This window comes from Brassica napus, chromosome C9 (genome assembly GCF_020379485.1).
Source record: "Brassica napus cultivar Da-Ae chromosome C9, Da-Ae, whole genome shotgun sequence".
NCBI lineage: Eukaryota > Viridiplantae > Streptophyta > Magnoliopsida > Brassicales > Brassicaceae > Brassica > Brassica napus.
Genome location: NC_063452.1, coordinates 24,709,759 through 24,779,972, shown reverse-complemented (window position 1 = coordinate 24,779,972; position 70,214 = coordinate 24,709,759). Strand labels below are relative to the sequence as shown.

The following is a 70,214-nucleotide window of genomic DNA, read 5'->3' as shown; positions in this document are numbered from 1 at the left end:
TCTCAAGGACTACAACATCTGGGACTAGTACGGTTTGTGTAGCTGCAACTTCTTGTGATGAAAGTACCGGAGAGGGATTGGTGGGTAAGGTTGAGACATTGCTATTATCCTTCACCTTCACCACAGGCTCTTCTTTCTTTGCAGATCTCTGTCACACATGAACAATGTTGAATATTACATATCATTGTGTGTTTATGACAGAAGAGAAGAAAACAAAACAATATGTTTTTTTTTTTTTTTTGTTACCAATTTGTCGGTTCCTTTGTCCAAACTAGATTTGGATGACTTCTTGCCAAGAAGAGACTTGATCCATTTACCAGGACTTGGAGTCTTTCCCATTTTTTAATGGCTACAATTAGAAAGTCGCTACAGAAATAGAAACCTGCATAAGCAAAACACATATTTGGCTAAAGTTGAGAGTTGAAACAAACAAAGCCTGTGAATTTAAAGTAACATTCAGTAAATCTATAGCTGCAAGGAAACACATTTCATATAAGTAGAATCACAAATCTGTTAGTACAAACCCTAGTAACATACACAACACCATGAACTAGATAGAGAGAGAGAGAGAGAGAGAGAATAACCCCAAGAGTTGGAAAACAAGACGAAGACAGACATCGACGGTGTAGTAACTAAAGCGTAAAGTAGCAAATGAATCAAAAGAGAGAGAGAGAGAGAGACTGAAGAAAAAAAAAAAAGTTAAGGAAAGGTAAAGAAACGCATAGACCCATTAAAATAAAGCAGAGATTTTGACGATAAGAAACGAAAACCCGTGTCGATTTAAGAGAGAAACAAGCGGGAAAACGAGAAAAGAAACAGTTACCAGTAAACCCCCAAACCTTTTTCGGATTACAAAATCAAACAGAGAGACGTTGTAAGCAAAATCAAAAGAGCGAAAGAAGATAGGATTAACATTCAATAAACAGATCTGGGTTGAAATCAAAATGCTGAAACTGTTCTTTTTCTTCCTGAAATGTGTTACAAAAATGAAATTTCAACATGTCAAACCTCAAATAGATGTGTCTGTCACCAATGTAGAGTGGACTCGTATCTTTTTGTTTCTTCAAACTGTAGTATTTTTTTCTTTTCTTTTTTTGCTCTTCCTCGCCGGAGCAGCAGAGCAGTGCCCTAAATACCAAAAGTGGTTACAGTGAGAATTACACACTCTCACCGTTTGTAAACCAACAAAAAGGAGAAAAGACAGACACGGTCCTGAAACGACAGCGTTTATGATCTCTTTTGCTGATTTTTCATAATGGGCCTAGTTAATGGGTTATAGATCGTAGTGTAAATTTTTAATTAACGGAAATAACTTTCCTTTTTGTCTGGTTAATGAAGCGCTGAGAATTAAGACTGTGCCACCGGGCGAAAACAGGCTGTCAATATCTAAGTGGTTGACCCGCTGATCCCTGACAACATCATGTTTATTACTTCTTCCGTTACATGAATTTTGATATTTTTGGCATAAATTTATAAAATAATTAAAAGTATATTTATGTTCTTAATAACTACATTCATTTAACTTATAATGTTTAAAATAAATAACATTGTTTATAAAATTAATGCATTTTTGAATGCCAAAATTCATTTATTTTACAATTAACATTAAACTTAAATTATGGATAAATTGTATTACATTTTTAAAATGAGTATAACAACATAATTGTTAACATAACACCTTTTTTTTTTGTAAAATCAAAGGAAGTAGTATCTATTTGGTTAGTATATAAATGCTTGTTTTAGCTTTTTCTGGTCAATTATATAAATGCCTGTTGTAGATAGTATTCAAGGGTACTTTGGCAGCGACGATTGTTCCAAGGCCGTTGCATGTGCTTCATCGTCTAAAATCCATATATACTTTACAGGAAAAAAAAAAATCATAACACTTTCTTGAAGAAACAATATTAACAATTCTTTACTAAAAAGATGAAAACCCAATATATATTAATGGAAAAAAAACCACTTAGAGTAGTTGACTAATGGTTTAAACTTAGGGCATTAATTAGTAGGGCTGGACATTTTATCCGTTAAATTTGATTTGATTCGTTATTCGTCTCGATTCGATCTAAAATTTCTGGATATCCGTAGACTTCCGAAGCAAAACAAATAATAAAAATCAATATCCGTTAAAATCGAAGCAAATCACAAATATCAAAATTTTAAGAAGCGGATATCCGCTCCGATCCGGAAATATATAAATACATGTACATATTGATTATACTTAATGTTTTAAATGTATAAGTTTATATAATTATTATTATAACATATGATTTGACAAATTCTATTCACATTATTACTTATATAAAAGTATTACATGAAAAAGAAGAGAATTTTTTTTATAAAACAATTATAACTTTTTTCTTAAGTTTTGTGTTATTATAATTGTTAACTAAGTTTGAAATTTACAAAATATGTAGTTTCACTATTTCTTTTAGTTTTTATTTTATATATCATGCAAAAATATATTAAAAAAATAAATTCGTATTCAATTTTTAAGATTATTTGTATTAATCAAAGCGGATGAGATATCCGTAAGTATTCATAAATATCCGTAAATATCTATTTATTTTCCGGATATCCGTTTTTCCGGGTATCCGTATTTTTCCAAAACAAAGCAAATCGAAAAATTAGATATCTGTAACATACAAAGCAAATCACAAATACCTTCAAAAATCCGGATATTCGATCCGTGTCCAGCCCTATTAATTAGTGTTATGCACTTATGTGCTCTTAGATCAAACTCGGCAAAATCGCATGCTAATTTTAAATAAAAAAAAAAGGTTAGAACTTTAAGATTCAAACTCATCTTACGAGAAAGTAAATGAACAGTTAATCAGCACATAAGAATACAGCTCGACAATTGTTAAAATCTCGACACTTTCGAAGAAAATGAAACAAACGTAATGGCATCGCTTTCAGGAGAAACGACATTCATTTCTTAATCTCATTCTCACCGACAAGTGAACCAACCAACCATCTCTAATCTGATCAATTATAGACAGCAGAGCAATTATTTTTCTCCACGTGTTGCATTAAAAAAAAGGATCCCATGCAAAAAGAAAGAACAAGATGAATTAAATTAGTTTACGAAAATTACCGAAAACGTGTTAAGTGCCGCATGATCTGGTTTAGCTGTGAATTGTATTAGCCCTAACAAAACATTTGATTTGATCGTCAATCCTTCGAAGTTTTGCCGAGTCTTCTGATCACTTCAATAGTTATATATGTTGGAACTCAATTTTAATACATATGTTAAAAATTAAGTTTGTTTGAATGAGAAAAGTTTGTCCTAAGATTGTTGTTTTAATAGCACAAATGGACAGTATGGAGAAGTCTAACAAGGTTGCTAACCTTAGACAATTATAGAGATGTGAATTTATATTAAACTAAGCGCGCGCACCAAGTTGAGTTAATTGGAGCTTGGACTTGAGTTCGATTTAGATAATGGTTCGGATACATGGATCATGATCCAACAACCTATATTTTTATATTAAAGTTTTATTTTATGTAATTGACCACTACATAAATAAAAATTTGGTTAGAAAAATAAACAAGTCTTTTAGAGAATAAAACTTGATCAAAAGTCATTAATTCTTGTTAAGAACGAGACTTGGTTACCAAGCTAAAAAGTCTCTTTAATTTCTGATTAATTTTGTGGTTAATGCCAAAAATTAATTCAGTATTTATCTCTACTAAGACCAAAAACATTTTTGGCATCTTTCCTAAACTATATAATGTTTCCTCTCATTCCACTAATATATACGGTCAAAAAAATGAACAACAACAATCTTTTCCACTATTCTCTTTATTTATTTTTCATTTTTTAATGAGAGTACACATAGAATAAAAGTTTGCTAGAATTCTTATTCAAGTGATGTGAATAGAAGAAAGATGCAGTTTTATCATGGGACTCTAATCGCCATACAACCGTCACACTACGGGGCCTTTTTGAATTAAGGAAATAGATTCTTAAGTCTCGACTCCGCAAAAACTCATTGTCCATTTCGATTAATCCATGGTATTTCTGTTTTTATTCAATGTTCTGTATAATCTATCTCACAATTATTCAGATTGTGCCCCTTTGTAAATTAAGGTCCTACAATCTTAACTCAAAAAACGTTTATTGCTTTTATGCACTAACCGATCTGATAATTGTGAAGTTGTTTTTGGTTGTAAGAACAGGTTCTATATGATGTAATCATGTAGATATGGTTGAAGCAGTTCAACAAAAATCCATAAAATAATCGGTGATAATTTTTTCAAACCTTATGCAATTTATTCTGATATTTTTATCGGTTATTTATATAAAATATATATTTTTTTTTTTTGATAACTATGGTATCTGGGCAGCCATATTCCCAACTATCCCTCCGAAAGGGGTCAAGCGCCCCAACGGAAGGGATGTTAAATCTGTTGTGGCCAAGGCTCGAACCCGGGTGGCGGACAGTACAGCTGTACCTCCTTTACCACCAAGCTACGAGCTCTTGGTTTATAAAATATAACTTCTTACCTGGTCTGATACTTGTTGAAATTTCAACAAAATTTCAGAGGTAATCAATCAATTTGACTGATTGAATATATTTAGGATTTCCTTTATAAAAACGTTCAGGAGTTTCTAAAAGGAATCATAAGAAAACAGTATTAAAGTTTCGTTATGCTTTTCTCTGTGAAATGCAAAGTTTTACGCTTGTTAATATAAAATCCTTTCCACGAATTTTGTGATTTGCTAAGCTTTGAACGAGTTATTGCTTTCCTACAAAAAAAATGGTAACCGTTTTGGGGTGAACGAACTCTTTTAAGTAATAACCAAAAAGGCTATTGGTTTTGACTTGGTATTAAAGGTTATTAGTTCTGAACGTGTTATTTACGTAACAACAACTTTGACCAATTCTCATTTGTCCACTATTCCCAATTGATTTACCGTATATTTTGCAATAATTTAAAATATTTGTGCAATTTATTCTATAGAAATAAATTAGGTTAATTTTTAGATTTTGCATTTATTGAAATTAGTTATCTGAGAATTTATTAATTCTAGAGATTTAATCTAATTTGTTACTGCAATTTATTCACATTGTTTAAATTGTTTAATACGTAATACTAAGCATCTAAAATTGGATAACATACTAATATAACTATGTGTGTTTTGAACATGTTTAATATTGAGTATGATTATCATAAAATTAGTAATCTGAATCTAATATATAAGAATACATTTATATTTTTGGTTCGTGTGAAAGATTGACTAATAAATATAGTATGACAAAAAAATATGATGAGTCGACATCCCATCTTGGAAATGGTCTGCCATATATGATCATGTGTGCTATATATATTGGAATTCTGATTTTTATCTTAATGTCCACACTATTTACGCCGGTTGTGGTAGAGGAAATAATGGTTAGAAATCTAGTGAGTCCCAGATTCAGTTTGGTAGTGGCCTGCCACATATTGATTGTATCAAATTTTGATATTTATCAGATTTTCATATTAATGTCTAATGCTATAAGCATATGATTAATGATGGATATAACTCAATTTTTATGTGGCATGAGCAATGTTTATTCACATGACCATATTGAAACTAATGATGTACCTAAGAGTGATGTAGATTTTTCTTTAAAAACAAGAAAAAAAAATTAACTCTTAATGAAAGATGACTGCAAATATGTATGATTTTGAGTTATCTCATGAAATGGGAAGGGAACATGTCTGACCGCATATATTCATTGGTGAGAGGCCACATGAACTTTGGAAAGGTAGCATACATTGGTATAAATACCTTAAAATGTGGGGTGCATAGCAAAAATCGCAATATCACTTTAAAAAAAAAAAAAAAAAAAAAAAAAAACCCACAATTTTGGTGCCTTTTTGATTCTGATTTATAAATCAAATAGATCAAATAAATCCGATATTCATGCTAATATAATCATGGAATGAATGTATACACTTTTCTTAAAAATGAGTATGTACAATGATAAAAATCTAAAACAAACTCATAAACAAAGAGAAGAAATCACATTTAGAATTAAGCCAAGACGTAGCAAACGAGCTCGTAAGGAAAAATTCTATTGTGAAGTTTTTTTTGATTGTTCTCTTCTTGAAAATGAGCCAAGAAATTTCACAAATGTCGTTTATACACCAAAGGCGCCTTCACGTAAGGAAACCATCAATAGTAAAATAAACTCCATTATGAAAAATCATACATGGTACATAGCATATTTACTAAACGGGTTTAAGGCCTTGAGTGTTAATATATTTTCGAAACAGGATTTGAAAATTGGTGGCTGGATCACAAGCGCAAGGTTAGGCTTGTGATGCAAAGATTTCCGAAAAAAACAATGTTTAAATCTCTCGACTCCAAGAATAACTGTAATCATAAGGTTTGGGACATTACAAAATTACATAAAAATCCTAGTGATGGACGTGAAAGTGTTATATGGATTTAAGCTAAGTCCAAAAATGATATGAAAATTTGCTAATATCATATTTTTAAATACATATACTTCAAAAGTATTCTACACGGATATATATTTGATATGTAAATCTCATCATAAAAATTGCTTAAACAAACTAAAAATGATTTTAGTGGAAAGTTTGACAATTATGGCATATGAGGTTACAAAATATGATTCTAGTAATATAGATTACTACATATCTGGTAGGAATCATTTGTCTCAAGTTCATATGCTAGGATGATATTTGTGAGATTCAAATATGATATGGTAGGAATCATTGGTCTCAAGCTCAATCTGGTGGCCTATGTGCATATACTAAGTCGCATCACATGAGTAATCCATGTTGTAAAAAATGGAAAACTATATCTAAAGAGTCAGCTTCTTGTGATATTCTAAAAGAACCAATAATCTTGAAGGATCCAGTTATATTAATTGGTTATCCCTAGAAACTAAAAGTCCACAAACAGATTTGTCTTTATGCATCACATCATTACAATTTTCTAAATTAAATCTGTGAAACAGATTAATTTTGAAACATATGTTCATAGCTTTCAATAAACTAAAGGAACTAAATGTTTCAAAACTTGGTAAAAGATTTCATATAAAAAATTAGTGATCAGACACTAAATTTTATGTATAGTGGTTATTAGTATCTTTTAAGAAGATGACAACAACCATTAGAAAATTTATCTCAAACGGATTAATCTCAATGGATTATATCCAGTTGGACAACCTATAAGAATTGGATTAATAAAAGTGTGTCACGAGATCAAATTGAAAAATCATCAAAAGGAATGGGTGTAAAGCCTATGAATTAAGAAGACGTTTGGCGGTAACTCTACTTAAATGATTGGAGATCCCAAGAAATAGGTTCAAGGGGAAAACTAAGTCAAACTTAATCCACCAAAAGCACTCTTAGACTTCGGTTTCTGCCCAGTTCCTAGGATGATTATACAGTGCTACTTGTATGTTGTTAAGGATAAGCATTAGCTTTTAATGATTCCATAGCTTCTAAAGCGGAGTATTACTCAATACTTTTCATGGTCAATCACCTAATGAGTGTGAAATGGGACAGTTTCTAGGAGAATGAATGTAAGGATATATTCTCTAAGTTCACTCATGAAAACCATGAATAGTTCATGGCCACAATGAACACAATAGAGAACCTAATTTTGTGAGAAAATGAAACTGTGCGATAGATGTTGTCTTGGTTTACACTAAAGTTCGGGGGGTTTAAGACATCATGTCACCTTCTGGTCGAGTAAACCCGATACCTATTGTCAATGACTGGTTCAAAGCTGAAACATGCTACCAACTCATTTGCAGTGGAGTTTTCGTTTGTATTCTCAAAAGTGTTTTAATCGAGTCTTTATTTGTTTAGAATCATTTATATTCATGTGGGGGATTGTTGGAACTCAATTTTAATACATATGTTAAAATTTAAGTTTGTATGAATGAGAAATGTTTGTCCTAAGATTGTTGCTTTAATAGCACAAATGGACAGTACGGAGAAGTCTAACAAGGTTGCTAACCTTAGACAATTATAGAGATGTGAATTTATACTAAACCAAGCGCGGGCACCAAGTTGAGTCAATTGGAACTCGGACTTGAGTTTGGTTTAGATAATGGTTCGGGTACATGGATCATGATCCAACAACCTATATTTTTATATCAAAGTTTTATTTTATGTAATTGATCACTACATAAATAAAAATTTGGTTAGAAAAATAAACAAATCTTTTAGAGAATAAAACTTGGTCAAAAGTCATTAATTCTTGTTAAGAATGAGACTTGGTCACCAAGCTAAAAAAGTCTTTTTAATTTCTGATTAATTTTGTGGTTAATGCCAAAAATTAATTCAGTATTTATCTCTACTAAGACCAAAAACGCTTTTGGCATCTTTCCTAAGCTATATAACGCTTCCTCTCATTCCACTAATATATACGGTGAAAAAAGTGAACAACAACAATCTCTTCCACTTTTCTCTTTATTTATTTTTCATTTTTTAATGAGAGTACACATAGAATAAAGGTTTGCTAAACTTCTTATTCAAGTGATGTGAATAGAAGAAAGATGCAGTTTTATTTTGGGACTCTAATCGCCATACAACCGTCACACTACGGAGCCTTTTTTGAGTTAAGGAAATAGATTCCTAAGTCTCGACTCTGCAAAAACTCATTGTCCATTTCGATTAATCCATGGTATTTCTGTTTTTATTCAATGTTCTGTATAATCTATCTCACAATTATTCAGATTGCGCCCTTTTGTAAATTAAGGTCCTACGATATATACACCGGTGAATCAAAAGCAACTAAACTAGTTATTAACAAGTTGAAGATCTTTGACTATACAATACGGAGAATAAGAAACGTGAAATAGAAGTTATATCTAACAAATAATAAAAAGAGGATATAAGCCTTAAATAGAGTGTCTACGTAGACAAAAATAATCGGTCAATGAGAAAATTTTTTTTGCCATGTCATCTCCTCTATTTGTTTTTACAAAATGATCCTTTAACTTTTTACTTAAACAATTTTAACCGAAAATATTTTTTTAGTGAAACATATTATTTATATAAATTTAATTATATTTTTCATTTACATAATAGTTTGTAAAGAAATATTTAGTGTAAATAATATCATAATTTTATAAAATACTAAAATAAATTGGGTTGGTTTGCAACTTTCACAAATAAAAAGTATTATTTGTAAACTTAGAAAAGAATATATCAAGAATATTTTTTTTTCAGGAGAGAAAATAGAAAAATACATCGGAGACAAATTCATCTCTATTATGAAATTCCTCTAATTTAGAGGAAAAAAATAGAGGAATACATTGGAGATGGTCTAAGACATGGCCGACGTAGATGATCGACGTTGAGATTTCAGCTTTTCTGATTCTTACTATTCTAATGTTTCAATATAATTTGAATATTTCCCTTGCTTTATAATATAATGGTTTAAAAGTATTTTTTCGTTTCACTATATAAATTGTTTTTATATTTCAATGTAACTTATTGTGTGGCCAATTAAATTATATAAATTACTGTGTAATTGATTAAATTTTTATATTAAATGACAGTTTTCTAAAGTAATAACTTTTAAATATTACAGATTTTAATTAAAACTGGAGGATATAAGCCTCAGATAGAGTGTCTACGTAGGCGAAAATAACCGGCCAATGAGAAACTATATTTTTGCCATGTCTCCTCCTTTATTTGTTTTTATAAAATGTTCCTTTAACTTTTTACTTAAACAATTATAAACGAAAATATTTTTTAGTGAAATATATTATTTATATAAATATAATTGTATTTTTTTATTTACATAATAGTTTGTAAAGAAATATTTAGTGTAAATAATATCATAATTTAAAAAATACTAAAATAAATTGGGTTGGTTTTCAACTTTCACAAATAAAAAGTATTATTTGTAAACTTAGAAAAGAATATATCAAGAATATTTTTTTTTCAGGACAAAAAATAGAAAAATGCATCGTAGACAAATTCATCTCTATTATGAAATTCCTCTATTTTAGAGAAAAAAATAGAGGAACACATTGGAGATGGTCTAAGGCATGGCCGACGTAAATGATCGAAGTTGAGATTTCAGCTTTTCTGATTCTTACTATTCTAATGTTTCAATATAATTTGAATATTCCCTTTGCTTTATAATATAATGGTTTAAAAGTATTTTTTGTTTCACTATATAAATTGTTTTTATATTTCAATGTAACTTATTGTGTGACCAATTAAATTATATAAATTGCTGTGTAATTGATTAAATGTATATATTAAATGAAAGTTTTCTAAAGTAATAACTTTTAAATATTACAGATTTTAATTAAAACTGGAGGATATAAGCCTCCGATAGAGTGTCTACGTAGGCGAAAATAATTGACCAATGAGAAATTATATTTTGGCCATGTCTTCTCCTCTATTTGTTTTTATAAAATGATCCTTTAACTTTTTACTTAAATAATTATAAACGAAAATATTTTTTTAGTGAAATATATTATTTATATAAATATAATTATATTTTTATATTTACATAATAGTTTGTAAAGAAATATTTAATGTAAATAATATCATAATTTTATAAAATACTAAAATAAATTGGGTTGGTTTTCAACTTTCACAAATAAAAAATATTATTTGTAAACTTAGAAAAGAATATCAAGAATATTAATTTTTAGGAGCGAAAATAGAAAAATACATCAGAGACAAATTCATCTCTATTATGAAATTCCTCTATTTTAGAGAAAAAATAGAGGATTACATTGGAGATGGTCTAAGGCATGGACGACGTAAATGATCGACGTTGAGATTTCAGCTTTTCTGATTCTTACTATTCTAATGTTTCAATATAATTTGAATATTTTCCTTGCTTTATAATATAATGGTTTAAAAGTATTTTTTCGTTTCACTATAAAAATTGTTTTTATATTTCAATGTAACTTATTGTGTGGCCAATTAAATTATATAAATTACTGTGTAATTGATTAAAATTTTATATTAAATGAAAGTTTTCTAAAGTAATAACTTTTAAATATTACAGATTTTAATTAAAACTGGAGGATATAAGCCTCAGATAGAGTGTCTACGTAGGCGAAAATAATCGGCCAATGAGAAACTATATTTTTGCCATGTCTCCTCCTTTATTTGTTTTTATAAAATGATCGTTTAACTTTTTACTTAAACAATTATAAACGAAAATATTTTTTAGTGAAATATATTATTTATATAAATATAATTGTATTTTTTTATTTACATAATAGTTTGTAAAGAAATATTTAGTGTAAATAATATCATAATTTAAAAAATACTAAAATAAATTGGGTTGGTTTTCAACTTTCACAAATAAAAAGTATTATTTGTAAACTTAGAAAAGAATATATCAAGAATATTTTTTTTTCAGGAGAGAAAATAGAAAAATGCATCGGAGACAAATTCATCTCTATTATGAAATTCTTCAATTTTAGAGAAAAAAATAGAGGAATACATAGGAGATGGTCTAAGGCATGGCCGACGTAAATGATCGACGTTGAGATTTCAGCTTTTCTGATTCTTACTATTTTAATGTTTCAATATAATTTGAATATTCCCTTTGCTTTATAATATAATGGTTTAAAAGTATTTTTTGTTTCACTATATAAATTGTTTTTATATTTCAATGTAACTTATTGTGTAAACAATTAAATTATATAAATTGCTGTGTAATTGATTAAATGTATATATTAAATGACAGTTTTCTAAAGTAATAACTTTTAAATATTACAAATTTTAATTAAAACTGGAGGATATAAGCCTCAGATAGAGTGTCTACGTAGGCGAAAATAATCGACCAATGAGAAACTATATTTTTGGCATGTCTTCTCCTCTATTTGTTTTTATAAAATGATCCTTTAACTTTTTACTTAAACAATTATAAACAAAAATATTTTTTAGTGAAATATATTATTTATATAAATATAATTATATATTTTTTATTTACATAATAGTTTTTAAAGAAATATTTAATGTAAATAATATCATAATTTTATAAAATACTAAAATAAATTGGGCTGATTTTCAAATTTCACAAATAAAAAATATTATTTGTAAACTTAGAAAATAATATATCAAGAATATTCATTTTTAGGAGAGAAAATAGAAAAATACATGAGAGACAAATTCATCTCTATTATGAAATTCCTTTATTTTAGAGGATAAAAAATCGAGGAATACATTGGAGATGGTCTAAGGCATAGCCGACGTAAATGATCGACGTTGAGATTTCAGCTTTTCTGATTCTTACTATTCTAATGTTTCAATATAATTTGGATATTCCCTTTGTTTTATAATATAATGGTTTAAAAGTATTTTTTGTTTCACTATATAAATTGTTTTTTATATTTCAATGTAACTTTATATTTATTAGATATTGTGTAACCAGTTAAATTATATAAATTACTGTATAATTGATTAAATTTATATATTAAATGACAGTTTTCTAAAGTAATAACTTTTAATTATTACAGATTTTAATTAAAACTAATTACATTTTGAAACAGATAGAGTAATCTATAAACTAACTCTATATAGATATGAAGACAAAATTGTAAAGTGGTCTCACCTTGAATTTCTCTCATTATGTGCATTCCTAATTGGAAGGAGATAATCAACATCTAATATCATGTTACTCTCAGTATATTACAAATGGTCGAACCGTAAACCAATTAAGGATGATGTAAAGAAGACATAAAAATGTATTTCCAGTTATCACAAATTTAGAATCAATTGACGACAACTTAATTATGTCCAGCGTAGGACAACAGAGAAGAGTTTCCATACCTTTTTTTTTGATCGAATTTAAAAATTAGTTATATATAATTTAATATAAAAAATTCACATACAAATAAAAATGATAAATATAACAAATTTAAATATATTATCCGCGCTAGGATCTAGTTTAGAATAAAAAAAGCCATAATCATATTCTTCAATGCATTAGAAGTTTTAAAAATAAAAACCATACCTAGTCATGTTCCTCTATGGTTCTGTCGAGCTGAGGTTGTGCAATGTGCAGAGTAGTGAAGAAACAACCAAACAAAAATAATGGTAAAACTAGAAGAAATGAAATATCACATTTTTCAGCTTTCATGTCTGTTCAAAAGTAGTAGCAGCAGGCTCTTTCTCGCAGCTAGAGTATTAGAGAGGATCATATGCTCTTACGAGTCGCTGATGAGGACCAGAGTGGGATTTGCTATCAACCGTCTTTGTGAAGATCAGAATATGAATATGAATGTGGTGAAGATAATACATGAAAGCATTAAAAGAAGAGAGAGATAAGTGTTGGTGGAATGAAACACAAGAGAGGAATTAAGTTCAATGTCGAAGAAGACAAACGCTCTACAACAAATATTATTTTACTAGTCAGCAGTCCAGCTTTGTTCCACAACCTCGCGGAATCTTCTGTTGTACTCCCGTTTGCTTTCGCTGAACATTCGTGCAGCTTCCAAGTTTGCAGGAGAATTCGGATTAGGATCACAGAGCAATGACTGTGATTTAAAAAAAAAAAAAGAAAAAGAGAGATTGTTCAGCCAAGGGTGATCATATCCACAACACCAACACTTTAAATTTTAAAAATGGAAGCAGAAAAAACAGCAATCATCAATGGTTTTATTGAGAAACAGGATATGAGAAGCATTTCTAAATATATAAGTATAGCAGCAACATCATATATTGGACTCCACTGGTTTTGGAGAATGTCCAAGCATATACTCCCATCAGCATATACTACCACACAACAATGGCCAAGTGCAAGCTTGGTGAATCACATGCCCTCAGAATAAGAAAGGTTAGTGTTAGTTATATTTAACTTACTATTTGGATGGAACATCCGTGAAACAAACCGAACCGTTGGTGGTTTGTTTGGATAATCTTCTGAAAACTGCAGTGAGAGTTTGAAAGTCCCTGATAAGATCATTCAAAAGAGATAGAAGAATAGATACGAATCTCAAGATAAGTGATTACTGTTGGAACTCTGTTTTACAAAGAATATAGAAGCTGATGTTTTCTGATTTTCCGGTGACTTTTCCGGCTACACCGGTGGTTATTCCGGTCAGATCATCAGCTCGTTGTAAAGATTATAATGAGCACTACAACCTGGTATATTCACACTTCAAAAACAGATAAATATAGAATGAGAAATGATGTTAAGAAGTTGGTAGCTCGGTGTATGTAACACTGCAAATTTTGTCAAAATGACATAACCAACAATTGTCCCACATCGGGGAATACAAGAGTCAAAGAGCAGTATAAATATGGCCTTGTGTCATATGGGTGTAAACGGCTCAGGTAGAGAGATGATTCCCCACGCGCGCCACCGCCTCCCGGCTCGGGTCGGCTTGGGCTTTGGTGGAGGGCCTCTGGCCCGATAAGAATATTTTTTTTGGACCAAGTTAAGCTCAACGTTTTACCATTTAATTTCTGAAAAAACGACATGCATTTTATTTTAAACAACACTTAGTTCGTTTAAAAACAACACGCTGTCTCTCTTCTTGACGATAAGTTTAAACGAGAAAAGATCTTGCGGAGGAAGTTTCGTAACGCCTCGCCTCCGAGATCCTCGCGAGACTTCCGCCAACGTGCGCACGTGCGGCATCAGTTACGGAAAGTGGCTCGTCTTCTCTTTTTTATAAACTCGTCTCCTCCTTCATTTCTCTTTAAGTTTTTACGCAACAAAAAATCACCAAATCCCTCAATGTAAGTCTAGAGAGTGTTTCTTAGAGTTTATAGTTTGATAGGGCGATCACGAGTGAGGCGTGATTCGTCTGCCATGGTTGTATCCTGGGACTCGATATTCGTACAGTACCGTCTCACTAACGGAGCGAATATTTAGAGTTAAGGAAAGAGATTATATCTCGACTCAATGTTCATTTGCGAATATGATTTCTTATCGTTCTTGTATTCGCTTCGCTCTTTACGAATCGTTTATTTCCTTAACATATCGCTTTTATTATTTCATTTATTCAGTCTGGTTATCCGGCTTCTACAATCTTAACTCTAATTTCGCTTTCTATTTAAAGCGTTATCGGATTGAAAAACGGTTCAACAAAGATTTGTTAACGGTTATTAGAACGCTGTTTGCGATTTGCTCGGCAGCATTTCCTCGAAACGTTCCGTTTATTGATATATGATACATATAAACCTTTCCTGGTTTCGTTCAAAACGATGTTTGCGATTTGCTCTATGCTTATCCGCAAAACGTTTCTTTGTTCTTTTGTAAACGTGTTTGCGAATTGCTTTATAGCACTTCCGCGAAACGTTTCCTATGTATTTCATAACGATTTGCGGATTGCTTTCTAGCATTATCGTGAAAAGTTTTTTGATATACGATTCTTAAAACAAAGTATATGAATCGTTTCCATAACCGCTTTCTTAAGCGAGATTATGAAACATTCTAAGTCTATACAAAACGGTTTCTGCAAACGCTTCTCTAAGCGAGTTTGCGAAACGGTTTTTCCAGACTAATATTGATATGATTTTGTTCAAACACCAAAAATGACCATCGATTTTAAACTATTATTTTTCTTTAAAATAATATGTTATTTGTTGAATGGAGTACTGATTCGCCTTCATGGTTTTCTCTATAGGAAAAACAATGACGAACGATAACAACACCCCCATTGACACCACAAATGTCAATCAGACTCCACTCAACGTTGCAGCAACTGATGCAACTGTGACAAACGTTGGAAACATCACAGCGTCAACAACAAGCACTATCCTCCCTGCGGAAAATGCTGCTGATGAAACCACTCGCCGTAGCCTATTCGGTGCCGGACTTTAACAAGACGGGTTCAGTTTCAGCAACTGCAAGTGGTCCGGTGGCAGTTCAAACTCCTCCGGTTGTCCCTAGTGTGTTCACTCAAGGACTGATGCCAGACAAGTTTGATGGCAAAGGCTTCAAAACGTTGCAGAAGAAGATGATGTTCTTCCTAACAACGATGAAGCTGGACAAGTTCATCCAGGAGGACAAGCACCTTATGCCTTACGGGATTGATGATGTTCACAGTCTCGCAACTGATGACATATGGATGCATTCCGACTTCATATGCAAAGGTTACATTTTTGGTCGTCTCATTGACCCATTGTACTGGGTCTACTGTGAGATCCCCACGGCAAAAGAGCTATGGAGATCACTGGACAAGAAGTACAGAGGTGAGGACGCTGGCTGCCAGAAGTATGTGGTCACAAAATTCCACGACTTCAAAATGGTGGATTCAAAACCCATCATGTATCAGGTGGAAGCGCTTCAGCTCATTTGCCATGAAATCGCTGCTGAAGGAATGTCCATCTGTGAGACATTCACAACTCTCAGCTTCATTGAAAAGCTTCCTCCAAACTATGCGGATTTCAAGAACTACTTGAAGCACAAGAAGAAGAAGATGGGGCTCGAGGAGCTCATCATGAGGCTTCAGATGGAATCCAGAAACCGAACTGCTGACAAGGTCACTGCTAAGGAGCACAGTGTCAACATGGCTGAGCACAAAGGCAAAGGAAAGACACAGGCTAATTCTCCTGCCAAGCCTTCCAAGACTGCTGCAGCCTTGAAGGCTTCTGGAAAAAAACTTCAAGAACAAAGGTATTGAGATCAATGCGAATGTGGAGAAGTTGAAGGAGAAATGTCACTACTGCCACAAAGTGGGGCACATGATTGTTGAGTGTCGCAAAAAGATCAAAGATGAGAAGGCTCAGGCAAATCTCACTGAGGAGGATCTCGTTGTTGTGGTGACTGAAGCCAACATGGTTGAAAGCAACAACCCCAAGGAATGGTGGTATGACACTGGTGCAACCACCCACATTTGCACCGATAGGGCGATGTTCAGCACCTATCAGAAAAGCGAGACTCAGGAGAAGCTCAGGATGGGAAACACTGCAGTCTCCAAGATTGAAGGACGCGGCAATGTGATTTTGAAGATGACATCTGGACGTGAGTTCACTCTGACGAATGTGAAGCATGTGCCTGACATGAGGAAGAACCTGGTCTCAGGAACCTTGTTCAGCAAGAATGGATTTGCCATAAGTTTTGAGGCGGACAAACTCGTGATTATGAAGAATGGGATGTATTTGGGAAATGAGTATGTTAAGGGTGGACTTGTCAAGTTGAATGTAAAGACAGTCCCTCCGAAAGTTGTAGCTCCAAAAGTTTCAATGAATAAAAAAGAGCCAGTTGCTTATTTGGTTGAGTCTTTTAATATATGCCATGAAAGATTATGCCATGTAAACAATAAATCTATACAAAGATTAATGAATTTAAATCTAATTCTTAAATGCAAAACAACTAAACAAAAATGTGAAGTATGCGTACAGGCTAAGCTCACAAAAACGCCATCACCTCGTGTCGAAAGAACTAATAAACCTCTAGATTTAATTTACACCGATTTATGTGATTTAAAATACATACAAACTAGAGGTGAGAAAAAATACTTTGTGACCTTCATAGATGACTGCACAAAATATTGTTATGTATACTTGTTACATAGCAAAGATGAAACCTTAGAAAAATTCAAAGAATTTAAACTCGAGGTCGGAAATCAGCTTAAAACAACTATTAAAGTAGTTAGAAGCGACAAAGGAGACGAGTATGATGGTCCATTCAATGCATTCTGTAAAGAACATGGAATAATCCATCAAACTACAGCTCCTTATTCACCAGAATCCAATGGAGTTACTAAACGCAAAAATCGAACTCTAAAAGAGATGATGAATGCAATGTTGCAGGAATCTGGGTTACCCCAGAACATGTGGGGGGAAGCGTTGCTTACCACTAATTATATCCTCAACAAAATTCCACACAAAGTAACTGACAAAACTCCATATGAATTACGGAAAGGTAATTTACCTTCGTATAATACCTCAAAGTGTGGGGGTGCTTGGCAAAAGTTGCGGTACCGCCACCAAAGAAGGTCACTATTGGACCTAAAACAGTGGATTGCATCTTCATCGGACATGCACATAACAGTAATGCTTATCTATTTCTGGTACACAAATCTGTAATATCAGACATTCATGAAAATACAGTAATAGAATCAAGAAATGCATCTTTCTTCAAAAATATTTTTCCATATAAGGAAAAACAAGATTCAAAACGAACTCGAGAAGAAAGAGAAAATGTCAAAAACTCAGAAACTGAGACAAACGTCGAGATTTCTACAAATGATATTTCAGAAAATGAAGAAAAAGATGAACCTCGAAGAAGCAAAAGAGCTCGAAAGAAAAAAAAAATTTGGTGAAAATTTCCTAAAGGCATTTTTAGTGGAAAATGTTCCAAAAACTTTGGCAGAAGCCATGGCTTCACCTGAAGCTCCATTTTGGAACGAAGCTGTCAGGAGTGAATTTGATTCTATCATGCAAAATTATACATGGTACATAACAGATTTACCACCTGGCTGCAAAGCATTAGGAAATAAATGGATAATGACACGAAAACCTGGTGGAAAATACAAATCTAGGCTTGTAGTTCAAGACAAAAGGAAGATTTGGACTATTTCGATACATATTCTCCAGTAACGAGAATAACATCAATAAGACTGATGATAGCAATCACAGCCTTAAGAGACCTAGAAATCCATCAAATGGATGTAAAAACCGCTCTTCTAAATGGTGATTTAGAAGAGGAAATTTACATAAAACCACCTGAAGGTTTTGTCGTTCCCGGACAGGAAGACAAAGTATTCCGACTTGTAAAGTCACTTTATGGACTTAAGCAAACTCCTAAACAATGGCATCAAAAATTTGACAATACAATGATGTCAAATGGTTTCAAAATAAATGAATGTGACAAATGCATATACTACAAAACTACAAAAAATGCGTATGGTTTGCTATGTCTATATGTAGATGATATGCTCATTATTGGAAGCAATAAAGACATTATCAATCAAATAAAAAACATGCTCAAAGGGACATTTGAGATGAAAGACTTGGGATTAGCAGATGTAATTCTCGGGATTAAAGTCACAAGAAATTCAAACGGAATTATCGTAACCTAATCTCATTATGCTCAAACAATATTAGAGAGGTTTAAAAATTACTCTAATAGTACGGCTCCGTTAGATCCCCAAATGCACTTGACAAAGAATTCAGGTGAAGCGGTTTCACAAAACGAGTATGCACGTGTGATCGGAAGTCTCATGTACTTGACCAATTGTACTAGACCAGATCTAGCGCATGCAGTAAACATACTTAGTCGATATACAAGTAATCCAGGTCATACACACTGGAAAGCTATAACGAGGGTACTCAATTACTTGCGCTACACCAAAGATTTTGGGCTTCCTTATGGTAAAGAACCAGCAGTTTTAGAAGGATACAGTGATGCTAACTGGATATCAGATTCAAAAAACTCAAAATCCACGAGTGGATATGTCTTTACACTAGGAGGAGCAGCAATATCATGGAAATCTACCAAACAAACAGTGTTACCCAGATCAACCATGGAATCTGGGTTCATAGCCTTAGACAAAGCAGCAGAAGAAGTTGAATGGCTTAGAATTTTTTTGGAAGATATTCCTATGTGGGAGAAACATGTGCCAGCTATACGCATACATTGTGATAGTCAATCATCTATAGCTCGGGCTGAGAGTAATCTCTACAATGGTAAATCTCGTCACATCAGAAGACAACATAAAGCCATTAGATAACTTATCTCAACTGGTGTAGTCACAATAGACTACATCAAATCGGCTGACAACCTAGCGGATCCATTTACTAAAGGTTTGCCACGAGATGTTGTTGCTAAATTATCAAAAGGAATGGGTTTAAAGCCTATAACGAATGAGGATGCTTGATTGCAACCCTACCTATCATGACTGGAGATCCCAAGACGTAGGTTCAAAAGGAAAACAAAATCAAACAGAATCTAAGCAAAGCACTTGAGACAAATAGTCTCTTCTCAGCTCCTAAGATGATAAAAGTGCTAACAAATGTGAGAAGGATAAGCATAAGCTTTTAATGATTTCATAGCTTCTTAAGCGGAGTATTACTCAATACTTTTCATGGTCAATCACCTAATGAGTGTGAAATGGGGCCGTTTCTAGGAGAATGAATGCAAGGCTATATTCTCTAAGTTCACTCATGAAAACCAGGAATAGTTCATGGCCACAATGAACACAATAGAGAACTAAGTTCTGCGAGAAAATGAAGCTGCGTTATGCATGTTGTCTCGGTCTACATAAAACACCGGTTGGTTCAAGACATCATGTTCACCTTCTGGTATAGTAAACCCAACAAATATTAACTATGAGTGGTTCAAGGCTTAAAAATGCCACCAACTCAAACACAGTGAATTTTTCGCACACTCTCGACAAGTCTGTCTAGTCTAGTCAGGATTAGTATTAGTATTTTTTTTAGAGTCTATCGAGTCTGCATTTAGTCTGCATATGTTTAGAAGAGTCATTTCTATTCATGTGGGGGAATTTTGGAACTCTGTTTTACAAAGAATATAGAAGCTGATGTTTTCTGATTTTCCGGTGACTTTTCCAGCTACACCAGTGGTTATTCCGCTCAGATCATCAGCTCGTTGTAAAGATTATAATGAGCACTACAACCTGGTATATCCACACTTCAAAAACAGATAAATATTGAATGAGAAATGATGCTAAGAAGTTGGTAGCTTGGTGTATGTAACACTGCAAGTTTTGTCAAAATGACATAACCAACAATTGTCCCACATCGGGGAATACAAGAGTCAAAAAGCAGTATAAATATGGTCTTGTGTCATATGGGTGTAAACGGCTCAGGTAGAGAGAGGATTCCCCACGCGCGCGCCGCCGTCCGGCCGTCTCGGGTCGGCGTGGGCGTGGGCTTGGGCTTGGGTGGAGGACCTCCGGCCCGATAAGAATATTCTTTTTGGACCAAGTTAAGCTTAACGTATTGCCATTTAATTTCCGAAAAAACGACATGCATTTTATTTTAAACAACACGTAGTTCGTTTAAAAACAACACGCTGTCTCTCTTCTTGACGATAAGTTTAAACGAGAAAAGATCTTGCGGAGGAAGTTTCGTAATGCCTCGCCTCCAAGATCCTCGCGGCATCATATACGGAAAGTGGCTCGTCTTCTCTTCTTTATAAACTCGTCTCCTCCTTCATTTCTCTTTAAGTTTTTACGCAACAAAAAATCACCAAATCCCTCAACGTAAGTCTAGAGAGTGTTTCGTAGAGTTTATAATTCGATAGGGCGATCACGAGTGAGGCGTGATTCGTCTGTCATGGTTGTATCCTGTGACTCGATATTCGTACAGTACAGTCTCACTAACGAAGTGAATTTTTAGAGTTAAAGAAAGAGATTATATCTCGAGTCCATGTTCATTTGCGAATACGATTTTTTATCGTTATTGTATTCGCTTTTTACGAATCGTTTATTTTCTTAACATATCGCTTTTATTATTTCGTTTATTCAGTATGGTTATCCGGCTTCTACAATTACAATTAACAAAACTTTTACCTCCACTCCATGGGGTATCATCAGGCCTGCAAATCCACAAAAAAACAAGGCGTAAATAAGAACAGTGGAAGACTTGGAGAATGTTTTCTGTAATCAAAATTTATTTACCCGAAAATAACAGCATTCCAGAGCATGATGTTGTTGTCTTGTGGAGCACCACTGATTCCTGCAGGTGGGTCTTGCTGCTGCAACCTCTTGAAATCCCTCATCAATCTCTTCCTCGCTGGTGTCGACATCCTTCTCTCACTTGTATCACAGAACTCAAAATCAAGATTTTCAATGTGTTCTGAATTGTAGTTTCAATCAGCTTCAACAGAAAAGCTTTTAGAAGCAAATCAAAACCACACAGTTCTCTTTAACCTATGAAGCGCTTAAGACAGGATCAATTCACCATAAAGATCGAAACTTTTGATAGGCCCATATGAAAACTAAGTAGAAACACCGGATCTAACAAAGAAACAGAGGGATCTCTCACTGTTGAGCTAAAAAGGTAAAGAACGGCGGAGGTCGACGTCAAGCGAGCATCTTTCCTTGCCGCGACGAAAGGAGGGAAGTTTAAGCGACGATGATGACCACCGGTGATGACAGAAAAGTCTCCTATCGATCCTCAAAATTCACCGTGCACGCAGTGGTGATCAATCAAAGAACATCACTTTAAACCAGACTCGGATATTTGCCTCAGGCGGTGCTTAACCGATAATAAACCGTTTGAATCAAATGTTGCAATAACCGGTTTAAACCAGACATGAACCAACAATATAATGTTGCTTTGATCCCTTGTACATGAAAATGATAACCGATTTAATCCAGCACGAGATTGCTTAACCGATGATAAACCGTTAAACCGTACTGTCGTAGTAACCAACAATAAATTGTTGCTTTGATCTCTTGTCGAGCCGTTGATCCGTTGTGATAAAAAAAAAAAGATCTCTTGTCGAGGAGGACGACAGTGGAGAGAGCCGTTGATGCGCCCTGGTGCTCGCTTTCGCCTCTCTAGATGATAAACCTCACGAGGCACCGAGTCACTAACCTCGTGACCAGTGGGGTTTCACTAGATGCAGCGTTGTACACGCGCCGCCACTATTCTGCTCACTCTCCCGACAAGTTCACATTCCCGCCTCTTCTCAAATCATGCGCGAAGCTCGGCGACGCCACCCAAGGCCGAAACCTGCACGCCCAGATCATAAAGACCGGCTTTCTCGTCGATCATTTCACCGCGACGGCTCTGGTGAGCATGTACATGAAGGTGAAGCAGACGAAGGACGCACTCAACCTGCTCGACGAAATGCCCGAGAGGAGCGTCGCGAGTGTTAACGCGGCGGTTTCCGGGCTTTTGGAGAACGGGTTTGCTAGAGAAGCGTTTAGGATGTTCGGGGAAGCTAGGGTTAGTGGGTCTGGTACCAACTCTGTTACGGTGGCTAGCGTTTTGAGTAGCTGCGATGATGTAGAAGGAGGGATGCAGGTGCACTGCTTGGCGATGAAGTCAGGTTTTGAGACGGAAGTATACGTTGGGACATCTCTTGTTTCAATGTATTCGAGGTGTGGGGAGTGGGTTTTAGCTGCGAGGATGTTCGAAACGGTTCCTCACAAGAGTGTTGTGACGTACAATGCGTTCATCTCCGGATTGATGGAGAATGGAGTTCCACGTTTGGTTCCTAGCGTCTTCAATCTCATGAGGAAGTTTTCAGATGAAGAACCAAACGCTGTTACTTTCATCAATGCCGTATCTGCTTGCGCTAGTCTTATGCATCTCCAGTACGCTAGGCAAATCCATGGTCTTGTCATGAAAAAACCGTTTCGGTTTGATACAATGGTCGGTACGTCTCTCATTGATATGTATTCGAAATGCCGGTGTTGGGAATCAGCGTACGGCGTTTTCACAGAGATGAAAGGTACCAGGAACTTGATTTCTTGGAACTCTGTTATCTCTGGGATGATGATTAACGGACAGCATGAGGTGGCAGTTGAGCTGTTCGAACAGCTTGATTCAGAGGGGCTTAAGCCAGATTCCGCCACGTGGAATTCGCTGATCAGTGGCTTTTCGCAGTTAGGGAGAGTAGTGGAAGCTTTCAAGTTCTTTGAGAGAATGATATCCGTAGTTGTGGCTCCTAGTTTGAAATGTCTCACTAGCCTTCTATCGGCTTGTTCAGATACTTGGGTTTTAAAGAACGGCAAAGAGATCCATGGATACGTCATTAAAGCTGCAGCTGAGAGGGATACATTTGTTTCTACGTCTCTCATGGACATGTACATGAAATGTGGGTTGTCGTTATGGGCACGGCTAATCTTTGACCGGTTTGAACCGAAACCCAAGGATCCGGTGTTCTGGAACGTTATGATATCCGGCTATGGTAAACATGGTGAGTGTGAATCTGCAATTGAAATCTTTGAACTACTAAGAGAGGAGAAAGTAGAACCGAGTTTAGCAACCTTTACTGCTGTTCTATCTGCTTGTAGTCACTGTGGCGACGTCGAAAAGGGAGTTGAAATTTTTAGTTTGATGCAGGAAGATTATGGATTCAAACCTAGTACAGACCACATTGGTTGTATGGTTGATCTCTTGTGTCGCTTTGGGAGATTGAGAGAGGCCAAGGAGGTAATAGATCAAATGTCGGAACCATCATCTTCGGTTTACTCTTCTCTGCTCGGTGCCTGTAGGCAGCACCTGGATCCAGTGCTTGGGGAGGAAGCAGCGATGAAGCTAGCTGAGCTAGAGCCAGAGAATCCGGCTCCGTTTGTGATCTTGTCAAGCATATATGCTGCATTAGAAAGATGGGAAGATGTGGAGAGTATCAGGCGTGTAATAGATGAGAAGCAACTAGTAAAACTTCCGGGTGTTAGTTTGTCTGGTTAGGTATATGGACTTGGTGGTGCAGAGAGGTTTACTGCAGAGCCCAGACAGGGTTCCCTTCGGGGAGTATTGGCATGGTCATCATGATTTGGAGCCTATTAAGCAGATGATACAGAGACCAGTATCTGCCTTCTTATAATGAACCGGTTACTTGCACTGAAGAGTTGAAGACCCTTTGTGATGAATATTTATTTGTAAATCAAAGATGAGACAAAAGTAGATTGATTCTTGTATTAACAAAATAGTGTTTGTTTGCTCTTGGGTCAGGGCAAATTGTATAACATAAAATGAGTTTTTTTCTACACAACAACACATTCTATTTGTTGTAAACACTATTTCATTCTCCACTGCTACTTTATGTTTCCTTTGGTTGTCTCTATCAACGACTCATTGATTGTAATAATAAAAAGATGAGGATGGACACAAGAACCAAGTTTGCAAGGTTGTCTGTAATTCTAAATAATCTTTCAAATTTCACCTATAGAGAGAACTTTTGCATTAATTCGCATTTCAATATAATATTAACAAAATTGGCCCAAGAACTTTTCAATATTGCATAATTCACCTAAATTCGCGGTTCAGATTTATTTACATATGCTGGCTTCTGTGTATCATCAACGGACAAGATTAGTTTAGTGCAGGGCCAGTTACAGCTACGGGAGAAAAGCTAAAAAACGACACCGTTTAATGTAAAACGACCGACATTGAGCAAAAAGCTTTGACAGTTTCTTACGCCGGCGGACGAAAATTTTAGAACTTGACGAAGAAGAAGACAACTTTATTGACGATGGCTGTGCAATCCGGTATTGGGTTATCGAGGATTCTGATTCTAGCTGGAGCAGGTAACTAGGGTTTCTCGATCATCATCACTCTGTTGACGATTTATTCAATCCTTTTTTTTTTTTTTGACTAATTGGTGTTTTCGAATCTGAAGGTTATACAGGTACGATCCTAGTGAAGAATGGGAAGATGTCTGATCTTTTGGGGGAGCTACAGGTTAGTTAAAGCTTTCTTCTTCTGAAGTTTTGAATTGTTAAAAAAAAAAAAAAAAAAAAACTGATTCCTTTTTGTTTTGAAGGCTTTGGTTAAGCGGTTTGAGAGATCAGGAGATCATTCAGATGACGATTCTGATCCCATGGCTACTCAGGTAACTAACTTTCTGTGTGTATCTTGAGGTGAAGAGATAGCAAGTAACTATGTGTGGGAGGTTGTGTAGATGCAACGGTTAGCTATGGAGATCCGGCAAATGTCCTCCTCCCGGCAGATAACTGTTGTCAATGGAGGAGCTCAAGGAGGTTTGTTTTTTTTTGTCTTTTTAACGAATGTGTTTTTTTTTTTTTTTAATGTAATCTCTGACATTCTCTGCTTTCATTCTCCAGCTGACTTCACCCCACTTATAGTTCCCGCAGCGACATTAGGAGCTATAGGCTATGGCTACATGTGGTACAAGGTATCTCTTATTAGAGTTCCCAAAGTTTTCTTACAATGATTTCTCTGAAGCTGATGATGTTTGTTTCCTGTGGTTTAGGGTATTTCATTCTCTGACATCATGTGCGTAACAAAGAAGAACATGGAAGATGCTGTCTCCAACTTGACCAAGCATTTGACCACCGTTTCAGAAGCTATTTCTGTAGGCTGCCTCTTGTAAGTATATATGATCTTTTTAAAGGGATTCTAATTGTATGATTATTGTTGTTGGTCAGAATGCTAAGAAGCACTTGTCTGAGCGGCTTAAGAAGACAGACGATAAGCTGGAATCGCAGAAGGATCTCTTAAAGGGAGTCCAGGACAATGTACGAATGTGATATAACCTAGTTTCAAAAGCTGTTCTATTTTTCACGGTGGTATTTAATAAGTTTTTAAGATCTATGGAACAGGTGGGTTTGACTCTAGAGGACCTTGCTAAGATTGGAGATGATTTTTATGCAATGCATAACATGTTTGGTGGTATGGTGCGTGTGACCCACCAATGGGACTCTCTTTATTTCTTACTTATAACTCGACGTTAACCTAATAGTGGTTGTTATTGCATACTGATTCTATCTAATTCCTATTTCTTTCAGGGTGGAACATTAGACAGTATTGAGTACAAACAGGTATCTTCATTTTCATTCTTGTTGGGTTCTGAATATTAACTCAAATGACATTTGTATGGTTTACTTATTTGTCTTCTGTTTTTTTCCCTCTGTGGAGAATATTGCGAATATGGGTTTAATGCATCTGTGCGACTCTATGGGCGGAGAAAATCACAATATGCCTGATATAATGATGCAGGTAAGTATGAAATGAACAATGCGCATTATCTGCTGGTATTACATTACCTCTTAACTGTTTTCATTTTGTCCCTGGACTTTTTGTGATAATTTTCAACATGTGGTCTTTACAGGAGAAGCTTCGACTTTCTGGGAAGTCAAACACATGTATAGTACTTACAAACGAAGAAACTTCAAGCTCTGAGGTATTGTCTGATCAATACATTTTATCAAAATATGCAGTCACCGTCACTGATATGTTTTGATGCAGTAATTAGATTAATTTTTAACCTCCATCTGATCTGTGTTTTGACATGTTTCAGGGTTTGAAAGAAAGCGATAAGATAGAGCTTATTGAAGGCTGATTCATATGGCACCAATTTAAGGATCTGATGTGTAGTATAGGATACTGAGAAATAGAATTGATTATTTATGTATTTTTTGTTGTTTAAAATTTAATGCCCTTTTAGGGCAAATAAAGAAAGATATGAAAAACAAAAAGAATGTGCTTTTTTCATTGATTTTTTTTTTTATACAAAGCCAAAAAAAAAAAAAAGAATGAAGCCTAACCCATTTATCCGTACTGCATTATTCACAACAAATAACAATTCTTGTTCAGTCCTTTCTTGTGTGTTACTACCATAACAGCACTCGGACGACAAATGAATTATGTATCAGCAGGACTTGCCTGGTCTGCAACCAAGCGTACCAGCATCTTTGGTTAGTCTTCTTACCCCTGTTCCCGGCTGTGGCTGGATTGCAAAATGTCTAGGAATTGGATTTTCCGGGGCAGGGCTCCACGCGTTTGCCCTTCCTGATTTTACAAAGTAAGCTCCGTTCAAAAAGTAATCTCTCTCTGATTGCCAGTTCCATGATTTCCACTCTGAATACTTTGCGTACTCTCTCTTTGTAACCTGCAATAAAATCTCTCAGTTGTGTCTCAAGTGTTGTTGGGTAGTAGAGAGTGTAGTGGTCTCTTTTACCTGCTTGCAATTTTCTTTAGGAGGAGCAGTGAAACGGTTGCCTTGACTTATAATGGTAGGATTCATGTTTCCACCAATTGCATACATTTCCCAATGAGTATAGTCATTGTTGACCACATGGACCAAACCAAATCTGGCTCTTGGCATTCTTTGAACCAATCTCTTGCCAAAATGGTTAAAAGCTACCGTTATCTGCATTTTCTTGTCAATAACATCCTCTTCTCTGGCCCCAAACAGCATCACCTGCGAAACCGACAAAACACTGGTAAGTCAGGGAGTTCAAGACCGGATCTGACCAAGCCCAATGAAATATTGGCCTTGACCTCCAAATTTTTTATGTATATAATAAGCCTCCAAATTATTATAAAAAAAAAAGTTATAACGGTTTTTAAGAAATGTTTATAACTCCTCGTTGTTTTAATTCTATTGGTATGCCTTGGCCTTCTTTACCTCGTTATGGTCGGTGAGATGGCAATTGGAGATAGTAATCGCGGTCGATCCCATGATGACATCTATCATTCCATCAGTACAATTCGTCATGGAGACATGATCGATCCAAACATTGGTCGATCCAAAAATATTGATCCCATCACCATCACTTGTTGTTCGATGCCCAAAATGATGTTCAGAGTCTCTAATCATCCCACCGTTTCCAGGTATAATCGTCTTGATGTGAATGTTGTGTATGATCACATTCTTCACGAACTGTAACGTTAAACCTGCCCCTCCTGTTATATGAACATTCGCTCCTCGACCATCGATGGTCTTGTCGCTGTTTATGATCAGTTCTTGTTGCAGTTTTATGATCATGCTTCTACCAAATATGATCCAAAGCGGTCTGTCGCGTGTCACTGCGTATCTTAAGGTTCCTGGCTTGGGGTTCATCAGGTCGTCGTCGGATGCGTCGGTGACTACGTAGATCGGTCCCTTCTTGCCTCCGGTTGTCTTCCGACCGAACCCTAGGACGCAGTCCGCTAACTTTTTCCGGTTTTTATGCCAGTTCCTGTGTCCTCGCCAACATTTATCGATAGCGTTGAGGGAATGGTACCTTCCTCCACGTCTCTTTGTTTTTCGACCGTCTCCAACTTGTCCGAGCTCTCTCCTTGTTCCGTTTTCTGCACCAGTTGTCTCCATGGCTCTGAGCAGGAACAGGAAAACAAAAACAAAAAACATTCGGTTACTTGTACAAGAAGTTAGGTTTATTTTTGAGAACGTACAATGCGGCATGGTAGTTCAAATGGTCCGTGACATTAAAAGGATTCGGGTCATAAGATTCTATAGTTTGTCTTAACGCGTCGGATTGACGTTGGGTCCAGTATTCATCGAAGACCGCGACGTGAGCTTGAACCGATGGAGCCACCACAGCGAGACACAAGGAGAGGAAGGCAAAAACGTGGCTCCCAAAGTTCAAATAAGCAACCGCCATTTTATTTTATTTTATTTGTTTTATTCGGGTGAAGAACCCTTGAAACTTCTTGGGTCGTCCAAAAAGTTTTCTGGTCGGCCCAGGGCTTAGAAATAGATGATTAGATTCATCGTTTGCTTTTATAACAAGGAGCTTGAAAGAGAGAGGGAAGATGAAAGACATTAATGGAGGATCATCGATTAACAGAGTAATGATTTGATAGCCATTGGTTTTAAAAACTCTCTGTTTGTTTTATTGCATATTAAACCAATTATAGTTTGGCTTATTTTATTGTTCTTTCTTCGTTTTGTCCTTCTTTTGTGGAATATATTCAGTTATTTTTGCCTTCAAACCTAAAACTATTACCATTTTAAGTGTGTTATTTATAATTTATGGGGTTTATTATGAAATGAGTTTAGTAATCTGATAAAACTGTAATACTTTTGTTTATAGGTTTTGTAAATCAAAGAAACATTAAATCCGAGATATGTCATATTATTGAGAAAGATATACAAACACACAAGAGGAGTCCTCTATTACGTAACGATAACTCTCCCACAGAAACATGTGGTATGTCAAGCATTAATTATTTAGATATTGCCAGGCCGAAGAACCTTTATTCCTCAGATAAGAGGTATCCGTCGACCTCTTTAGTCACTTCGACCAAGAACTGGAGCAGTCTCTCAGGGTGAGCAACCTTCTCATCAATCCTCTCGTATTTCACGTTCCAATTTACCATACTTCCTGGTCCTCCATGCTGTTGTATTCTGTCTTCAGAGGTCCTTCTAATACTCTCCACTGAATCACTTTCTTCTCAAAATCCATCGCCTCGATCCTATCTTTCGACACTCTTACCTCTCCATCTAAACCAAAACATGTTTTCTTGGGATTGAAATCAAAGAAACAAGCAAAACAGAAAATCGTTTAAAATCCTATGTTCCAGCTATATCCAAGTTCTCACCAGCTTTTTCAACAAAAAATGATCTTCGGATTCAAATCAAAGAAGAAAAAAAACGAAAACAAATTAATAAATAAAATTAAAAAGGATAAAGTGATGCCATTACCAAAAAGTAGTTTCCACAAGACTATGCTTCCAGCCATGCCCCAGTTCCCTTCGAGCAAATCACAACCCTGAACGTAGCGAGTTGCTTTGGGCAAATGTTGTAATCTTCCGACGAACATGTGGAACTTATTAGCCGGAGATTTGATCTCCACGTCTACATTAACTTCCTCCTCTACCATTCTTTCTCCCGTTGCTTTGTTTTTCAAGGTCACCTATTAGATGGATTTAATGGATTTTCAATGTGAATGAGTACAGCCCTATCGAGTTCGTAACTGCTTTTATAGAGATACTGGATGAAGAATATTAATGAGGAGTGGTATCATTTTATCTTGGATGTGATCAAGATAATTGTCTATATCATCGTTAATATTTCAACTACTTTCTTCTTACAACTATATTCAATTATTATTTGTCAAAAAAACTATATTTAATTACTAGGGCCGGTCCGCGCTACGCGCATGTTTTTTTGTTCAAAATATACTTTATTTTGCAACCATTTTTTTGTTTGTTCGCTACGACTTCGATGGTTTTTCAATTGGATCATCCTTTTGAAGTGATATTAAGATTAAGGGCGGGCATTTCGGTTTAACTAAAGGTTCGGTTTGAGTTATTTGGGTCTAAGAAAACTTGAACCAAAATCAGCCCAAATTAATATGGCTTGGTTTATGTTCGGTTTGGTTAGGTTTTAATTTCTGTTTGGTTTGTGTTCGGTTTTAGTTTGGTTTGGTTTGTTTTTGGTTGGGTTTAATTTGGTTTTATTTGTATTTTTCATTTCAACCGAGTTGATTTTTTTAGTTTTGTTCTAGTTCAATTAAAAAAATATGATTTATAAAAACATAAATAAATCACCATTTGATACTATATCATTATTTACTTTATATTTAAAACGTAAAATCAAACATCACAATAAATATGTAGAAAATGTAATTCAATAATTTTATATTATTATCTTCAAACCTAATATAAATATTATAAAATAACTTGTCCGTTTTGATGTTAATGTATGAAATTCATATTATTCTATTTTATTTTTAATTGTGTTTATTCTATTCATTTAAAAGTAAAATGTATAAAATTATGGCTGACTATTTTAAATCTTAATATTATTAGTATATTTAATTAATCTAATTAAAAAATACTTCGGTTTTCCGGTTTGGTTCGGTTTAAAACCAAACTGAACTATTTAGGTTGATAAAATCTTGAACCAAATGGGATAAACATATAATTTGATTTGGTTTGGATCGGTCTGGGTTCATCTGGGTCGGGTTTGTTTGGTTTGAATCGGTCTGGGTTCATCTGGGTCGGGTTTGTTTGGTTTATTAGACATCAAGTACTATCCGGCTTATGTTTGTTGATTTTTCCTGTTTTTAGTTTTATCTTGCTCTTGTTCTTTCGATAATTGTTGCATTATATTCTCCTCTGCCTCTTTCCCGGCTCGCAAAACCCTAGTTTCGAGGTATCAATTATCTCCATTCTTTTTTCATAAAAAAAAAAGGATAATTGTTGCATTATTACTGGTTTTGTGTACGTATTGTAAATTTTGTTTAGGTCAGCTTTTTCATTTGGTTTGTTGAAATTTTGTGGGACCATATTACAGTATTTGGTATATATATACACACAGTGAAACCTCTATAAATTAATAATGTTGGGATTACCCCAAAACTATAATTTTTTTATTAATTTATAGAGATATTAATTTATCTATATACTAATTGAACCAAAAACTCAATTTGAGACTATAAAATTATATTATTTTATAAAAAATTTTAGTGTATATTAATTTATAGAGTATTAATTTAAAAAGATTATACTATATATATATATATATATTTCGTCCATTGCTCATTTTGGTTTGATACCAAAATTAAAACAATTTCTCTTGAATATTAATTTATGGGGATAAAAGTTCTTTAGCGTTAGATAAAGATAAATATAAAGAAAGTGCTTCATCTTCGTCCTTAAATTTACAAAAAAAAGTGGCTTGGTGGTTGAAGCTTTTGCTTGAATCTCTACAATGGTAATGATTTTTGTGGAAACTAAGATTTACATATGTTAAACTCTGTTGGTAGGCCAGTTTTGCTGACATATATACTCCAGTATACTCTTGTGGGGGATAAGTGTTTGCTAAATTTTGTTCTCATTCTAGGAGTTCGATAGCAGGTTAGAAATTTTGGAGTCATATGGTTTTATGCAAGTCACTGTTCTTATTTTATGGTGAGTTAAGGAAGTTGAACTCATCATGCTTCGTTTTCATCACAGTCATGTACTACATCTACACAAGCGATGCGGCAGGTCGAGAGAGCTAACTTAGATTCCTTTTGTGAATAGGCAGAAACACATTTCGCCTTGGTCCTGCATTTTTACGGGTTACGTAATGGTACGGCCCTGGATAGGCTGTCTAGTCCCTGAATCACTTGAAGGGGCGTGGGTGAAAGGATCAAGAGATTGTAGGTTTCTTGGATGGCGGATGGACTTCACCTTCGAGCTATGGATTGCTCAGAGGTTGTTTATGCTACTCCTGAGACACAGGGGCGTCCTGCTTGATGTCTAGGATGGATCACAGAAGATTAACTCTCCCTTAGTGTGATATAAACGTTCACCACTTGTGAACAAAGGAGATAGTGTCGTCTCAAGACTGGTTTGCACCAAAAAGAAGTTTATTGATAAAAAGAATGATTCAAAGTTACATGGACGTGGTGCTGCTGTTTAAAAGCATAAAACATAAAACCCTAAGCCTAAACCAATGTGGTTTAGGAAAACCAAAACCAAATCCTATTGCTAATTGATTTAAAACACCAAACCGACTCCTAATGGGTTTATAAAGCCCAAAACCTCTTCCTAATGAGTTTACATAAATAATAAAACCAAATACACTTAAAATAGACCATAATGGTCGTGCATAATCATATTGGGCCAATCATAAACCAAGCTGGCTTGTCCTTCCACTTTTTGGGCCGATAAAGGCCTTTTTCGAACAACTCTTTCTTGGGCTCGATCCATCTTGTTCCAGGTCAGACCAAGCTGCTCCTTATGCTCATTTGGATGATAAAGGTCCTCATCATGTTCCAGTTCCTGCTCTGGTTCTCAATCTTCCATTTCCAACTCAATTCTCGCATATGTCGGTTTGACCAGTCCATTTCTCGATCAGACTGAATCTCCCATTCCATTTCCTGTCTAACCAGCTTCATCCTATCCATTTCCTTGTCAATCAGGGTTGTCACAGGTCGTCCATGATTGTTTAAAGTCAGTCCATGCTTTATAAAGGCCACATCAAGGCCCATAGCCTTTTCTCGGTCCAGTACCTCATGGATCAAGCCTTTTAGCTTTCCATAAAGCTCATCAGGTCGTGTCAAGATCCATTTCCTAGCTCCTTCTCTCCTTGACTTCATGTTCTTTAGTATGGAGCTGATCAGGGTCACACCATCCTCTCTCCCTTCAAAAGGATTTGTCCTCAAATCCGAGACTTGTAAGATGATAGAAACATGATCATCTCCTGGATCAAATCCCCAGGACTGCAATCCTTTTCCATGCTTCAGCGAGCTCTTGGAACCTTGCTCAATCATCTCTAAGCCCCTCACGTGCCTTAGTATGTAGCAAACAAAACTTTCCTTTCCATTTAACTCATAACCAGCTGCTGCTGCAAAAGATTTTCTCCATTTACTCCATAAGCACGCCTCTACCATGGCTGTCTCAGCATGTGTTCTATGCTCTCCCGGATAGAATGAGAGCATTAGATCTCTAAAAACAAGCAGAAACCTTGCTGATTGATCTGGTGGCCGAACTAGCTCCTTGTGGCTGCCTAGGAGAATATCTATGATTTCTCTCAATACACCTTGCCCAATGCTCATTATAACTTGGTTCTCATGCTGCATAGGGTCTGGTGGTCGTGTGTAATGATCCCCATATTCATTCTCAAGCTTTGGCATCTTTTTAACCACAGCAAGTTTCTGTTTTGTTGATCTCAGCTGGTTCTGATTAGTTATGGGACTAATCAAGGGCGTGTTACCTCCTATTTCTCCTCTATTTTTACTGCAGATACTCAAGATCACATCATCCTCTTTCCCTTCAAAAAGATTTGACCTCAAATCTTGTTTTTCAGGAGTGAAGAAACCTTGCAGATCAAGCTTGTATGTAACTGTTTTCTGCACCAGATTGTTGTTACTTCTTATACTAACACTGAAGCTTCCTCCTGGTTCAAAAACAACTTGCTGCAGGCCCTTAACAACTCTCAGATGTTCCACTAAGCTGAGCTGAAGACATACCAAAGGTCTGATTAGTAACTCACAAGCTAAAGACTTAAAGTTATCACCTTGCTCAACAGTAGGAAGCACCAATTCAAGAGCTTTAGATGACCCTCCAGGAACTTTTTCTTCTTGTTTTATTTGATCAGGCACGTGGCCACACTCAGCTTCTGCAACTTCTGCCTCCTCCTCGAGTTTTAAACCAAGAGTTGTTGGTTCTAGTTCAGTTTTATGACTCTCCTCAATCTGTTTTATTGGAGAAGCTAATATAGAAGCTTGCAGCTTTTCCTCCTCTTGTTTCAATGATAAAACAGGAACCACAAATCTTCTCTCAGCCGATTTTAATGTCAATTCAGACCAATAGGCAGGCTGATCTAAAGTAGTAAGCTTCGTTGCTGCTTCTGGTTTTAGTTTTGGAAGTTTCCACTGCGAGACAAACCTCTTCTTCATCAAGGTCTTCATCTCCACCCATGAAATAATTTGTGGTTTTTTTGTCAAATCTCCTAGTCTGAGAAACTCTCTGCCACCATGAGAATGCACTTCCACAGAGTCCATTGACTGCTAGACATACCTTTTTCTTTTCAGTGTAGTATTGGAGTCCAAAGAGAAACTCCATCTTCTTTTCCCAATCAAGGTATGCCTCTGTATCAATCTTTCCATAGAAGAATGGAATTGTAAGCTCTTGTTCATATCCAGATATAGAATACAGCTTGTTAACTGATAGATTTTGTGCTCCCTTGTTAAAACTTCAAACCCTAACCCTCAAGAGGCTCTGATACCACTTGGTGCGGCCCTGGATAGGCTGTCTAGTCCCTGAATCACTTGAAGGGGCGTGGGTGAAAGGATCAAGAGATTGTAGGTTTCTTGGATGGCGGATGGACTTCACCTTCGAGCTATGGATTGCTCAGAGGTTGTTTATGCTACTCCTGAGACACAGGGGCGTCCTGCTTGATGTCTAGGATGGATCACAGAAGATTAATTCTCCCTTAGTGTGATATAAACGTTCACCACTTGTGAACAAAGGAGACAGTGCCGTCTCAAGACTGGTTTGCACCAAAAAGAAGTTTATTGATAAAAATAATGATTCAAAGTTACATGGACGTGGTGCTGCTGTTTAAAAGCATAAAACATAAAACCCTAAGCCTAAACCAATGTGGTTTAGGAAAACCAAAACCAAATCCTATTGCTAATTGATTTAAAACACCAAACCGACTCCTAATGGGTTTATAAAGCCCAAAACCTCTTCCTAATGAGTTTACATAAATAATAAAACCAAATACACTTAAAATAGACCATAATGGTCGTGCATAATCATATTGGGCCAATCATAAACCAAGCTGGCTTGTCCTTCCACTTTTTGGGCCGATAAAGACATTTTTCGAACAACTCTTTCTTGGGCTCGATCCATCTTATTCCAGGTCAGACCAAGCTGCTCCTTATGCTCATTTGGATGATAAAGGTCCTCATCATGTTCCAGTTCCTGCTCTGGTTCTCAATCTTCCATTTCCAACTCAATTCTCGCATATGTCGGTTTGACCAGTCCATTTCTCAATCAGACTGAATCTCCCATTCCATTTCATGTCTAACCAGCTTCATCCTATCCATTTCCTTGTCAATCAGGGTTGTCACAGGTCGTCCATGATTGTTTAAAGTCAGTCCATGCTTTATAAAGGTCACATCAAGGCCCATAGCCTTTTCTCGGTCCAGTACCTCATGGATCAAGCCTTTTAGCTTTCCATAAAGTTCATCAGGTCGTGTCAAGATCCATTTCCTAGCTCCTTCTCTCCTTGACTTTATGTTCTTTAGTATGGAGCTGATCAGGGTCACACCACGTAAGTTTGTATTTGTTTAGAAGTTTACATAATCTTCTATCTTATTTGGTCCCTGTTCAATGAGATTAACACTAATTAACATTAAGATTCTTCACAAGATTACAAACACTTTTGTTTTCTAATAAAACTTGAAACACTGAATTTCTTACCTAAAGAGAGGATAATGACGATTAGTTGAAGTTGATTCTAAACAGTTCTGGTATATGTTCAGAGACTATATACGCAGTGTCTTTCCACCAAGAAGCTTCAACCTGTCACATGAAGCCTGTTCTTAGCTTCTTCCAATGCAGTCTTCAGCTCTTTTATGTCTTGTCTCCGTGAGCTCGTGTAGCCGTCTGTCCAGCTCATAAGGACACTCCTTGTAATTCGTTTCACACTAACAGTTCTATCAGAGAAGACAAAATGTTCAGAGACTATAAAAGCGGTGTCTTTCCACAAAGAAGCTTCAGCCTTCTATTACACGAAGCCTTTTCCTAGCGTCATCCAATGCAGTATGCAGCTCTTTTCAGTATCAACAAACGGATCTGAAAATTATATCCTACAGAAGTTAGAATAAAGATCTGGATAGAAAAGTTTTAAGATACCTGAGATTAAATTATCTCCCGAAGAGTGAAAATAACAATTTGGATATTAAAAATTGAAATTTCTGAGAAAATTAAAGCATGATTTTGTTTCTACAATCCGAAGACCATGAGTCTACACGACGGCTTCAGTTTTAAACTAAGAATGATCAAACACATGTAAAAAATAAACTTAATCAACAAACCGATTCATAATTATATCTCTAATAGGCTATTCTTTCAGCACCCCCCTGGTTATGTTTCCAACTTCAATCACCTTCAATCATCCCCGTGGTTATGTTTTCATGTTTAGAGATTTGATATCTTCAATAGGTGTCATCTTCTTATCATGAGTATCTACTTTGAAAGAAAGAATCACATTTAGACATGTCCCTTTGTAAAATGTTTGCCTAAAAGAGTAATTAATTTACCCTGTCCGAGAGCCTATCAAAATCCCTCGTGCCTGGTTGAATTGCAGCAATTGCCTTATCTATCTCTCGTCACACTCTCTTTCACTTGTTCCATGGCTTCCATCTCACTCTTTCCGTCACTTGCTCCATCTCAACGCCGCTTGTTCATTGTTATGCGCCTTTGCTGCGTTGTTCTCCACCGCTTACTCCATCGTTCTCCGCCGCTTTCTTCGTTTCTCTCCGCCGCTTGCTCCGTCGCCTTCCATCTCTCTCTCTAGTCACATGCCACTTACGTACTCCGCGTTTGTTTTATATTAGAAGTTCAAAAAAGAATTGGCCAATTGTGAGAAAATATATCAATGAAGAACAAATGCAAGATCTAAAAAGAAGGCTTACTGCGATTTTGTTTTACGAACGATCTTATAAGTCTCAATTCTTCATCTTTCTCGGTTCCAGATTTTGCTTGACATTCCTGTCCCACAACCGTAACCTAACCTCAGCGGTGGAGGAACATCTACCCAACTTCAAATCAAAAAGAAGAATTTTCGAGTTAGCCATTTCTCAGAAAATAAGTTTACTTTGTTGGTTCAACAGATCGAGAAGATGGTTTTGAGAGGAAGAAAGCTAACCTTTTTATACCTGTAGATCACCGCCTCGCAGAAGATAACTTCACATTAAAGTATAGATCGTGGCTAAAGGAGTTAAGAAGATGTTTAGTGCGATGAATCTGTAAGTGATTTAATTTCAATTGATGGAAAAGGAGTTCAAAGGATGCAATCGAAACCCTACAAAAGTAATCGTCACGCCGACTACAACATCTCAAGCTTTTGGGCGGCAGAGAAGAAAGAACACGATGAAACCGAGGCATAGGTCAGTAACTCTTGAGCTTGATTATATGAGAGAACACAGAGCCCACACACATAACACGGCCCACATCCATGTTGCTTCTGTTAATGCGCACCGTTTCATTTAAAGGACACGTGGCGTGCCCAGAATCACTGAATTTTCTAACTGGAATCCTACGTGGACAGCCTAGGAAGGAGTTAAACACTCTTTTATATATATAGATTAGTATTATTATTTACTCCGCTTTTACAATGCACTAAATTTTACAAATAACTAGGTGCTTAGCCCCGCGCAAGCGCGGGGTCGTTGAGGGAACTGTAGCTTTATTCTTGCAAGTGAGGATGGTGTTGTAGTAATCAGTCGATGAGGTTGCACCAACTTTGGAGACAATGAGAGACAGCATGTTCACTGGCATAGTTTGTAGGGCTTAGCTCATTAAGTTGTGTAGGCGCCATGATCGTGAGTTGCAGGTTTGAGGTGTTTTGGATTGTTTTTTTGCGTTTACGATGATGATTGGTGTCGTAGATTATTTATAGGGAAGAGATGACCATGTGTATCTTTTTGTGTTACTGTTTTTATAACTTGAACTTTAAGGGTTTTAAGGCAATTATATGCACTACTTTGAATGGTAGGCGTTAATATGTATCTGTGATTACACATAAATAGAACTGTTGAGGCTTTTCATTTATCCTCGTTTTTTAAACTATTAAATAGACGTATATATATATTTATATATTTAGCAGTATTATGAGTTGAAAGTATATTATCTTTGGTGAATAATTTCCAAGCTGTTAGCTTATTAGATTGATAAGTCAACTTAAGAATTTTATTGCAAGGAAGATGGGTGCATATATAATTTTGGATGTCTACATTATTCAATGATATTCGAGTGGAGGATCTGTTTTTTTTTTTTTTGGGCACTGTTAATATCGTTCATGTTTGTTGAAGCATTAAATTAATAACATTATGGAACGTGTGCGTTAAGCAGACATCGTACATAGTAAAACCTGAAAATGTTGTGAAAACATTTTAAAATAGTTGCGAGTGTTTTAATTTTACTTGCTTATAGAATCATTTCACCCCTACGATTGTAGTCATTGTAAAGTGTTTTGAAATTGGAAAATCGGGAAAGGGTCCCAAACTTGTTTCCGACTTTTTTTAGTGTGAATATGTTCTAATGGTTTGAGCTAACAACATGAACAACTATGATAATCCCGTCAAAGCTTCACTGAAAAACAAAATGTTAAATAGTTTGAGGAAATTTAAAACCAAAACAAAGCTTGGACGTAATGAAAGAGACAAAATTAATTTAAATAATGGGAGAATAAAGTGGTGTTGACGGACTGATCGAAGGAAAACGATCTTATCACTCACGGGGGTGCTTACGTGTTTTCTCCACGTTTTTGATTCCAGGTGGGGTTGTTGTGCCACAGCCCTTGGTTTGCTTCTCCGCAACAACAGGCTCGCTGGATTATGCTGGTGGCACCCTACAACACAGTTACGATAATGTCAGATGAATTTAAGCAAACAGAGAATACAAAACAATATATAAGCACTATCTCACAAATATAACCATAGTCAAGGTTCGTGAGGAGTTCACCAAACAATTGACCAAAAAGACCTCTGGTCGATAAATTATATTTATTCTCATCTGCAAGAACCAAGAAGCCATAAGTACATTACTGTAAAAGAAATACACATTTGTAGAGATCAACATACACATACATGAATAATTAAATTCCATATGCCTTCTCTCTTCGCCTCCTCCTCCTTCTCGGGGTGAACGGTCCATCGCCAGTCTGATTGTGCAAGTTTGGAGAACTCTCTTTCCATCGGGTAGATTGAGTTCCATAAACGTAATCAGCTTTTCCCTTAAATCTATTACTGTTCTGTTGGAGACAAATCTCCCGCTTCCATCCACAATGTTTCCATGTGATGGGCTCACATCTCTATTAACTGCATCCATATCAAGAAACGCAAAGTAGCTATCAAATAAGACTGTAAACTAAACAGTTCTCATTTATGAATAGCTGAAGATGCAAACATGGTCCAAGAAACAATATACTAATTTTTTAAAAAAAACACTGCAACGAAACTAAAGAGAGAAATAGTAGTGTCTCCATGTCGATTGAACAGTTTATAAAAACAGATTGTAAACACGTATTTCAGTTATGATTGAAGTTTAAAACATGCTCGAGCAAACCATATGTTTATTATTAGACGACTTTCTTTTTTTAAAGGCCCTTCCATGGTATCAACGCATTGGAAAACATTAGATGATGTACCTTCCAAACTGGAAACGGAGGCAACAAATTCAGTGTTTCAATAAAACCGTATCAGTTCTTACCTCTTTGTGATACATGTAACCTAGACAAATCCAAGAGTTTCAAGAGAAAGCATATTAGGCAAATATATATACAGACTGATCTAGGGGCAATAGAATAGTATGAACTGGCTGAGGTGGATAAAGACGAAGAATCTCTCCATGACCAAAGGTTCCTTCCAGCAACAACAACAATGGCGTTAAATCCAACTCCCTCGACACTCACTTATCTTGTAAATATCTCTGATCATTCTTTCTCTCCGTCTCCCTCTCTTCAATTTCTTCTTCCTCATGGATCATCATCTCCTTCTTCTTTCTCTCTCCACTTATCCGCGCTGAATAAATCTCCGATCTGCTTTGAGGCACTCAAGGTTTGTCGAGATCCAAGTATAAGCGAAATCTCCCACAACCACAGAGGATTTCGTCGGCAATTAATTCTAGCTGGGAAGCCGATGGTAGCAGAGAGGATGCAAAGATATTGATTCTTATCATGAAACGGAAACGGAGAAGAGGAAGAGCAAAGGGTTTCACGAATTGTTCTAGCAAATTAGGGTTTGGAGAAAATGAGAAAGGACAAGGTCGAGTCGGCCAAGTATCAGGTAATATGCTTTCAACTTTGATGGGTTTCCTGGCCCAATCGTATAAACACGACGGATTTTTAAAAAACGACGTGGCAAAACCTTATAACATGATTGGATGATTTTTCCGTTTGACGTGGAGAGTTTATCTGAGGTTCTTGTTCCCCTTTTATTACTCGTTTGATGAAACCATCGGTAATTATACTATTCTATCAAATTTTAATACATTGCCTAAATGAGTCGTAGATGATTCAAGGAAATTACAACACAAACGAATCATGTCACTGATGAAATAAGAAAAGAGAGCCTATATTTTATTATGTAATCAAATCAACACAATAATATGTGGCACATTAGAATAGATGTATCTACTATATATGATGTATTAATAAATGTATGTTATTCTATAAAATTAATATAGAACTGGCATGAATATCCTTGTCAATAAAAATATATATCCGATTTTAAAAGATTCAAAGTATGGCATATGCAGAATAATATGAATGTTTTATGATATGTTAATTTGATTGAATCATATTGGTAAAAAACTATAGATCAAAACAAATAAAAAGGCGAGAATAAATGAATAATGAAAAAGTAAAGAAAATGGAATAAAAATAAATGAAAGATTGTGATTGATTAGAGATTTATACTGTAATTATGTACACATATTCTAACTATGGTTTTAATATGTGTTTTTCTTTTTGTCATCTGGTTTTATTAAAATGACCAAATGGTCAACAAAGTACAAACATTAAGTATGATGTTGGAAAGTAAGATGTCCATTTTTTTATGGCAACTAATATGACGAGGATGTATAGTGGTTCACAAAAATTTTAAAGCAAGAGGAATACTAGAGGATATAATTTGTGCACGATATTGGGCATCTGAAAAATTCATAAATCATGTGTTTTTTGAATGTCCACCGGCATTTCAGGTTTGGAAATTTTCACGAATTCCATCAAATCCAGATATCTTTCCCACTCCGTCACTCTTTGTAAAATTGGATCATTTATTTTAGAAAGTTTCTTTGGAATTAGAAAATGATTAATTTGCATTGATCTTATGGTACATATGGAAAAGAAGAAACAACAAAGTATTTAGCAATTTGGATATTGATCCTAGAAATATTCTCAAATTAGAAAAAACAAAGTCATTACTTTGGGTTGAAGCACAAATATCACTTACAAAAGGAATCGATCAAACTCGATTACCAATACAAACAATAGTACTGACTATCCCATGAAGATGGTGTTTTTATGGATGGATCATGAAAAAATGAGGAAAACTGTTCGAGACAAGGGTGGTACATCACACTGGAAGGTTTTGATGGTTTAATGGGAACGAGGAATACAAGAGCGAGTCAGTCGCCACTTTATTCGGAGGTAGATGCTCTCATTGGGCAATGGAATGCACGAGGAATCTAAGACAGTTTACTGTTACGTTTGCAACAGATTGTTCTTAGTTGGTGAAGACGGTTTAGGAACTAGAAGAATATCCAATCTTTGCAAGTTATTTAGAAGGCATAACAATATTGAAAAGAAATTTCAACAGTTCGGAAGTCATTCATATTTCACGGACGAAAAATTTAAAGACAGATAGTCTCGCACGCAGTGTAAGAAAACAAATGTCGTTTGTTGTCCATATGAATGTAAAGCTACTAATTTGGTTTGCAATGTCTACGTGGGCATCTTTAAATTGTTAACAAAAAAAAGTACAAAGATTAAGTAAAAAATGGCCTAAAAATACAAGGCTAAGACGGAAAAAAAGGGAAAAATGATTGCTGACTACATGAAGTATTGGCCATCACATGGTACTACACAAATGTATACTTAGCTACACGGAGTATATATTATGCATGACAACATTCCTCAACTTTATGATGTTATGTAGTTAACATCACGAGCTTAATTTCATATCAAAAAAATGATTTATATGTCAAAGACCGTTTACATCTCTCGTTACATCAATTAAAATGTGACGTACCTAACGTAATTTACCTAAATTAGATTTTGATCTGTATTTTAAAAGCGTAAAAATATTTTTAACAAAATCTAATTTACAAAACCAATATGTTTTATAAATTTTGATAAGTAGTGTTTTAACATTTTTATTTTAGTGTATTTGAAAACAATATAATTATATTATTTTTATTTATATTAAATATAAAAGATATATAAGATATTTTTTTAATTCTTTTAATCCATTTTGGTATGAATTTGTTAATAAAAGTTCTGTAATTCAATTGATTAATTGTGTGATATATACTTATTTGATAAAACAATTTACTATAAAACTTCTTTGATGTCAATTTATTGACTCTAACATTTTATTTGTTTAATATGAAATTATTAAGTTAATGAATTAGTTTATATATTTTTTCATAAACAAAAATTTCATTCATTTAAATTTAGTAAACCTTTCATATTAGATTCTTATAATTCTTTGATTATTTTTATTCTTAAAAGTATATAATTTATAATTATATACGCAAAATTATGTTTGGTTTAAGGTGACATCAAATAAGTTTTAAACAAATAAAATGTTAGAGTAAGTAAATTGAAAGAAAATAAGTTTTAGAATTAAAAAATTATCAAACAATTATATATCACACAATTAATCAAACGAATTACAATTTTTTTTGTAAAAGTTCATAACAAAACAGATTAAAATAATTAAAAAAACAAAACATATTAAATAAAAATAATAGAATTATATAGTTTTCAAAGACACTAAAACAAAAATGTCAAAACACTAAAATAAAAATTTTAAAACATTACTTATTAAAATTTCATAACAAAAAAAATTATATAAATAAAAATAATACAATTATATAGTTTTAAAGTACACTACAATAAAAATGTTAAAACACTACTTATCAAAAACTGTTTAAACATATTGATTTTGTAAATTAGATTTTGTTAAAAATATTTTTACGCTTTTAAAATATGGGTCAAAATCTAATTTTAGTTAAATTATAGTCGGATCGATCATATTTTAATTGTTGAAACAATATATTTAAACGATTTCTAACATCCAAATCATTTTTTGGATAAATGAAATTAAATCCGTGATGTTAACTACTTAACATCATAAAATTGAAGGAAATTGTCTTGCATAACATATAGTCTGTGTGGCTAGGTATACATCAGTTCATGCATGGTAATCAATACTTTAGCAATCATTTTTCTAAAAAAAAACATAAAAGAGGCATAAACAAAAGCCGAATGAAGAATGAGACAAAGCCGAAGGCAGCTTAGAACCACATGTCAGGTAGAGAGCAGGAACTGGACAGGTAACAAAGGGGCAGAGACGTCTGCCATTCTTCAACGCTTTGAAAGTCATTGTCGGCCAATCTAACCGGAAACCACATGAGACAGACCGGAACAGATGTAAAGACAGTGCCTCAATAGAAAAAAAGAAACATTAGCTTCGGCAACAATTTTTTCAAAGAATTCATTTTTTGACAATTTTTTTAAGGGTTTTTTGCAGAATTGACCTATAACTTAAAGTCAAACACAAAACTAACCTCTTTTTTTTTTTGAAAATTGGTTTTGTCCTATTCACCCCACAAGTTCATATAATTTACGAAAATGCCATCAATTTTTTTTTTCTTTTTTTTTTCGAAAATGACATTTTTACTCTCTCAGCCTCATCATCTTCAAGTAATTACAAGATTGTCATTGTCATCAATACCACAACCACCATGAACAACCAATTTGAAGCTCTTAATGCTCCCAAAATCGATTTACCCTTCTTCTTTTTCCATTCTTGTGAACTAAACACAACATATCTCTCACTTTCTCTCCACAATGAGCTAAAAAAACCCATGATTTTGATTCTAAATTTTTATGGTTCATAGAGTCATAGAAGCTAACGATTCTGGGTGGGTTACTTTCGTTTGTGATTCTGTGTGCTTGGAGAAGCCTTATGTATGCTAAGGAACTTATCTCACCAATTTAAGGTATGACATCGAGTTTTTTTCCAGATCTGTTCGTCAGACGACTTACTTGGGAAGTCGTCTGGCTGTAGACAACTTACCTGGAAGTCGTCTGGTCAACGCAGAGGTTATTTTTGCAATTGACTTTGAAATCTGTAACCTGAGACGACTGAAAGTTAAGTCGTCTGTTTTTGTTTGGTTTCAAAAAAAATTTCAAAGAACCTAGACGACTTACATTTCAGTCGTCATAGGTTAGTTTTGCATTTGACTGGATAATTTCAGAAGTTTGACTTCCCCAGACGACTTACATTTCAGTCGTCTGGCGAAAATTAAAATAATAATATTTTTTTAAAAGTAGACGACTTACAGTTAAGTCGTCATAGGTTAGTTTTGCAATTGAAAAAAAAAACTTCAAAATTTAATTATACACAGACGACTTATACTTCAGTCGTCCACGAGACGACTTACTTGTAAGTCGTCCAGGATTTTTTTCTGAGATTCTGGTCAAACCTCGTAAATCCTGGACGACTTACATTTCAGTCGTCTCGTGGACGACTGAATTATAAGTCGTCTGTATATAATTAAATCTTGAAGTTTTTTTTTTCAATTGCAAAACTAACCTATGACGACTTAACTGTAAGTCGTCTACTTTTAAAAAAATATTATTATTTTAATTTTCACTAGACGACTGAAATGTAAGTCGTCCAGAAAAGTCAAACTTCTGAAATTATCCAGTCAAATGCAAAACTAACCTATGACGACTGAAATGTAAGTCGTCTAGCTTTTTTGGAGTTTTTTTTAGCCAAACAATAGTAGACGACTTATTTTTCAGTCGTCCGAAATAACAGATTTCAAAGTCAATTGCAAAAATAACCTCTGTGTTGACCAGACGACGTATAGTTTAGTCGTCTGGACAACTTAGATTGAAGTCGTCCGCGTCTTCTCCGCTAGTTTTTAAGTCTTCTACGTTAGTTTTTGAATAACTTGTATTTTTAAGAGTGATAAGTAACTTCAAGATATGTAAAACTCATATTTACAAAATATGTTCTCTCCCTTAGTTTTACTAAATTTGACTAAGTTTTTCAACGCAAACTTATAATAAAATATGATATGCTTTGACTAGTTACTATTGTTTGTTTCCATCTCTTAAGTATTATTGTTATAGACAATAATGATGACTATTGTTATGAGTTGGAAGAAGGGTTAAATACTTCTTAAAATGTTGTATCAATATAAAGCTACCAACATTCTTGTTTATTAAGATGAGAAAAAGGCCACTGGAGTTTATTATTGCATATGAGAGATCCAAAGATAAGAAAAAGGCTACTGAAGTCTATTATTTCATTGATTTGTAAATGTGTAAACACATTGTTAGCACATTTAATACATCTTGGAAAACATTATTACTGATTTTACAAAAAATTCACAACTAAAAGAGTAGACATGCAATTCACAAAACAGACCACAAACAAAACTATTATAGATCATTCCTCTACAAAGACAAGCTTGGATTCCACTTGAGTAGACAAGACCACACGACTTTTAAGAAGTCCAGACGACTTCTAAGAAGTCCAGACGACTTCCAAGAAGTTCAGACGACTTTGTCAGAAGACTTTTAGGAAGTTCAGACGACTTCCAGACGACTTTACAGGAAGTCCAGACGACTTTACAGGAAGTCCAGACGACTTTACAGGAAGTCCAGACGACTTTACAGGAAGTCCAGACGACTTCCAGGAAGTCCAGACGACTTTGTCAGAAGACTTCCAAGAAGTCCAGACGACTTCCAGACGACTTCCAGACGACTAACAGGTAAGTCGTCCCAGAAGTCTTCCAGATCTGAAAAACCTGCATATTAAATCCAGATCTGAAAAACCTGCATATCCAAAAACGTTCAAATGGCTTAAAAACAGAAAAAATGAGTGAAAGATTAGATAAATCTACCTTTACAGAACACACAAAAATACATATCTAAAAATAATAGATCTACCTTTAAATTAGTGGAAGATGAGTACCATCTAATTAAAAACCTGCAAAAAAGATAGATTAGTAAGAAAGACATGAGACAAAACTGGAAAATTCATATAAAGTTTGGTGTTTACAAGTCAAAGAGATTAGAGTGGGCTTGGAGAGTTTTAGTTTGGGAAAAAAGTAAGAACTTTATACAACAAGAAGTTCCCAAATGAAGAAAAATCAGACATAAGAACTTACCAAAACGTTCAGATCTATTATGAAAGGGAGACTTCGTCAGAAGACTTCCATGAAGTTCAGACGACTTCCTGGAAGTCCAGACGACTTCCCTGAAGTCCAGACGACTTCCTGGAAGTCCAGACGACTTCCTGGAAGTCCAGACGACTTTGTCAGAAGACTTCCAAGAAGTCCAGACGACTTCCAGACGACTTCCAAACGACTTCCAGACGACTTCCAGACGACTAACAGGTAAGTCGTCCAAGAAGTCTTCCAGATCTGAAAAACCTGCATATCAAATCCAGATCTGAAAAACCTGCATATCCAAAAACGTTCAAATGACTTAAAAATAGAGAAAATGAGTGGAAGATTAGATAAATCTACATTTATAGAACACACAAAAATACATATCTAAAATTAATAGATTTACCTTTAAATTAATGGAAGATGAGTACCATTTGATTAAAAACCTGTAAAAGAGATAGATTAGTAAGAAATACATGAGACAAAACTGAAAAATTCATATAAAGTTTGGTGTTTTCAAGTCAAAGAGATTAGAGAGAGGTTGGAGAGTTTTAGAATGATGAACATTACATTTTTGTTGCAGCCATTTGAGAGGAGGAGAGAGAATGTGTAAATTTTTCTTTATATAGGGAGACAAAAAATCCAATTAGATTAAATATTTTTACTCAGACGACTTCCTGGACGACTTACATTTCAGTCGTCTGGTGAAGAAATTAAAACAGACGACTTACATGTAAGTCGTCCAGAAGAGTTTAATATTTTTAGCGGGAAATTAAATATTTTTAGCGGGAAACTAAAATAGAAGACTTTCCAGACGACTTACAAGTAAGTCGTCTGGTTTAAATTATTTAAGCGGGAAAATAATTTTTTTAAAAAAATTTTAGGCGGGAATATTTGGACGACTTACATGTAAGTCATCTGTTTTAATTTCTTCACCAGACGACTGAAATGTAAGTCGTCCGAGTAAATTATTCAACAGACGACTAAAATATACGTCGTCCGAGTAAATTATTCAACAGACGACTGAAATATAAGTCGTCCACACCCTAAACATAACCCCTAAACTTAATTATCTAATTAAAGACTTCATAAAATCAAATCAAACTTGAAAAGTGTTTACTATACACATAAATAAACACATATAGGTGAAAACTAATTTTTGAAAAAAACATTTTAGTTTTCCAAAATCTAACCCTAACAATACATACAATACTACAACATATGTTTGCCAAACTCCTAAACCAAAGTATTTCATGATTCACTACTTCCACTCATCTATCTTCAAAACAAATCAATTTTATCACATCTTAATTTATATCACTTAAAACTGTTTATAATTACTTGATTTTTATTTTTCACGCATCAAAATATTTTTTTACAAGATTTATAAATTATTTTTAAAATAAACTGGTACCAGACGACTTAAACTTCAGTCGTACAGACGACTTCCAACATCTCAGACGACTCAGACGATTTACTGGGGCTATATTCGTAAAAATGGCTTCTATTTTTTTGTTTGGTCACAAGGGGTTGAACTGTAATTTCACTAGGCTTTTAGGTTAGTTTTGCATTTGATTCAAGTTTGGGTATAGGTTTGGGATTGAAATCAAGTTGTGGGTTAGTTTTGGCAAAAACCCCAATTAAAGACTAAATTCATCATTTATTAATAAAATCATAATATAATTAAATAAACAAAGAACTGTGATAATTAAAAAATTTAAAATATGGAATTATAATGAAAACATGGTTTATTAAATAACAAAATTATAGATAATTGTTAATTATTAAAGAATTAGAATAATTATATTGGTTGGCGGTTATAATTTTGAATGTATTTGTTAAAATATAATCAAAATTCTAAAGTTGATACAATATTATTTTTGTTTGATCATGGCATACAAAATAGAGTAATTTAATTATTTTCTCTAAAGTAGTAATAAATTTAAATGGTAAATTTTTAATTAATATTTGTTTTAAAATAAAAATTTATATAATTATTATTTTATTTAGTAATTTAATTTTTCTATATTTGTTTTATTTATTTATTTTATTATTTATTTTATTGATTTTTTTATAATGAGCTTCGGACAACATTGCTTTAGAAAAAAATGATTTAATCTTAGCCAAGATAAAATAAGGGGTTTTTGCCAAAACTAACCCACAACTTGATTTTAACCCCAAACTTATACCCAAACTTGAATCAAATGCAAAACTAACCTAAAAGCCTAGTGAAATTACAGCTCAACCCCTTGTGACCAAACAAAAAAAACAGAAGTCATTTTTACGAATACAGCCCTAGTAAATCGTCTGAGTCGTTTGAGATGTTGGAAGTCGTCTGGACGACTGAAGTGTAAGTCGTCTGGTACCGGTTTATTTTAAAAATAATTTATAAATCTTGTAAAAAAATATTTTGATGCGTGAAAAATAAAAATCAAGTAATTATAAACAGTTTTAAGTGATATAAATTAAGATATGATAAAATTGATTTGTTTTGAAGATAGATGAGTGGAAGTAGTGAATCATGAAGTACTTTGGTTTAGGAGTTTGGCAAACATATGTTGTAGTATTGTATGTATTGTTAGGGTTAGATTTTGGAAAACTAAAATGTTTTTTTCAAAAATTAGTTTTCACCTATATGTGTTTATTTATGTGTATAGTAAACACTTTTCAAGTTTGATTTGATTTTATGAAGTCTTTAATTAGATAATTAAGTTTAGGGGTTATGTTTAGGGTGTGGACGACTTATATTTCAGTCGTCTGTTGAATAATTTACTCGGACGACGTATATTTTAGTCGTCTGTTGAATAATTTACTCGGACGACTTACATTTCAGTCGTCTGGTGAAGAAATTAAAACAGATGACTTACATGTAAGTCGTCCAAATATTCCCGCCTAAAATTTTTTAAAAAAATTATTTTCCCGCTTAAATAATTTAAACCAGACGACTTACTTGTAAGTCGTCTGGAAAGTCTTCTATTTTAGTTTCCCGCTAAAAATATTTAATTTCCCGCTAAAAATATTAAACTCTTCTGGACGACTTACATGTAAGTCGTCTGTTTTAATTTCTTCACCAGACGACTGAAATGTAAGTCGTCCAGGAAGTCGTCTGAGTAAAAAATATTTAATCTAATTGGATTTTTTGTCTCCCTATATAAAGAAAAATTTACACATTCTCTCTCCTCCTCTCAAATGGCTGCAACAAAAATGTAATGTTCATCATTCTAAAACTCTCCAACCTCTCTCTAATCTCTTTGACTTGAAAACACCAAACTTTATATGAATTTTTCAGTTTTGTCTCATGTATTTCTTACTAATCTATCTCTTTTACAGGTTTTTAATCAAATGGTACTCATCTTCCATTAATTTAAAGGTAAATCTATTAATTTTAGATATGTATTTTTGTGTGTTCTATAAATGTAGATTTATCTAATCTTCCACTCATTTTCTCTATTTTTAAGTCATTTGAACGTTTTTGGATATGCAGGTTTTTCAGATCTGGATTTGATATGCAGGTTTTTCAGATCTGGAAGACTTCTTGGACGACTTACCTGTTAGTCGTCTGGAAGTCGTCTGGAAGTCGTCTGGACTTCTTGGAAGTCTTCTGACAAAGTCGTCTGGACTTCCAGGAAGTCGTCTGGATTTCCAGGAAGTCGTCTGGACTTCCAGGAAGTCGTCTGGACTTCCAGGAAGTCGTCTGGACTTCAGGGAAGTCGTCTGGACTTCCAGGAAGTCGTCTGAACTTCATGGAAGTCTTCTGACGAAGTCTCCCTTTCATAATAGATCTGAGCGTTTTGGTAAGTTCTTATGTCTGATTTTTCTTCATTTGGGAACTTCTTGTTGTATAAAGTTCTTACTTTTTTCCCAAACTAAAACTCTCCAAACCCACTCTAATCTCTATGACTTGAAAACACCAAACTTTATATGAATTTTCCAGTTTTGTCTCATGTCTTTCTTACTAATCTATCTTTTTTGCAGGTTTTTAATTAGATGGTACTCATCTTCCACTAATTTAAAGGTAGATCTATTATTTTTAGATATGTATTTTTGTGTGTTCTGTAAAGGTAGATTTATCTATTCTTTCACTCATTTTTCTGTTTTTAAGCCATTTGAACGTTTTTGGATATGCAGGTTTTTCAGATCTGGATTTAATATGCAGGTTTTTCAGATCTGGAAGACTTCTGGGACGACTTACCTGTTAGTCGTCTGGAAGTCGTCTGGAAGTCGTCTGGACTTCTTGGAAGTCTTCTGACAAAGTCGTCTGGACTTCCTGTAAAGTCGTCTGGACTTCCTGTAAAGTCGTCTGGACTTCCTGTAAAGTCGTCTGGAAGTCGTCTGAACTTCCTAAAAGTCTTCTGACAAAGTCGTCTGAACTTCTTGGAAGTCGTCTGGACTTCTTAGAAGTCGTCTGGACTTCTTAAAAGTCGTGTGGTCTTGTCTACTCAAGTGGAATCCAAGCTTGTCTTTGTAGAGGAATGATCTATAATAGTTTTGTTTGTGGTCTGTTTTGTGAATTGCATGTCTACTCTTTTAGTTGTGAATTTTTTGTAAAATCAGTAATAATGCTTTCCAAGATGTATTAAATGTGCTAACAATGTGTTTACACATTTACAAATCAATGAAATAATAGACTTCAGTAGCTTTTTTCTTATCTTTGGATCTCTTATATGCAATAATAAACTCCAATGGCCTTTTTCTCATCTTAATAAACAAGAATGTTGGTAGCTTTATATTGATACAATATTTTAAGAAGTATTTTAACACTTCTTCCAACTCATAACAATAGTCATCATTATTGTCTATAACAATAATATTTAAGAGATGGAAACAAACAATAGTAACTAGTCAAAGCATATCATATTTTATTATAAGTTTGCGTTGAAAAACTTAGTCAAATTTAGTAAAACTAAGGGAGAGAACATATTTTGTAAATATGAGTTTTACATATCTTGAAGTTACTTATCACTCTTAAAAATACAAGTTATTCAAAAACTAACGTAGAAGACTTAAAAACTAGCGGAGAAGACGCGGACGACTTCAATCTAAGTTGTCCAGACGACTAAACTATACGTCGTCTGGTCAACACAGAGGTTATTTTTGCAATTGACTTTGAAATCTGTTATTTCGGACGACTGAAAAATAAGTCGTCAACTATTATTTGGCTAAAAAAAAACTCCAAAAAAGCTAGACGACTTACATTTCAGTCGTCATAGGTTAGTTTTGGCTGGATAATTTCAGAATTTTGACTTTTCTGGACGACTTACATTTCAGTCGTCTAGTGAAAATTAAAATAATAATATTTTTTTAAAAGTAGACGACTTACAGTTAAGTCGTCATAGGTTAGTTTTGCAATTGAAAAAAAAAACTTCAAGATTTAATTATATACAGACGACTTATAATTTCAGTCGTCTAGTCGTCCAGGATTTACGAGGTTTGACCAGAATCTCAGAAAAAAATCCTGGACGACTTACAAGTAAGTCGTCTCGTGGACGACTTACAAGTAAGTCGTCTCGTGGACGACTGAAGTATAAGTCGTCTGTGTATAATTAAATTTTGATGTTTTTTTTTTCAATTGCAAAACTAACCTATGACGACTTAACTGTAAGTCGTCTACTTTTAAAAAAATATTATTATTTTAATTTTCGCCAGACGACTGAAATGTAAGTCGTCTGGGGAAGTCAAACTTCTGAAATTATCCAGTCAAATGCAAAACTAACCTATGACGACTGAAATGTAAGTCGTCTAGGTTCTTTGGAAATTTTTTTGAAACCAAACAAAAACAGACGACTTAACTTTCAGTCGTCTCAGGTTACAGATTTCAAAGTCAATTGCAAAAATAACCTCTGCGTTGACCAGACGACTTCCAGGTAAGTTGTCTACAGCCAGACGACTTCCCAAGTAAGTCGTCTGACGAACAGATCTGGAAAAAAACTCGATGTCATACCTTAAATTGGTGAGATAAGTTCCTTAGCATACATAAGGCTTCTCCAAGCACACATAATCACAAACGAAAGTAACCCACCCAGAATCGTTAGCTTCTATGACTCTATGAACCATAAAAAATTTAGAATCAAAATCTTAAGTTTTTTTAGCTCATTGTGGAGAGAAAGTGAGAGATATGTTGTGTTTAGTTCACAAGAATGGAAAAAGAAGAAGGGTAAATCGATTTTGGGAGCATTAAGAGCTTCAAATTGGTTGTTCATGGTGGTTGTGGTATTGATGACAATGACAATCTTGTAATTACTTGAAGATGATGAGGGTGAGAGAGTAAAAATGTCATTTTCGAAAAAAAAAAGAAAAAAAAAATTGATGGCATTTTCGTAAATTATATGAACTTGTGGGGTGAATAGGGCAAAACCAATTTTCAAAAAAAAGGAGGTTAGTTTTGTGTTTGACTTTAAGTTATAGGTCAATTCTGCAAAAAGCCCCTAAAATAAAGGGGAATTGCATCCTACATCCATCAAACAAATTATAATTCATCCACTATCTAAAAGCCCTGTTTTTTCAATATACTCTGTACATAATATACATTATTGTCATATTGCCCCCATATTCAACTGGTGAAACCTACTACCAAAAACAATTAAATATATAATTAATTAATGTAATAAGTAAAATATGTGGCCACGTTGTATTTACTCTCACCTCTTAAGATAATTAGATAGCTTTCAGGAAGATGAAGATGAACGTGGCCTTTTATTATGCACACATCTTCTTGAACTAAATTTCTTCTCATGAGAAGAACAAAGAACAAAGATGAAGGCGTATACGGTGAGCAGACATAACAACTCTTTCATTTCTTTTCCTCCTTTTCTTAAATCATTGATTCTCACATCATGCTTTTGTTTTCATACTTTGTTTTCGTTTCTTTTTTGTTTTAGTGATCTAATGGTGAAGAATAACGACGGTGGACCGGTAAAAGCGTCGCCGTGTCGGAAAAAAGGAGAAGAGATGAAGGTGATCTCTATATGGTAGTGAAGAATAACGACAGCGAACGAAGTGAAGGTGTATCAGCATGTTTGACAAAAGAAGAATTGAAGAAGATGAACTTATCGTCTATACTATATTCGGAAAAAGAATAGTATAGTATATATTCTTTAGTGTAGTTATTTATGTAAAATTACTATACTATTTGGGATATATATCTATACTATTCCTTGAAAATGTAATCATCTTCATATTTACAAATTTGATAGTTTTCTTCTACGTCATTTTGTGTAATTGATTGTAATATGAAATTCATACTATATTGGTTTAACTGTAATGATTAAAACCAATTTTGGATAGATGACAAATAAACTCTTATATTAGTGTATACTACATTTCTACACTATAAATAATATTAATATAGTATAAATTATATTACATAATATTATGTATTATTTTAGATTTTGATATTTGGATTTAGAGTTTATATTTGAGTTTAGGGTTTAGTAATTTGTAATTAGGATTTAGTATTTAGAGTAATAGGGGTAAGTTTGAGCTCAGTATTAGATTTTGAGATTTGAGTTTACAGTTTAGGGTTTATACTTGGGTTTAGGGTTTAGTGATTAAGATTTAGGGTTTAGTATTTAGAAGGTCGGCGTTGGGATTTGGGTTTAGTGAACATGTATCTTTTCATTTGACGATTAATAAAGAGTGTTCTATTTTGTTCACCAATATGTACTATTTATTTATTTTTTTTCCATTCTATTTGGGTTTAGGGTCTATACTTGGGTTTAGGGTTTAATGATTAGAGTTTAGTATTAGGAAGTTGTGGGGTTAAAGTTTGGGTTTAGTGATAGCAGTTTATGGTTTAATATTCAAAATGTGCTTTCAAGTGTCCAATATTGGAAAACAAATTTATAGATTGTATTTGGGTTTATAGGTTCCTGCCTAGGGTTTAGATTTACTAAATAGACGTTTGTGTATAGTAAACCATATTATATATATACTATTTGGGTTTATGCTTCTTTAATTAGGGTTTAGCTTTAATAATTAATGGTGTGTCTTGTATTGTTGTATTTTTGTGGATGGGGAGAGTTTACTATTTGCATTCCATACTATGGATACACCACTGAATTTTTTTGATTATTTGAAACATTCATGTACTATACTACTTAGACTATATGGAATAGAAGATATGTAACATGCTAACCAAGTGAATGTGCCTTCAAGTATCTAACATTAGGAAATTATTTATAGATTGTATTTGGGTTATAGATTCATGCATATGGTTTAAATTTAGTAAGTAGATGTTTGAGTTTAGTAAACCATATTATATACATTCTATTTGGGTTTATGCTTCCTTAATTAGTGTTTAGCTTTATTAATCAGTGGTGTATTTTTCTTCTTTCTTTGGGTCATTTTCTTTCTTCTTTTGTACCGACAACTTGCATATGTGGAGGGTATAACCGGATAATATGAAGCCTAAATGTTACTTTATTCATTTAGGGTTTAGTGATTAAGATTTAGAGTTTAGTATTTGGAAGGTGGGGGTTGAGATTTGGGTTTAGTGACCCTTTCATGTATCATTCCATTTGACGATTAATAAAGAGTGTTCTATTTTGTTCACCATTACGTACTATACTAAATCTTTTGTTCAGTTCTATCTGGGTTTAGGATCTTTACTTGGGTTTAGGGTCTATACTTGAGTTTAGGATTTAGTGATTAGGATTTAGAGTTTAGTGATTAGCATTTATGGTTTAGTATTTGGAAGGTGGGAATTGAAGTTTGGATTTAGTGATAACAGTTTAAAGTTTAGTATTCAAAAGTTATGTATGAGTTTAACATTTAAGAGTTGTGTGGTGGATTAGAGTCATATACTGTTTTTCATATGAAATAGAACTATCCTTTTATTTTTCGTTATGCACTAAATTCATTTCAGTTTCTACACAATTAATTCATTTATTTATTTCATCGAACTACATCACTAATCCAATTTAAAATTGTATGTGGTAAAAACCAGAAGTTACGTGGATGTCTTCTATAAATCTCATTTTGAACAGTTAACTATTAAGGTGTCCACACCTTAAAACGTCGACTTTATCTCTTTCTTTTTTTTCACCGGTCACTTGTAATTAAAGAGGGTATAACCAGATAAATTATAGCATAAATGATAATTTTTTTATTATGTCAACGTCAGTGTCATTCACTTAATTTATATTATGAATTTGGTTATTGGGCAAAGAAGCCCATAAATAAAACAAGGGAAGCTGCAAATTCAAACGTCACTGAAATCCATCTTAATGCATAAAAATAAAACCGAAGATGGAAATGACCCATAAAAGTGGGTGCTATTAGTGTTTGAGGATTATGTGGACAAAGTGTAGCGAAACAACTTTTTTTTTACATCAAAACAACATCTATGTTATAAATCAATTGGTGGAGGTCCATAACCGGCCTGGTCCATAACCGGCCCATATACTTAGAGAGACACGGTCCAACCCTAGAGAGAGAGAGGCGACCGCGAGACTTGGAGAGGAGAGAGAGGCGGCTACAACTTGCTTATTTCCTAATTCGTTTATGTTTATGATTTGTAATCTTTCCTATTATTGTATTTCCATTTATCTCTCTTGTAACCCCTATATAAAGGGAACACTTATTCATTAATAATATATAGAAACTTACAGCTCTAAATCCTAAGTTTCACAACCCGTTATCAGCACGACAGCCTCTAACACCCTGAGCCTAAAACCAAATTGCTAAAACCCTAAAACCCTAAATGAAAAGGAATCTGGCTCGGAACTTCGAAGAGGCCGTTCTCCCAAACCTTGAGGACCCAGAAAACAATCAGGATATCAAACCGAAGCCCTGGCTGAGACGAATCAGTCAGTGCAAACCGCCTGTCGATCTGACCACCGACGCGCCCTCACGGACAAATACAGTGCGCGCCGATTTGCTTTGGAACCCTAATCCGAACCCGACGATACCGACGAACCCTAATCCGTTCGCGACTCCGTTCCAGCTATCGTCCAAGACAGCTCGTGTCCAGCTCGCGTCTTAGCCAGCTCGCGTCCCGATCATGTCTAAGCTCGAGGTTCATTCTTGGTGGTCCGATTTCTACAAACAACTAAACTAAAGGTATTTCGAAGTCTAAGAACATAATGAATCGAATTTGGTTGATTGTAAAGAATGAAACCCTAAAATATAATCTCTAAGATGAAAGCCATAGGATAATATATCAATCCCTAAGCGAGTAAATCGAAGCTCTATAAGTTCGATCCCCAAACCCTAAAAATCGAGATTGATCCATTGATCAATTAAAATCAGAACCTTAAAGGTTTTGAATCTCAAATCAAATACCTTTGATCTAAGATCAAATTTTTGAAATCCCTAAACCCTAATTCGAAAACTATTGATTAATTAAACTGAAGATTGATTTCGACATTTGTAATCTAAATTCTATGTTCTTTGTTTTGATGTTTTTCATTTCTATGTTTTTCATTTCTATGAACTTGTTTTATTAAAACTTAATAAAAAGAATGAATGATTTTTGAAAACGCCAATATGATTTGCGGGTATGGTACACATTAAGGGCTATGGCCAGATATGTATAAGGGCAAGCATTTAGATGCTTTATATTCACCCAGAAAAACCCATTGAGATTATATAGAGATATAAGAATGAATGGTTTCCATATTGAAACAATGGGCGAAGGAAACAAAGAGTTCCTTCAGATATATGTATAAAATCGCCCAAGGACATAATGAGTCCTAAAAAAAAAAAACTATACCTGCATTCTCTATTGATCTAGACTATGCCAAGATCAGTATGATAGAGGCATATGCCAAGAACAGTATGATAGAGACAATAGTCATGGTAACCAGAATGGTTTACCCACGAAATTATACACTTTATGGTATGACCGGATTGGCCATCCTGGTCCAAACATGATGCAAAATTTGATATTCAAAAGGCACACATTAAAAGATAAGAAGAGTTATCCCAAAGAATCTCACGTGTGTAGCATGTACACAAGGGAAACTCATTAGGGCATCACCAGTAAAACGGCTACGAGCCCTTTTCTCATAAATAAAGACTATATGTCAAGATAATACTGGTGAATACATGTCCCAAGCGTTTAAATGATTATGGTATGTCCATGGGGGTAAGTGTGGACAATTCTGTGATACATGTCCATACCTAGAACGGCTTGGACGAAATCTTTTAAAACACAAATAGCTGATTGATAGACCATATCTTATGAGGTCAAAACTCCCATTCACGGCTTGGGCCACACGAAATTTACATGCACCTAAGTTAATACGCATCAGGCCATTTAGTGAGCATAGATATCCCTTATCACAATTATTAACGGGTCAAGAACCAGACATACCCCATCATAAGACATTTAGATGTGCTGTTTATGTACTAATTGCTCCACCACAGAGAACTAAGATGGGACCTCAAAAACAGGATGGGGATATATGTTGGATATGATTCTCCCACAATAATAAAGTACTTTGAGCCAACTATGAGTGATTATATTTGAGGCCAGGTACACAGATAATTTTAAGACCAGGAGGAGAAAAATAATAAAGCTGGTAAAAGAATGGTAAAAGAAATAGAATGGAATCAACCATCAATGTCTTGGCAAGATCCTCGGACTAAAGAATGTGAAATAAACGTCCAAAGATTATACATTTACAAAGCTAGCTAATCAAATGCCAGACACATTTGCTGACCCGAAAAAGAATGACTAAGTCATATATAAATCATCTTGTAAAGCACCAACAAATTTTATGTCCAAGAAGAAACACAGTCAAGTTGCTACAGAGTCTAGACAACGTATGAAACGTGGTAGACCAATAGGTTCCAAAAGATAAGAATCCTGGAAACAAAAGAAAGGTGCAGAGAATGATAATCAAAATCCAAATCCGAGGTTACTAAGGAAACCATCTCAGACATGGAGATAAGGCCGGCCAGCTCTAAGGTACAGGTACCAAACAATGTAGCTTGGGACGCCAAGCTGCAAAATATTGAAGGTCCTGATAATAATGAATCTCAATCGATTATATCATGTCTGGAACATAATGGAACAAATAAGGAATGTCGACATAAGATGATTTATTTGCATACAAGGTAGCACTTGAATTTATGAATATAAGCGTGGATCATGAACCCACGTCAATATAAGAGTGCGCACTCGTAGAACAGATTGGATTGAATGGAAACGTGGGGTTAAATAGTTTAAAGAAGAAAGACGTATTTGGCCATATGATTAAGACGCCATATGATGTTAAAACCAGTGGATATAAATGGGTCTTGTGAGGAATAGAAATCGTGAGATATAAAGCTCGATCACAGACATGATATGTCTTTACACATGGAGGTACGGCCATATCATGGCGTTCCATGAAACAAACCATCGCGGCCAATTCATCTAATCACTCGGAAATCTTGGCCATACATGAGGCCAGCCGCGAGTGTGTTTGGTTGAGGTCGATGACCCAACACGTCCGAGCTGATTGCGGGATGACCGAGTGCAAAAAGCTAACCGTGATGTATGAGGACAATGCTGCGTGCATTGCTTAGCTCTAGGACGGTTACATAAAAGGTGATAGGAAGAAGTACATATTGCCTAAGTTCTTCTTTACTCACGAGATTCAGAAAGCCGGTGAATTCCAGGTCGTCCAAGTACGATCCAGTGACAATTCAACTGACCAATTCACCAAGGCACTTCCTACCTGCACGTTCAGGAAGCTCACACATCAGATTGGGATGCGTAGGCTGAAGGACCTCCACTGAGGTTCACATCAGGGGGAGTAGTACGTGTTGTACTCTTTTTCTTTCATCATGGTTTTGTCCCACTGGGTTTTTCTGATAAGGTTTTAATGAGGCAACATTAAGCGTATTACAATCCCTGTATGGTTATGACATCCAAGGGGGAGTGTTATAAATCAATTGGTGGATGTCCATAACCGGCCCATACACTTAGAGAGAGAGACGACCCAACCCTAGAGAGAGAGGCGGCCGCGAGACTTGGAGAGGAGAGAAAGGCGGCTACAACTTACCTATTTCCTAATTTGTTTATGTTTATGATTTGTAATTTTTCCTATTATTGTATTTCCATTTATCCTTCTTGTAACCCATATATAAAGGGAACACTTATTCATTAATAATATATAGAAACTTACAGCTCTAAATCTTAAGTTTCACAACAATCTATTATTTTTTTTTGAAACACAAACAACATCTATTTACATATGAAAAAAATTGAATACATTAGGAATACCCCTTGACTTGCAAACGTGGGACATTGACTTCTCGTTTGGTTCTAAAAACAGAAACAATGGTAGTCTTTTTTTTTTTTTTTAACGTCGAACGGCCATTCTAACAGGAACAATGGTAGTCGAGGGCCTAGCATTGGGCTATTGTATAAAAATCGCATGATAGAAAAAAAATAATAAAAGTCACAAAATGGAAATGCGGGGTGTCGATCCCCATACCTCTCGCATGCTAAGCGAGCGCTCTACCCTCTGAGCTACATCCCCATTGTTGATGTAAAAAGGTAACAGAAATATATTAACAATCTAAATTTATATCAACTTCAGAGTCATGGTATTGGGTATCAAATATTAATCATTGAATTGTTCATACTGTGACAAATAATTGCGTTATTTGTATATATCATCACTATATCAGTAAGGGATAAAGCTACCAAAAATCACTTGAAACATTACTAACTGTTGAATAATGCCTTGAATCTGTTGGGTTTTACTCTTTTGAGACCCACTAGTACTAGGGTTTTCCGGGACACAACTATATATATTTTGTGCCTCCTCTAAACCTAGTTAGCAGCCATAGAGAAACTAGATCTGATCTTCTTGTAGACAGATCTCTGTAATTTCTCCATCAATAAAATCTCTGTTTGCCCGTGGACGTAGCCGTCAGGGGTGAACCACGTTAAATCTCTGTGTCTTTCTTTATTGTTTATCCATATATTAATCTCTATCTTCTCACATCCGTCACAACAAACTGGTATCAGAGCTTCGGGTTGAATCTGGTGAGAAGATGTATGGGATGAATATGAAGATCGACAAGTTTACTGGAATGAACAGTTTCAGTCTCTGGCAAATCAAGATGAAGGCGTTGCTGAAGCAACAAGGTCTTTGGGCACCGTTGTCAAGGAAGAAGGTTGAACCTGTTACTACTGAGATGGAGGTTATTGAAGAGAAACCGTATTCAACAATTTTGTTGTGTCTGGCAGATGAGATCATCATCGAAGTTTCCTGTGTTGATGCTGCAGCTGATTTGTGGTCGAAGTTAGAGAGTCTATACATGACGAAGTCTCTGACTAAGAAGCTACTTCTGAAACAACGTTTTTTCGCTCTGAGGATGCAAGAAGGTACAAAACTCCAAGATCATCTTGACAGTCTAAATTCCATCTTGTTGGATCTGAGGAATATTGATGTTAAGGTGGAAGATGAGGATTCGGCACTGATTTTGTTGGTATCACTACCAAACTCCTATGAGAACTTTGTTCAGTCATTCATAGGGAGTAAGGATACATTGAGTTTGGAGGAAGTCAGGTCATCACTTCATAGCAGGGAGTTGCGACACAAGGCATTTGGTTCTGGTACAGACGACCAAGCTTCTGGGTTGTTTGTAGGTGGTGGAAAGAACTTTGGAAAAGACAAGAAGTCGAAAGACAAAAGGTCGTTTTCAAAGGGTCCTAAACCAACTGATATTTGCAATTACTTCAAAGAGAAAGGACATTGGAAATCTGATTGTCCTATGAAGAAGAATGAGGCTAAATCTGATGAAGATATTGCGCTGGTTGCTCATGGAAAAACACATCCTAGAGATGTGTGGGTCCTGGACACATGCACATCTTATCATATGTGTCCAAGGAGAGAATGGTTCTCAGAGTATGAGGCAGTGACTGATGGCAAGATCAAGATGGCAAATGACTTTGCTTGCGATATTGCAGGAATCAGTTCTATTAAGCTCAGGACACATGATGATAGAGTCTGCACGTTGACTGGAGTTAGACATGTTCCATCTATGTCCAAGAACTTGATCTCAGTTAGTCTTTTGGATAGCAGAGGTTTTAAGTATTCAGGTGGAGATGGAGTTCTGAGTGTGTACAGGGGTTCAGATGTGATTCTCAGAGGTTTCATTCATGGTACTTTGTATCTGCTGGAAGGTTATGCGGTTTCAAGTTCAGCAAATGTTGCATCTCCAGAGGTTCGCAAGGAATATATGGACAAGTTGTGGCATATGAGGCTTGGACATATGGGCGAGCGTAGGATGCAGATTCTGTCGAAGCAGGATCTTCTTTGGGGTCATAAGACCAAGAGCCTTGAGTTCTGTGAGCACTGTGTGTTTGGGAAGCTGCAAAGAAAGAAGTTTCCTAAGGTTGTTCATAAAACAAAAGGCACACTGGATTACATCCATTCAGATTGTTGGGGTCCCTCCAAGGTGGAGTCGCTTAAGGGTCACATGTATTTTGTGTCGATGATTGATGACTATTCGAGGAAGACTTGGATAACATTTATGAAGCAAAAAAGTGAAGTTTTCAACAGCTTCAAGGAGTGGAAAATACTGGTGGAGAATCAAACTGAGAAGAAGATTAAGAAGCTTCGTACTGATAATGGTATGGAATTCTGTTCAACAGAGTTCAATCAGTTTTGTAAGGATGCAGGGATTGCTAGGCATTATACAATCAGGTATACACCACAACAGAATGGTGTAGCAGAGAGAATGAGCCAGACATTGCTGGAGAGAGCGAGGTGCATGCTTTCTGATGCTGGTTTAGAAGAGGTTTTGGGCTAAGGCAGTGAATACGGCTTGTTATTTGATCAATCTTGGACCGCATACAGGGATCGAGTGTCGAATACCTAATGAGGTCTGGTCAGGCAGAACTGCTGATTATTCTATTCTGAGAGTCTACGGTTTACTATCATGTTAATGAAGGAAAGCTTGAACCAAGAACGAAGAAGGGAGTGTTTATGGGCTATAGAGATGGTGTAAAGGGATACAGAGTTTGGTCTCCATCTGAGAAACGGGTTGTTATGAGCAGGAACGTTGTGTTTGATGAGATTTCTATGTTCAAAGTTTCAGCTGAGTCCATTTCAGAAGCAGAGCAGGAGGATGTTGACAAGCAGGTGGAGCTGCAGGAAGTGCAGTCAGACTACCCAGGATCAACTGATCCAGTGTCAGGAAGCGATCGATCTACGCCAGACACAGGATTGGACGATGGCAGAGATCTCCGATCGATGTCTGACAACACGAGATCGATCGATCCTCAGGAAGAGAGCGAGCGATCGATGTCTGATGAGCAGCCTCAATCTTCTAATTCTGGAAATCAATGTATTGGGTCTGAAAAACGCAGTATTGCTAAAGATAGACTAAGGAGAGTTGATGTTAGGCCACCAGAGAGATATCAGTTTGAAGATATGGTGGGTTATGCACTACAGGTTGCAGAGGAAGTGGACACTTACGACCGTCCTACTTACAGAGAAGCCATTTCAAGTTATGCATCTGAGAAATGGTTTGCTTCAATGGGAGATGAGATGGAATCTCATGAAAAGAATCACACATGGGATCTGGTCACACTACCACCTGGGAGAAAAGTTGTGACTTGCAAGTGGATTTATAAGCTAAAAGAAGGTTAGTCACCAGAAGAGGGAGTCAAGTATAAATCTCGAGTTGTTGCTAGAGGTTTCAGTCAAAGAGAAGGCGTGGACTACAATGAGATATTCTCACCCGTGGTCAGACACACCTCTATCAGAGTGCTATTGGCGATAGTAGCACGTCAGGATCTGGAGTTGTAGCAACTTGATGTGAAGACTGCTTTTCTTCATGGATAGCTTGAGGAGGAGATCTATATGACTTAGCCTGAGGGTTTTCTATTTCCTGGTAAAGAAGATCATGTGTGCAAGTTGAGGAAGTTGCTGTATGGACTTAAGCAGTCTCCTAGACAATGGTACAAGAGGTTTGACAGCTATATGGTCAAGTTGGGCTACGACAGGAGTCTTTATGAGTGTTGTGTCTACATGAGCAAGGTGGAGGATGAGCCGTATATCTACTTGGTGCTGTATGTAGACGACATGATGATAGCTGCCAAGAAGAAGTGTTATGTTCAGAAGCTGAAAGAACTACTGAGTTCTGAGTTTGAGATGAAAGATTTGGGTGCTGCGAGGAAGATTCTAGGAATGGAGATCTCCAGGGATAGGACGAAGAAGAAGTTGTTCTTGTCACAAAGGGCCTACATTGAAAAGGTCTTGACAAGATTCGGGATGCTTAATATTAAGCCTATCGATACTCCATGTGCTGCAAATTTTCATCCTACCATGAGTGATGAAATGTCTGAAGGGGAATTCGATTATATGTCACGTGTTCCTTATGCTAGTGCTGTAGGAAGTTTGATGTATGCTATGGTTTGTACAAGACTAGATCTTGCACACGCAGTCAGTGTTGTGAGTAGGTTCATGGTTCAGCCGCGAAAAGAGCATTGGATCGCTGTGAAGAGGATTTTCCGGTACCTTAAGGGTACATCTGATATTGGTCTTGTCTATGGAGACAAGAATCCGAGACTGGTTACTAGGCATTCTGATTCGGATTATGCAGGAGATGTGGACATCAGGAGATCTATGACTGGTTACGTATTTACTTTGGGTGGTTCTGTTGTGAGCCGGAAGGCGACTTTGCAGTCAACAGTGACTTTGTCTACAACTGAGGCAGAGTATATGGCATTGACAGAAGCTGCTAAGGAGGCAATATGGTTGAGAGGATTAGTCAGTGATCTTTGTCTTCATCATGATCAGGCTACTGTGTTTTGTGATAGCTTAAGTGTTATCTGCTTAGCCAAAGATCAGGTTCATCATGAGAGAACCAGGCATATCGATGTAAGATACCATTTTCTGAGAGATGAGAAGAGGATTGAAGTGAAGAAGGTAGGAACAGCTGATAATCCTGCGGATATGTTCACTAAGCCGGTTCCTCATAGTAAGTTTAAGCATTGTCTTGATTTGCTAAACATCTCAAGCTGTTAAATCTGGCCCTGATGGGCGTTTGGCCCTGAGAGGCATCTGGCTCGAAGAGAGCATCTGGCCCAAGTGAGGGCATCTGACTTTGATGAGCATCTGGTCCGACGGGACATCTGATATTTGAGTTCGACGGAACATCTGAGCAAAGAGAGAGTCTGGTACATCTGTATTCTGAGCACGAAGAAGTGCATTATGGTACATCTGATTATGCAGAATTCAAGTCAAGGTGGAGATTTGTTGAATAATGCCTTGAATTTGTTAGGCCTTAGTCTTTTGAGGCTTACTAGTGCTAGGGTTTTCCGGGACACAACTATATATATTTTGTGTCTCCTCTAAACCTAGTTAGCAGCCGTAGAGAAACTAGATCTGATCTTCTTGTAGACAGATCTCCGTAACTAGATCTGATCTGCCGTTAGGGATGAACCACGTTAAATCTATGTGTCTTTCTTTATTGTTTATCCATCTGTTAATCTCTATCTTCTCACATCCGTCACAACACTAACAGTGAGAAGGAACAAGAAGCAATATGTGAAGAATTCTGTTCTTGCTCAGCATCAAAGACCAATTCAAGGCAAAGTTGGTCTTACAGACTTCCTAATCCTCCTCATAACACTCCACATAAACGTAGACACAAAGAAGAGAGCACCACCAGCCACAATAGCTTCTCTCAAACCAAGATTCACCAGCAAGTTCACAAGCAGCCCCGCTAACACAACCCCACAGAAATTAGACGAAACAGCAGACCAGAAGGGCATGTCTAGGATCGATGCTATGATAGCTCCTGTCCAAGCACCGGTTCCAGGGAACGGAACGGCTACAAAGAGCATTAGTCCTAACCACTGGAACTCTTCCACAGGTCCAGCCTTCTCTTTAGCTCTTTTGAACAAGATTTCAAGTAATTTAGAAGCTGTTTTGCTCTTACCCGCCAAGAAAGACGCTAACTTTTTGAGGTAAAGTATGATAAATGGAACCGGAACCATATTGCTACAAAAAAAAATCAATGTCACATCTTTTTCCTCATATAATCAAATCATATGAATATAGATTGAACATAACATATAATAATATCTCCAGATCTCATTTAACTTAAACAACAGAAAAGTTGCCCATGTCACACTTTTATATTATCGTTAGGACCAATGTCTGAAACCAAATCGACAACAATAACAAGATGTATCCAACTAGTTTTGTTCAAGGTTTATGAGACTAACCCAAGAACAGAGAAGAAAGTGAGAACCGTCGGTTTAAGCTGCATCCAATAACCAACTGGTATAGCACAACTGAGCTCGATAACCGGAAGCGTGGCTAAAGCAAAGACCACAGCTTCGTCTCGCCAACCAAACCGGCGGAGAGCAGCGGCGATTCTGAGACCAAAGGTGGATGATTTGATGGAGTCAGCGGCGGCTTTGGCATCGCCGGACCTAGCAAACCAGAGCAAAGAGAAAGTGGTCCAGAACACAACGCATATCGCGAATTTTAACCCAATAGACGGAGGAAGCTGGATGATTTCGTTTTCTTCTTCTTCTCGGAGAAACCCATCTGGAGAAGAGCAACGGGTGGTGAATTCACGGCGTGACTGTAGCTTTGACTCTGTATGAAACTGTTTTGATTCAATCCTCCTGGAGAGATGGAAGATGAGAAAGGCCTAGTGGGTATTGGAGTCAGGAGATCTGTTTTGGTGGATGAAGGAGATAGAGTGAAAGCAGAGATTGAGAGTAATGTAGAAATCGTCATTTCTTATTTCATCTCTCTATCTTTAGAGTAAAAGATAGCTTACTCTGGAAACTGAGTTTAAATCGGGGTAGGGGTTTTATTGAATAAAAGTATTTTATCTGGGGTGAATCTATAAACCTTCGTAAGTATAAGGTTTATTTGAAAGGGTGTTATGTCAGTTTTACTGTGTTTGTTTGTATACAAGAATGTTCTAATTCATGGTCATACTAAAATCTGAACGCTTAAAATTTAAGGAAAAATGAAAGAAAACATATAATTTATTATAATATAAATTCATGACAGAAAAGCATAATATTAAATACAAAACATGTGTTTATGTTTTCATGTATTTTGTATAATTTTAAGAACTTGCTGGTGGGCATCCAGGGAAGCCCGGCGGACAATTTTTTGGAATTGGGATTGGGAACTGCTCCACTGATATCTTTTCATCCTGGTTTGGTTTTGGAGGAGGAAATGGCTCGGTTGGGAAGGAGGGTGGTATATGGATTGGATTAGAGTCGGTTTGAATAGGCTCGGTCCTAGCTTGGGCAAGACCAGATGCAAGAAGAAGCAGTGTAACTACCATTGTTAGTGCAAAGAGCTTCATGATCTTAATCATCTTTGTGTTGTGATGGAATTGAAAATGTTTAGCCTAGTTTGCTTTTTATATTATTGTGAACTTGTGACCTAAATAAGGGAGCATATAATATGTAGTTGAATGTTGCAAAAAAAGAGGAAGCATATAAAAGGTGGCATATGACATGTAAAAAGGAAAAAAAGTTATATTAGTTGAATATTATCTGTATTGATTTAGTAAAGCAAGCCAAGTGGCATATTGACCCAAAAAGTACTAAATAACACTAAAAATAAGGACCCAAAAATATCTTTTTCACAACTAATTTAATTAACACATATTTTCTACAGTGTTTTAAAAACTTTTGAAACAAATCTACGGGAATAAAATCTACAAATACAATCACAAAATCTACAATTTAGATTTTTAAGCTAAAGATCTACAACTATAAACTTCTATCAATCGAGCCCAATGTGTAATGACTTTAGGAAAGTAACCCAATTGGTCTTATATTTGACCTAAAACGTACATTTTTTTTCTAAAACATACCTCTTTCAAAACATAAATATTAAAAAGTTGATTTAAATAGATAGTACCCTAAAATTTATATTTTATTAGTTATATTGCTAACTTTTAACTTTTCAAAGCCTGACTAACAACAATTTCTCAAATCCAAGTCAAAATTGAACATTATTTTAAAAAAATCATTTTTAGTTACATATTTTTACCAAATTAAAATAGTATTTCTTTCGTTTAAGAGGATTCATGTTTAGAAAAAATAATAGTAAATTATACGCTTTAAAAAACAATCGTGTTTATTATATTTTGATTTGCTAAAAATTATGAAAAATGATTAATCAGAAAAAATATATTTATTATTATTATTTAGTATATTTTTTTAATGTGTGAAAATTCTAAAATATAACATATACTTCCTCGTTTCAAAAAGATACATATTTGAGACTTTTTACATATATTAAGAAAACACATTAAAATTTGATCGTAAATGCATTGTTTGCTGTGAATACCAATTTTTCATAACTTTTAACTAATATAAATCCAATAAACACTATTAACTTTTTTGAAATTTACAATTTTTCATTAAATAATACATTGAAAAATTAAAATATATTTTTTTCGTAGAACATGAATCTTTTTAAAATGAAGAGAATATAATGTTTACCATTCAAAGACTATCTGTCGGGATGTTTCTCAAACCTAGCATTATCATGCGAGTCCAAGATCCGGTTGGTTAATATTGAACTTAACAGTAAACAACCTTAAGCAGATTTAAGGAGTCTAGTAAACAGACTTAAGCAGGCCAAATCAGTAGTGCATTGACATTAACAACAACAACAAATAATCCAAAGAAAAACAAAGAAAGACATCACTCAAATTGTAAATAGTCTCAATCCATAAACAAAGACTAAGCAATTTTAAACATAAAGCGTATTTTTAAAAACCTTCTTACATCTTCTAAAACACTCGTTCAATAAACTGGAAACTTCTTTCTCCTTCTTTCACACCTTCTTCCTAATTCTTTTACATCAAGGCCTGGCTCTCTTGTTACTGCAGCTTGGGCATTTGTAGTGCTTGATGTGTTCTGCCTTAGCAGGTGTTATCTTCACACATTTCCCATGGAACCACTTCTCGCAGGCGTCACAGCAGATCCAGAACTCATCTGTACCGTCACTGTCTCCACAGGCGCCACACACCGCACCTTGTTCATCGTCTTCATCCTCGTCCTCACTCTCATCTTCTTCTTTAGGCGGTGGAGATGACATCTTTGGTACCTTTTGTAAGAGATTCAGATTAGAGAGACTGTTTGAGAAGAATTACAAAGATGAGTAAGAAAATAGATAAAGAGAACATACCTTCAAGCCGTTGGATTTGCTTTTGCTACTGGTGTTGTTGTTACCAGATAGATCCTTGGATTGCTTTGCATTGCCCGTTACAATCTCGAAAATGGTTGGGAGCTCGTTTATCATCTGGAAGAGCTTCTTCCTGATCAATTCGTCGGGTAAAGCTTAGAGGCAGGGGATTACTAGTAAAAGTTATTTCATTCAAACAACCAAAAGAAATAATATTCGAAGACTTTGATTAACGACACAATGTCTAACCAATACCCTAAACAAGTCCAAAGTCACAGACTCAGTATGCCTCCATTTCCTTTTTAACCTGTTAGATCTAACCTAACCTAACGGATTGAATGATTGTTGCTGAGCTGTAAACACAGCTACAATGCCTAGTGTTAATTACAATGATCCTGCACTAAACTAATACAAGAAATAACTAATCAGAATTAGAGGCACATATCACATCAACTGAACAGAATCATTATATATATCTTAATACAACGGAGGGATTCATAACATTTGTGGCTTCACAGCTGTCTCATCAAGCAAAATATATGAACAGAAAACCACTTTCAAGTTTCAACAGCAAAAAGGTGTTTAGAACAGAGCCATTGAACAAGGTCACAAGATGTAAAAAAATTCAATGAGACAATGTTAAAATAAAGCTCCAAGACAACACGAGGTTGCTAGAATGATCATTATGAACTTATCACCACACATGAGAACCAAGAATATCACATTTGAGGATGCAACACTACTGAGCTGAGAAGAAGGAACATTACCTCTCATTCTTACCAAACCCAAAACGTGCACCAAAGTAGAAGGCAACAGAAAGCAGCCAGGAATCACTGTGAACAGCGACCAGAGACACCCAGTCCTTTTCTTGCATCCCGTCTCTAGCGAAATTGATGCCTAAAGCAGGTTCAGGAAGCTCAGGAGGAACTTCCTCGACGGGAAGATTAACCTCCCATGTCTCATTAGGAAGTCCATAGAGGCACAAGTTCTCTTTCTCTGCATAAACAAACAAACCAAACAGAGATCAACAACTTAATCTTAGCTGCAAACATGTACACACTCGCATTCAAAATAAATCAACACTTCACTATGAGATAGACAGAAAATTCAAGAAAGAAGATAATATAAAGATAAAGCTTCAAC

General features: G+C 35.3%; 8 protein-coding genes, 1 long non-coding RNA gene and 2 pseudogenes across 18 annotated transcripts in view; 2 read left to right on the top strand and 9 right to left on the bottom strand.

Moving 5' to 3' along the window:
- The window catches only part of LOC106416516 (protein IQ-DOMAIN 29), a 3,180-nt gene extending 1,991 nt beyond the window's left edge, over positions 1 to 1,189 (bottom strand). The window contains exons 1-3 of the mRNA XM_013857430.3: positions 1,009 to 1,189; positions 247 to 382; positions 1 to 148 (exon numbers count right to left, since the gene is read on the bottom strand). The exon at positions 1 to 148 is cut by the window's left edge and continues 86 nt beyond it. Coding sequence (XP_013712884.1) covers positions 1 to 148; positions 247 to 339 — 241 coding nt within the window. The 5' untranslated portion in view covers positions 340 to 382; positions 1,009 to 1,189. The remainder of the gene's footprint in view (positions 149 to 246; positions 383 to 1,008) is intronic.
- Positions 1,190 to 12,800: 11,611 nt separating this feature from the next.
- On the bottom strand, positions 12,801 to 22,128 carry LOC106416615 (ubiquitin-conjugating enzyme E2 2-like). Of its 4 annotated transcripts, XM_048767136.1 has the most exons (5): positions 21,925 to 22,128; positions 21,558 to 21,695; positions 21,450 to 21,475; positions 13,822 to 13,911; positions 12,801 to 13,496 (listed from the first exon to the last, which is right to left on the bottom strand). In XM_048767136.1, the coding sequence occupies exons 2-5, from the start codon at positions 21,683 to 21,685 to the stop codon at positions 13,483 to 13,485; spliced, it is 258 nt and encodes an 85-aa protein (XP_048623093.1). In that variant the 5' UTR covers positions 21,686 to 21,695; positions 21,925 to 22,128; the 3' UTR covers positions 12,801 to 13,482. The 4 variants fall into 4 exon arrangements, with proteins under 4 accessions (XP_048623093.1, XP_048623091.1, XP_048623092.1 ...); XM_048767134.1 differs by lacking the exon at positions 21,450 to 21,475; XM_048767135.1 differs by having other exon boundaries at positions 21,558 to 22,115.
- A 208-nt stretch (positions 22,129 to 22,336) lies between these two features.
- Positions 22,337 to 24,653, top strand: LOC106416777 (pentatricopeptide repeat-containing protein At2g02750). Its single transcript, XM_013857685.3, has one exon. It carries the CDS (start codon positions 22,447 to 22,449, stop codon positions 24,301 to 24,303), a length of 1,857 nt encoding a protein of 618 aa, XP_013713139.1. The 5' UTR covers positions 22,337 to 22,446; the 3' UTR covers positions 24,304 to 24,653.
- A 254-nt stretch (positions 24,654 to 24,907) lies between these two features.
- On the top strand, positions 24,908 to 27,069 carry LOC106416639. Its single transcript, XM_013857560.3, has 12 exons — positions 24,908 to 25,142; positions 25,235 to 25,296; positions 25,379 to 25,447; positions 25,517 to 25,595; positions 25,680 to 25,750; positions 25,829 to 25,930; positions 26,004 to 26,093; positions 26,178 to 26,252; positions 26,364 to 26,396; positions 26,494 to 26,574; positions 26,687 to 26,758; positions 26,876 to 27,069. Exons 1-12 carry the CDS (start codon positions 25,088 to 25,090, stop codon positions 26,915 to 26,917), a joined length of 831 nt encoding a protein of 276 aa, XP_013713014.1. The 5' UTR covers positions 24,908 to 25,087; the 3' UTR covers positions 26,918 to 27,069.
- LOC106416640 (probable pectate lyase 6) lies at positions 27,043 to 29,066 on the bottom strand. Its single transcript, XM_013857561.3, has 4 exons — positions 28,753 to 29,066; positions 27,986 to 28,673; positions 27,536 to 27,778; positions 27,043 to 27,466 (listed from the first exon to the last, which is right to left on the bottom strand). The coding sequence occupies exons 1-4, from the start codon at positions 28,959 to 28,961 to the stop codon at positions 27,227 to 27,229; spliced, it is 1,380 nt and encodes a 459-aa protein (XP_013713015.1). The 5' UTR covers positions 28,962 to 29,066; the 3' UTR covers positions 27,043 to 27,226.
- A 343-nt stretch (positions 29,067 to 29,409) lies between these two features.
- Positions 29,410 to 30,301, bottom strand: LOC106417615 (annotated as a pseudogene).
- A 1,679-nt stretch (positions 30,302 to 31,980) lies between these two features.
- On the bottom strand, positions 31,981 to 37,979 carry LOC106416542. 4 transcript variants are annotated; one of them, XR_007328916.1, is made up of 5 exons: positions 37,676 to 37,979; positions 37,068 to 37,568; positions 36,914 to 36,993; positions 36,226 to 36,600; positions 31,981 to 32,355 (listed from the first exon to the last, which is right to left on the bottom strand). It is a non-coding gene; the product is annotated as an uncharacterized LOC106416542 (long non-coding RNA). The 4 variants fall into 4 exon arrangements; XR_007328915.1 differs by lacking the exon at positions 31,981 to 32,355 and adding an exon at positions 36,100 to 36,128; XR_002661061.2 differs by lacking the exon at positions 31,981 to 32,355 and having other exon boundaries at positions 36,100 to 36,600; positions 37,676 to 37,978.
- An 868-nt stretch (positions 37,980 to 38,847) lies between these two features.
- On the bottom strand, positions 38,848 to 42,550 carry LOC106417112 (probable acyl-CoA dehydrogenase IBR3). 4 transcript variants are annotated; one of them, XM_022709814.2, is made up of 4 exons: positions 40,442 to 42,550; positions 39,618 to 39,848; positions 39,493 to 39,543; positions 38,848 to 39,379 (listed from the first exon to the last, which is right to left on the bottom strand). In XM_022709814.2, the coding sequence occupies exons 1-4, from the start codon at positions 40,506 to 40,508 to the stop codon at positions 39,096 to 39,098; spliced, it is 633 nt and encodes a 210-aa protein (XP_022565535.1). In that variant the 5' UTR covers positions 40,509 to 42,550; the 3' UTR covers positions 38,848 to 39,095. The 4 variants fall into 4 exon arrangements, 3 of the variants coding, with proteins under 3 accessions (XP_022565535.1, XP_013713424.1, XP_022565534.1); XM_013857970.3 differs by having other exon boundaries at positions 39,466 to 39,543; positions 40,442 to 42,546; XM_022709813.2 differs by having other exon boundaries at positions 39,457 to 39,543; positions 40,442 to 41,310.
- Positions 42,551 to 65,479: 22,929 nt separating this feature from the next.
- LOC106416736 lies at positions 65,480 to 66,647 on the bottom strand (annotated as a pseudogene).
- Positions 65,936 to 67,502, bottom strand: LOC106417113. Its single transcript, XM_048768534.1, has one exon. It carries the CDS (start codon positions 67,243 to 67,245, stop codon positions 66,988 to 66,990), a length of 258 nt encoding a protein of 85 aa, XP_048624491.1. The 5' UTR covers positions 67,246 to 67,502; the 3' UTR covers positions 65,936 to 66,987.
- A 1,010-nt stretch (positions 67,503 to 68,512) lies between these two features.
- Positions 68,513 to 70,214, bottom strand: part of LOC106418612 (PHD finger protein ALFIN-LIKE 6) — a 2,533-nt gene continuing 831 nt past the window's right edge. The window contains exons 3-5 of the mRNA XM_013859345.3: positions 69,839 to 70,067; positions 69,075 to 69,204; positions 68,513 to 68,993 (exon numbers count right to left, since the gene is read on the bottom strand). Coding sequence (XP_013714799.1) covers positions 68,748 to 68,993; positions 69,075 to 69,204; positions 69,839 to 70,067 — 605 coding nt within the window. The 3' untranslated portion in view covers positions 68,513 to 68,747. The remainder of the gene's footprint in view (positions 68,994 to 69,074; positions 69,205 to 69,838; positions 70,068 to 70,214) is intronic.

Bases quoted from the DNA above. Each gene is read 5' to 3' on its own strand.
- LOC106416615 (XM_048767134.1), bottom strand. From the start codon at position 21,685: ATGTCGACACCAGCGAGGAAGAGATTGATGAGGGATTTCAAGAGGTTG. The intron at 13,912-21,557 runs GTAAATAAATTT...TGATCTTATCAG, and splicing joins TGGAATGCTGTTATTTTCGG to GGACTTTCAAACTCTCACTG. The intron at 13,497-13,821 runs GTAAGTTAAATA...TTTAAATCACAG, and splicing joins ACGGATGTTCCATCCAAATA to TCATTGCTCTGTGATCCTAA.
- LOC106417113 (XM_048768534.1), bottom strand. From the start codon at position 67,245: ATGATTAAGATCATGAAGCTCTTTGCACTAACAATGGTAGTTACACTG.
- LOC106416639 (XM_013857560.3), top strand. From the start codon at position 25,088: ATGGCTGTGCAATCCGGTATTGGGTTATCGAGGATTCTGATTCTAGCT. The intron at 26,253-26,363 runs GTGCGTGTGACC...TATTTCTTTCAG, and splicing joins ATAACATGTTTGGTGGTATG to GGTGGAACATTAGACAGTAT. The intron at 26,759-26,875 runs GTATTGTCTGAT...GACATGTTTCAG, and splicing joins AAGAAACTTCAAGCTCTGAG to GGTTTGAAAGAAAGCGATAA.
- LOC106417112 (XM_022709813.2), bottom strand. From the start codon at position 40,508: ATGAGGAAGAAGAAATTGAAGAGAGGGAGACGGAGAGAAAGAATGATC. The intron at 39,849-40,441 runs GTGAGTGTCGAG...ATATGGATGCAG, and splicing joins CAGAGATATTTACAAGATAA to TTAATAGAGATGTGAGCCCA. The intron at 39,544-39,617 runs GTATGTGTATGT...TGGTTCTTGCAG, and splicing joins TATGGAATTTAATTATTCAT to ATGAGAATAAATATAATTTA.
- LOC106416640 (XM_013857561.3), bottom strand. From the start codon at position 28,961: ATGGCGGTTGCTTATTTGAACTTTGGGAGCCACGTTTTTGCCTTCCTC. The intron at 28,674-28,752 runs GTACGTTCTCAA...GTTCCTGCTCAG, and splicing joins TTGAACTACCATGCCGCATT to AGCCATGGAGACAACTGGTG. The intron at 27,467-27,535 runs GTAAAAGAGACC...ATTTTATTGCAG, and splicing joins CTAAAGAAAATTGCAAGCAG to GTTACAAAGAGAGAGTACGC.
- LOC106416777 (XM_013857685.3), top strand. From the start codon at position 22,447: ATGATAAACCTCACGAGGCACCGAGTCACTAACCTCGTGACCAGTGGG.